The 60,948-nt window shown below is 46.1% G+C and overlaps 1 protein-coding gene across 5 annotated transcripts; it reads left to right on the forward strand.

The window, feature by feature from the left end:
- The first annotated feature begins 19,319 nt into the window (after positions 1–19,319).
- PODXL (podocalyxin like) lies at positions 19,320–60,011 on the forward strand. Of its 5 annotated transcripts, none has more exons than XM_042872642.1 (9): positions 19,320–19,425; positions 44,911–45,774; positions 47,556–47,710; positions 48,661–48,726; positions 53,314–53,464; positions 53,827–53,888; positions 54,006–54,173; positions 55,238–55,294; positions 56,511–60,011. In XM_042872642.1, the coding sequence occupies exons 1-9, from the start codon at positions 19,380–19,382 to the stop codon at positions 56,703–56,705; spliced, it is 1,764 nt and encodes a 587-aa protein (XP_042728576.1). In that variant the 5' UTR covers positions 19,320–19,379; the 3' UTR covers positions 56,706–60,011. The 5 variants fall into 5 exon arrangements, with proteins under 5 accessions (XP_042728576.1, XP_042728578.1, XP_042728573.1 ...); XM_042872639.1 differs by having other exon boundaries at positions 19,321–19,425; positions 47,550–47,710; XM_042872641.1 differs by having other exon boundaries at positions 19,322–19,425; positions 47,550–47,710; positions 56,514–60,011.
- The last annotated feature ends 937 nt before the right edge of the window (positions 60,012–60,948 follow it).

Here is a 60,948-nt window from a genome sequence, read left to right on the forward strand (position 1 = left end):
AGTTATTTCAGCAACTTTCCCCAAACCTCTCTCCTCAGTTCACTTTTCAGCCATATTGGCTATCTAAAACTCATTCTTACTTTCTGCCTCTGCCTGAGTTTGTCGAGAGATTGTCCTTTCAAACATGGGACGTATAAATGGATACAAATTATTTTTCTCCTCATACATTTTTATTTGATTTCATTAATAAAAATTTGTGAAAGTGTAGATATTTCAGTGTTTCTTTTATTTTAGTGTACACATACATTAGAAAGAACATCTTTTCAATTTATCCCAGAAGAAAACTCATTTCATTTTTCATTTTTCATTTTGAGATTACATTTCAGTTTGAAGTTTCTTTCAAGCAGCTTGTATCCACTAATATCCACTAAAACAAAGGCCTCTTTTAACAAAGCATTTCATTATGTTTTCCAGCTCTCAAGAGGATGTGAAAGTATAGTGAATGCCTCGGTTAAACAAAAGTTTATTTTTAATGGAAGTATCTATAGAAATCATAAAGAACGATGTTCCTTTAAACGTCACTGCCCTTGCCAAAAATACATCTCAGCTGGCATTATACATTGCCCTCAAGCCCACAGACAAACAATGCAGCTCGCGGGCTGTGGGACAGATGGTAACACAGGAGCTGTTAGCTGTGAATAAAGGGGAAAATCAAAGGCCCTGAGAACTCACAACAATAAAGGATACGTTAAGCTTACTATAAAATTAAATATCTCAGTTCCAGTGCTTTACTGCAGTTATGTATGAGTATATTACGTATGAGTTTACCATTTCAGGCTCACGAGGTTGCCTGCTGTAGTGTACTGTCAGTGGATTTCCATGCACACAGCAAGACTTCTGAAGGAGAAACCATCTGTAAGATATCTCCAGAGGGTCAGATGATGTTAGGAGTTCCACTGTGCAACTAGTGAAGCATCAGCTCAAAGTTGGACAGCTAATTCCAGGCAGAGATAGGAGATTTGCTGCTCAAACTCCTCAGTTGATTACACTCCCAGTGCTGTTGGATGAGCCTTTTGGAGTTTATAGATAGTTGTTTTGCTTGAAAACACATCAGTATTCAAATCTGATCTTACAACAGTTTTGTTTGGCCATGAAAACCACGTGGTACCATTTAATTATTTAAGTGGAGTACCATAACCTTTAAAATGAGCTTATTGCAGGTATACAAGTACACAGATCAATATGGCAACATATAGTACTTCATTTGGCAAATGAAGAGGCACACAGGCATCACGTTACCATTGCACCAAACACGTGCTGAATAACTTTTGAAGTACATTTCATTCTGACCTAGCCAGTACTGTCAAACTTCCTGAGCCATCAGTCTTTTATTTTAAGATCCACTATGACAGAAGTCACTGCAACTGTGAGGAATTAGCTTGCCTCTAGAAGAGTTTGAAACATAGCCCTATTTCCAGTAAATTCATCTTCGTCACTCAAGATGACTTTCAGTGTCACAAGTATTCTAGAAATACCAAAAGCCTCCTGTCTGACGTCCATCAATTTCAATGATGTTTCTAATTAAACATATAGAGAGAGTCCTAAAAGATAGAGAGTTATCTAAGAGCAAGGATCCACTTCTTAGAAGTTGCTTTCACTCTCTGTCCTGCTTGGCTTTGGGGCTCAAAATATCCTACAAGATGCTGATAGGCTGAAGTTGGAAACACGGCATGTCCTAGAAACAGTTTTCCAAAACCAGTTCAGTGCTGCTGGGGCCTAAGTCTTGGGAAAACAGTAGGTTCGGAGTTTTCACATGTGTTGGGAATTCAGTTTCTCAAACTTGCTTGTGGAGCAGGCAAGAACTGCTCCACAGGCAAGAACTGGGATTTTGTAAGATTTGATTTCAAATGGTGCTCAGTGCAGATTCATGCTACCCAGTGATGCAGAAGAAAAAATTCTTGCTATGTATTCTCTAAGTCAGTGGTTTTCAACCCTACACATCTTCCCAGAATAAGCAGACTGTAAGAGAGAATAAGTTACCAGAATCTAAAGGGCGTGCATCATCCTCTTCCCACTTTACCTCTGGGAATGTGCAGACAATACCACCAGGAACAAGGCCATCATCTTCAGTGGTTGGTATAGAGTGTGCTACTGGCCTGCCTAGGTTATATTCTGACCTTATCCAAAACAGGTTATTGTGGCACAAAAGTATTGCCTTTTGTAAAGTAGCAAAAATAAGCAGGATTATGCACTAGAGTAGAATTTGGGAGAAAATTCCAGGTGTCACAAAGGAAATACTTAGTGTCATTTTGTGTATTGCAGATGGTCTTTCTTACCCTGTCCAAAATAGGGCACGATTCTTTGAGTCCTGTCTTATAGGATCAGCTGTGTAAGTGACGCACATCACAAGGTGGATCTCTTGGCCACAGGCACCTTTCATAACAAAATGAAGACACCTGCATTTGCGTGGTTTCTTGTGAGCTTCTGTGATTGTTAACAGAGACCTAGGGCTCAACTCAATTGCGCAAACGTGGACCTGTAGTACCAACTGAGTTCTAAGATAATTGGAATATGGATAGCTTACAAATATCAGATACCTCACTGAGACAACCCAGATGGTCCAACAAATACATAATTGGGTACCTGAATCGTACCTACTGTGGGTGGCTGGAGGTTTAGTCCAAAGCAGTGATCAGCTTGGGACCAAGAGGAGTGGAAAGTGGAGGATTACCTGCACTGGCTAAGAACTTCTTCACAAAGGGAGCAGAGACAGGTCACAAATACCAGACATTATATGGGATTAGTCTGCATAGCCAGAGACAAGTCCTAAAACATGAGTCTGGATCTCATGAGGGGGTTGATTCAAATGAGAGGTTAATGGCACGATGAGAGGTTTGTCTTTGTCCTTCCTTGTCCTATTCTGCACACCCCACCTCTTCTCACCACATAGAAAGCAGCACCTAAACCTTAGGATGTGAACACTCACTACTAGTGTTTTGCTGCTGTCTGTTAGGCACCAGCAGACCCCTGCCAGCAGGGATGGAAACTAAATATAAACTGGCTCACGCTCATAGATTTCATTATCGAGTTCAGAAAAGGAAACACCTGGAGCGAGGGGAGGAGGGGCTGAGCTCTGGTGCTTGCAGGGAATACCCACCCCAGAGGCACTGGCGTTCCCATCACAGCCTCATAACAAATAACAAACAGATTCTGTTTTCCATTCCAGTGGCACATCCCTTTGGAATCAGTGTCCAGCCTCAGGCTGTATTTACTGCAGTGAGAGTCTGCCTGTCCACCAGCGCCAGGCATCCTTCTGCTGCTCATCACACTGGGCTGAGCAAAGCCATTTCTTACAATGGGACTCGGAAAGGCTGAGCAAAATAGACACAGTCCCCCTTCCAGGCTGGCATCTTCCACTGGATTTCTCTCCTAGGGGACAGTTCAAAGGATGGTTCCCTACCCCACTATCCCTGCAGTCCCTCTATTCGGGGCACAGAGTTTGGACATAACCCAAGCAACAGCAGCTGCATCTTCTGATGGTTGGACTAGATGATCCTAGTCGCCTTTTCCAACATAAATGATTCTATGATTCTCCCCTCTCAGCTCAAACCACCTCCTTCACCCCCAGTCTCGTTGCATCAAAGGGCTCTGTGTTGTGCCTCTTGCTCCCACTGAGGTCAGCTCTACAAATTATCCTTTTATTCCTGCTGTCCATCCTCAACACAGCACAGAAGTCCCTGTCCTCCCCTCCCCCCCCTCCAAGCTCTACCCCCCCCCCCCCCCCCAAAAAAAATAATAAAACATTATAAGGATCTGTTTTTTATTCCCCCATGAAGAACAGTCCACCTGCTCCGACTTTCATCCCCACTTTGCTTTCTGACTTTTCTTAGCATTTGGCCTATTCTCAGAGGAAAACATTCACAATGGAAGAGATCAACGGCGTTGAGGATAACACACAAGCCGGTATCCATCCAGACAGCTGCTCCTGCTCCACCAGTAACCAATACAGATTTTGTTTTCCCCTCTCCCTTCACATGCTAATCACCCAGCAGCGGTTAGAGCTGCAGCCTGACTCTAAGAAACAGAGCGAGGGGCCGAGAGGAATTTTTCAGTGCTAAGCAGCACGGGGGAGAAATTGGGGGAGGAAAAACACAACAAAGCAGCAACAACAAGACATGCAAGGATGTGAAGAAGCCTCATTGCTTATGGTTAGTCACGTTCAGCCCTTTCAGCTTTCACCCTCCAAGTGACCAGGCAAGGGGCCTATTGAAGATCCCTGCTTTCTTATTAGTATTCCTCTTTCCCAGCCGGAGGAGGTGGTGAAGGGAAGAAAGTGAGATGGAAGTGGCTTTGGGGAGGGTGCTGGGAAATTCCTGGCATTTTTCTGCCTTTGTGTCTGGGGGCTGAGCTGAAAGGGAGCGATGCAGAGCTGCCAGGGAGGGCAAGGGCAGAAAGACTCCTGCACCCCCCCAGCAGGGAAGGGATCGTGCTAGGAGAACTGAAAGCCTATTTACTCTCTTTGTTAGTCGCTTGCTAAACAAAGCCCCAAATCTCTACACTTTGCTGTGTGGTGGTTGTTTTTGTTAGGTTTTTTTTTTTTTTTTTTTCCCAGACTCTGAGGTCTGCCTGCCATCTTCCTTGATAACACCAACTTCTTTTGATCCCCAATGGGAAAAGCCTGTCCAGATCTTCTCCCTACAACCCTGGGGACATAATCTCTTCAGGTTTTTGTCTGGCTTCACTTCAAAATAACTGTCTGTCAGGGCTCCCCTGTCTCCTTTTCTTGACATGATGCTACACTGCTTCATTTCAATGTCAGATCCCAGCTACTGTCACGTTCCCCAAGGCATAGCAGCATTCAGTATCTAAAGGAGGGCTATAAGAAAGAAGGGGATAGACTCTTTAGCAGAGTCTGTTGTTACAGGAGAAGGGGAAATGGTTTCAAACTAAAAGAGGGAAGGTTTAGAATGGATATGAGGAAGATTTTTTTTTTTTAATAAGAGTTGTGAGGCACTGGAACAGGTTGTCCAGAGAGGAAATGGATGTCCCGTCCCTGGAGACATCCAAGGTCAGGCTGGATGGTGTTCGAAGCATCTGATGGAGCTGTAAGTGTCCCTGTTGATTGCAGGGGAGTTGGACTAGATGACATTTAAGGGTCCCTTCCAACTCAAATGATACTATCATTCTATGAGCAAAAAGCAAAGCTGGGTCTAGATCACTGTTGTGCCCTACAATTAATGAGAGGTGGCTAAAGAGGGAGAGTCGGCAGACAGGAATATTCCTAGGGAAGACCATGAGAATTGCAATGATAAACGAACACCGCAGGAACTCCAGCACAAGGGTGCTATCTAGAGCACCATGTTTTTCTAATTTTTCTAAAAATCCTCTTTAAAATTATTATTACTTATTCACTCTTTTGGTTTCCAAAGCATCCTGAGGCAGTGAGAGCCACACCTGCACTCTGCCCGGCTTTTGTTCGGTGAGAGATGCCGCCCAGCTCCCAGATTACGGGAAGGAGCGAACGCTCCTGCCTCCTCCCACCCCTATCCCTACGGGTGTTGTGGCCCAGAGACTGTTCTCCTTCTCTGCTTTCTCTTTTGCAGACAATGGAGTCCCAGTCTATTCCCTAGGCAGTGCTTACAGAGGTTGTTTGGGGGCCTATGATTGTTCCTGGTGCTTTTACCTTTTCCAGTCCCATTGTATCCAGTCGAGGTGAGGGGATCAGCATTGTGTACATCATGCAAGAGGTCAACACCCCAGAGATTTACACAGTGCCAAGGTTGTTTGGCTTTTTTTTAGAAACCCCAAACCTCTAAACTTATATTTATTTTCTTTGACTCCAGTTGAGTGCAGTGATGACATTTCACTCTGCTTTTTCCACTGATACAAAGGTGTCTAATGGCTAATTGGGACCCACATATTTCCAAGCTGCTTTTTGCCATGTGCAGTTACATTTAAACTTTCCAATATCAAATGTGAACTGCCCGATTTCCCAGTTACTTGCTCCAAACTAGAACATCCTTCTGCAGTTCTTCATGCTGAGCTGCATAAATTACTACTGGCATCATTATTCACCCTGTTGCCAGAAAAGATTGATCTGAACAAGCCCAAAAGAGGCTGGAACCTAACACATCACATCCCTACTGGAAAAATCAGCCATCCATTCCTGTTCTTTGTTCCCTAGCTTTGGACTTCTGATTAATCCATGGCAGTTAATGAATAATCATGGTGGGATAATCTTCTCTGGAGCTGGGTCAGTCCAATCAGATTGGATCTGACCCACTTGCCATCTCTTTTTTTTTTTTTAGTAGATCTCAGTAAAAGAGACCAGAAAGACCATAGTGACAAGATGGCTTCACTCTTGATGATCAACTTATATCTTCTTATTAGCCATGAAACAACCATCCCATCCCACAAGATACTTCCTAGTAATCACAGAATCACAGAATCACCCGGGTTGGAAGGGACCTCAAGGATCATGTAGTTCCAACCCCCCTGCCTAGCAGGGCCACCAAACATACAAACATACAAATGTAATCCAAATGATCCGATAAGATGAATGCTCTAGCACAAGACTCAAGCATTGAGATATTCCCCTAAACTCTCTCCAAAACGACACCTCCTGGGAGATTCATCTTGTCTCTTCCTTTACCCAGCTTTCATGCAAAACACAGCTGTCAGCCCTTTTCCCCTTCTCCATCCACCTGATGCCTGGGGGGAAAATGCGTGGGTCTTTGCATCATAGAGAGCTATAAACTACATCCAGATCTGTCACATGGAAAAAATTATGATGAACCAACACATCCACACGCCATCTGATAGCTAAAAATAGGGAGTGTCCACCCAAAATCATAGAGCCCCGCCTTGGAGCACCCATGGTGTGCCTGGCAGGACGTGTGCTTGTTGCAGCACAATGCAAAATGGTGAGTGCTAAATATAGGGGTGGTTGTTCTTAAGCACAGGAGGATGGAACGAACAATGTGTTGTGTCAATAGCACAGCTTTTGGCTAGAGCAAGAAGGTCAACGAGAGACAAGAAACTGAAGCAGGAAGAAGTTCATTTATCCACGAATACATGCTGGCTTGTGCTATTTCCTCCTGTCAAGAGCATCTCGAGGAGCAAGAGAGCTCCTCACCATCTCCTATACCTCTTCCTCACCAATTCTCTTATTCTTTTTGACTGGGTTGGAAGGATTAGCTGGCCCCTCGGTTGTCTGTGCTTAGAAGATGCACAAGCACTGTGCATTGAGATCCACAGAGAATACCTCTTGTTGACAAAGTTTCTTGCCAAAACCAATGCTCTTGAAGAGGGAAAAATCTGTGGAAACAAATGGGAGTTTCAGGCTTCCATTTTCTTCGTCATTATTTCTAGTGATTATTCACCATGTCAAGCAAGCAGGAATTGTTGGTTTTACCTCACCTGGTACTACAGAGAAGCAAATTTCTCAGATTCTGACACAGTCCATCAAAATATGTAAGAGAGATAAGCTTGTGCTAGTCATCACTGGGAATTAGTTCTCTGGTTCTGACTTATTCAAGGTAAAGCTCTCAACAGTGGCAGTTAAGTCGGGAACATGCTGACCTACGTTTGAGGGTGAGTCCAGGCCTCCCATATTTTGTTTTGCTATCTGGAGAAACAGATATTAATTAAATGTTTCTTAGACTGTCTTTCATCCTAGTCTTCCAGGACAATATGTATACTGTCACCTTGAAGGACTAAATGCTGTTCTCTGATACCATCACATGCAGACACATCAGAGAAACAAAGAAAGCAGACTTGGAAGAGGGCAAACAGTTTTCCACCATAGAAGAGAAAGTAGTTTTCTTTTTCTCATTCTTTGGACTGTAATATTATAGCATCAAGCTCTTCTTCTGTCACCTGGAAAAGCATCATTAAAGGTGCTTTATCAAGGATGGCATATACCTTGTGACTTCATTTATTTTGAATGAGGTAAGGCTTTTCCTGTAGGGAAGACTCTCCCAGAACAGCAGTTGTTTTCACATTTCTTGTTTCAGAATTTTTTGCCCCACAATGTAGTAGGCAGTTTGCATTGGTCCATATGTAGCCCTGTGCATTAACTGAAGGGATTCCTGGAGTCCAGATAGGAATTCAGTTCACTGCCAACATCTTTGAGTCCAAAGGGTTGGAAGCTTTTGCAACATTATCTGATTCTTCCCAGTACTGCAGTGCCTTTCATGCCCTTGTGAACCAAAGTATGAGTGTGGCTGCTACACATGGATGGGCAGCCCTGCCTTCACCAGAGGTATTCAGTGGTCTTCTCAATGCTCAAGCCCCTTGCTCCTTAGAAATATAGAAACAGAGTGAACTTACAATTTCTTTGTTGACTCAGGATCCTAAATATCTCCAAATATCCAAGGAATTTAGCATGCAACCACATTCTGGGGCTTTACAGAGGGATGCCCAGCAGTTATCAATTGGGTGTTGACTAAGACATCTTCACTTTGACTGAGATCTATTGATTTCTCTTGGCAAGTGTGGGACCTAGTTCAGATGATAGGGTGGATTAATCAGCCAGGGCAGAGACAGCATCTCCTCTCTTCCCAGCTGCCAAATCCATGAGCCCAGTCACCCATCAGAGCCATGGGATTTCTCCAGCATGGTCACTGATGGTGGCGAGTTTAGTTCCGGCTGTTTGCAAGCCTGTCAGCCTCTTGGGAAGCACTTGCAGGTTTTCTCTGAGTGGATTTGTCATTTGTCAGCAGGTGAATAGATCACCCTCAACCTGCTGCAGAGCGGCCAATTTTTTGTGTGTCCTTTTGCATCTTTTGCAGATGTTCTTTAAGTGGACCATAGCTCACTCACATACAGGATGCAGCGACATTATGTGAACTTCCTCGGGTCCCAGAAATTTCAGCAAAGTGCTCCCCATGAAGTGGGTATTCCCACCATGTTTATTATAGAGCTAGCAAGGTTGTTGGACCAAATCCAGCCCAGCCCCCTGCTCTTCCTGGAATTTCCTTTTATTGTTAATATCAACAGCATGAAACATAGACCTCAACTGAGCTTTTCCCTTGACTTTCAGTTTTCACACCAGCAATAATTTTTTGTGGTCTATTCCCTTCAGTGCAAGGAGAGATTGAAGCTGCCTCCTTGGTAAACTTCTATTTTAACCAATGTAGGAGAAGAAGCATTGCTTTGCTGTGCCCCACCTTGTGCTTGGCACAGATCTGAATCCTGTAAAACCCTCTCTGCATTGCCTTCAGATCTGCTGATCTGTTGTGTGCATGCAGGATTGCATGGGTTGCTTCATAAAAATAATTCTCTTGTGTGTAAAAATGTGCATAAAGGGCAACATCATTCACCTTCAGGAATAGGGATGTCCCTCTGGTCCTTCCAATAAATAGAGCACCTGCTTGAGAAGATAATCCAGAGAATTCCCCATGGATTCCCACTATTGCTCTAAAAGGGCATGTGTATCCTCTGGGTGCTGAGAGGCATCTGCCAATGTAGATGAATGTCCAAAAATTGAACTACACTCCACCCCCAAGTTCTGCTGCAGAAGCGGTTGCCTTTCAACAGAGGGCAAAGGGCTTTGCTGGATGTGATGTGTACCTTCTCAGGTAGATTCATATAACTGCAATGACTCTGCTGCAGGTGGTCAGCACATATACTATCTGGGACAAGAGAGATCACAGGTTATTGGGGAATCTGTAATCTTATTTGTTCATTTTCTTCTTTTTCTCTTCACCCTGACCATTAACTCTCCCCCCTTTACTGTCTTAGTGGACCTGCAGTCTCTTACACTGTATAGCTGGGAGTGGGTGGGTGCACACATGAGGGGTGCAAAGAATGGGGATGTAGAACGCCCTCCTTCAGGCTTCTCAACCACAGATGAAAAACTGACATTTTTAGGACAAAGCAACTCCCCTAAAAGCACAACCTGGATCTGCAAACTGAATTCCTCCTCTTACAGCAGCAGAACGCTTAGAGGTGTGTGCTGTAAAAGGCAGGGTAGTGTCTGATGCAAAAATAACAAGGTGAAGTGTTGTGAATGCTGTTAATTCTCCCTTTCAGAGCCTGAGAACAGTCACGAAATGCCAACTCCCCAGGTACCTAATTAGCATCTTTCTCTCAGCCAAGAGGACTTGCCTTTATCCTGTGCTGGGACAGAGGTGAGCTCCAACATTTGTTTGCATGGCATTTAGCAAAAGACAGCTTTGAATCCATTTGAGCTTTCCAAAAGCGAAGCAAAACACAAGAACAAATAATAATGTTCCTTACCTCTAGTATGCCCCGTTTCCATTGCCAATATCTCTGGCTAAAAGAAGACTTTGGCCTTTTCTTTTTGCTTCTGTGAGGATGTAGGCAGACTCCCTCCATGCTGGCTTGGTCTCAAATGGGTGAAGTTTGCACACAAGGTGGTCTCCTGGCAACAATTTCCCAGCATCTGAGAGCTAGATTTGGAAGTGGCTCAAGATGAATCAACAGTGACTTCCAGCACACTGGAAGACTTTGAGGAGCCCTTTGAATGTATGATAGATCTCATCGAAGCAGGTCTTTCTGGTGCCAGTGGGCTGGAATCCCAGAGGGGGTGGCCACTTTTGGTGAGACTGAGCAAGCCCAACCTTATGATAATCTAAAAATAAAGAGTTTGGTTTTTTTTCTCACCTCTTCCACCCTACTGTAAGCATAGGATATGTTGGATTTGGGATTCTACTGAAGGCAAAGATAAGCACGAGTTTTGGGGTCCTGCCCTGATCTTCTCTTCCTCTTTCAGTACGAGCTTCGTGCAATTGCAGTTAAAAACTCTTGTCTGACTTGTCCTAGTCCTGAACACCAGGAGGATCCAGAGGGAAAGTTAAACTTCATACAGACCATCAACACCCATCTGCAGCTGAGGAACACACTGCAAACCTTTCCTGTAGTCAACATTTGATGGTTATCAATCCAGGTGTCATATATAGAGATGATGACAGGGGCTCACCCCTTCAAGACTTCTCCCTAGCCATCTTCCAGATGGCTCTGAGATACATTTTGTTTTGTAAACACCAGATGAAAGTGTCAAACTGGGATTGTGCTGATATTGCTAGTGCATTCTGCCTTGGAGAAGAGCATGAACAATGGTGATGGACAGAATGGACTGAGATTTTCCCTGTTATTCTCACTCCATTTCCATTTTTCCCCATCACACACCTTGCAAATGCCCTTAGCAAAGTACATAGATGCTCAGTTCCATGCATTTGACAAAGACTCTGGTCTCTGCAGAAGGACTCCTGCCTACACTAAAATCAAAGTACAATCAGTCCCTATTTTCTGTTTGCATAAGCAAGCTAAACATAGAGAACTCCCAGCTGCTTATTGTGGTGGATTCTGTTGCAAGTAATACCCGTGATACAAAGCTTCATCCCTTCTAGTTTAAAGTATTTTGGACACATGTTGCGATGCAAGCATGAATTTTCCTGTGTCATCTGCACTTGTACAGCAGGGAAATGGGGCTGGTTTCCCCATCATTAACAATCTTTTGGCAATTTTGCATTAATATAAAAATGGATTTAATTTCTTCTCCTGCCTCTGAAAGACACTTTCCTAGCCAGTAGTCACCAGCTACTGTTAAGATCCATGCTAAGGGGTAACTCAGAATATCTCACCAAAGCTGTTTGGTAGTGCTGTTCATTAAAGATGCCAAAAAAAGTGAAATGTGCTTCGATTTGTACTTACTTTTCTTAGGTTTAGGCAGATTCTTTGTGAAACCAATACCCTTCTGTAAGTCCCATTACTGCTGATGAGAATGACTCATTTCCACTAAATGGATGAATGCCCCTTAAATTAATCTTCACTAAAACATGGGAGTAGGGAAACAAAAGGGAGGCAGTGTTTCAATTAGCTTCCAGATTGGTTTTATTCTTGTTTTTAAATACAGAATACAGATTACGTGTAAAATATAAAATAAAATAAAATGAAATAAAAGCAAAAGAAGGAGACCAAATGAGTTTTTCTGTAAAAATTTTCAGTTCTTAGAAATAATGTTTATTATATCCACAGTACATTCTCTCCATAAATGCTAAGACTGCACAGACACAGTCCACATTGCTAATAGTCCATTACTGTCTTGATAATCTTGCTGAGATATGGGATGCAATTTACACTGGGAAACTGAGGCACTGGATGAGAAAATTACTGGTATTACTGAATTATCATCACTACTGGAACTGAGAGGAGTGAGATTCTCCTCATCTGGCTGGTGTAGGTGATTCCTTTGACCTAGTTGGGGTTCCAAACAAAGAGCTGAATTCCCCCTGTAAAAAGCATTTTCCTCCTGTTAGTCTACCAGAAGTAAATGCCAATCCTTCCCTTGTAACTAGGACACATTCCCCCTCTAATAGACCACTGTACTCAATAAAACCTGACCCCATGCTCTCAAATCTGTAGGGAAACCCATAGTCATATTCCCACGGATCCCTCTTGACAACGTTGAGCAGCAGGATTTTCCACAGTGGCCGGGGGCACCATTCATCTAAATGGGAACAGAGCATTTCTGGTGCTGGGTCTTGGCTGTCTTTCTGAGAGGAGAGCTGGTTCTTTGTCTTGGCATTGAAGGATGTAGAGGGGTTCTGAGACATTGAGTTTCCATTTAACCCCCCTTTTACACTTTATTTTTCAATCATACTCAAAAAAGTACAAGAGGAAGTAGAACATACCCTGAAATGCTCGCAATCCAAAATGAGACCAGAAGACAACACATAGGACTTTCCCAAGGCTATCTGACCCAACCTGGCCACTAGCCCACCCACCCTGACTCCTAACTCATTGCAATACTCAGTAACCTCCACAAAGCCCTAACCAAGTCCTAGGCATTCCGTGTTATCAGTGGACATTTCATGGAGAAGGCCCATAAAGAAAAATCACGTACAACAACCTGTTCCCCATCTCTTTCCTCATTCCAGGCTCCAAATGATTTGCCTCATCTCTAATAATTCAATGGGCTTTGTTATGACAGCGCAATGCATTTAATGGAGAGTGAAATTGAAGAAGAATGTATGGAAGTTGCAGCTTTTATCTATAAAACAAATAGTGAATTCCTCGAGGCGGCTGCAGCCTGAGCAATGATCTGGCGTGTGGGGCTTTCACTTGCTGCCCTATTAACTCCCAGGCTGTTGGGGCAAGTCTTTCTCAAAGAGCAAATAGAATGTGGCAAAACCTATGGGAAGAGATATGCAAAGCCAAGTGGGAAGCCTGGAAGATATTTGTGTTGGAGGTACATGCTGCATATAATGCAATGGCCTGAAGGACCATCCTGAGTAAATCTCACCTAGAGGTTTGGGCTTCCAAGAAGTTCCCCTATCCCAATTGGAAGGAAGTAAAGCTGGTCCATCATTCAGTAAGAGAGAGAAATTCAGCACAGTTTGGAGGTCTCCACTATCCCGCAGACCTCCGTAGGATGTGTGGGAAGGCTGAATGAGGGGCTTTGGGGCAGCAGTCATACAACTCTTCTCTCTGGGCTTGAGAAAAGAGGTGCAGACTGACAGGTTTCCACCAGTGGCTATTTCTAGCAGTGGAAAATGTGTCTAGCTGATTTCCTGTCCCTCCCAGTGGGCTGTTTGTTTTTTCTGTGGCTTCTCTGCATCCCTCTGCCTTTTCTTATAATAAAAATATTATGGAAGATTTGTACGAAGAATGATGCAAGGCAGATGTGTATGAAACCTCGAGATACAGATGTGAATGTTTCTTAGCTCTGATGGGAGAGTTCTGCTTCTCCACATTGCCCCTCCATGCACCTACCATGCAATTGCCATTAACATTATATGTTGCAGCTCCACATCTGTATGCTGCCTGAGAGAACGGCATGGAGCTGCATCAGTGGAGGTCAGTTTGGGGATTAGGAAAAGATTCTGCATCAGAGAATGAAGGGCATGGAACAGGCTTCCCAGGACAGTGGCACAGCCCCAGGCTGCTGGAGTTCAAGGAGTATTTGGACACCACTTTCAGACATAGGGTGTTATTACAGTGTTTAGGGGTTTAGAGGGTGATTCAACAGACCTGGTACATTTGTGTCCTTCAGGCTGATAAGAATGGCTCTTCTGGCTATTCGGAGGAGGGATAGGATTCAGCTGACTAAATGGAGCCTGTGGGGTGCAATTTTACACCCTGCAGTGTAACATCAACTGGTCTATAGCTGCTCTACAGGCACGCAAACATGGGTGCCTGCTCAGGATCCAAATCTAACTACATGACTACATGTATGAACCCACGTGTGGTTGAGGTTGCTAGCAAGCTTCTAGAACATGTGCATCTGGAGAGTCAGAGCTCCCTGAAAATGCCATTACTTACCTCTTTCTCATTAAAAAATAAAATCAAGAGAATTAGCAATTATACTTGTCTGAGTGGTCAAGTCCAGTAGAGGATCAGAAGTGTTATTGATCCTTAAATATAGGATCAGAGCTGAGATCAGGAGGTTATTTTAGACCTGCGAGCAGAAGCCAGACTGTAGAAGTCTTTGTCTAAAATGTTAAATACAGGAGTATTTTTACTTCTTCTCACACACAGGTTGGGAAGCCATGGATGGCACTCTAAGCGTTTCCAAGATTGTTCTTAACTTCCTCAACACAACTCTTGCTCCCAAGGTAAGGTGTATCTTGGCCGTGTGCACCACAAACTTTTTCCTTCTGTTTTGTCTTTTTTTTCTCATGAACATCTTCTTTCCCTCAATTTGGATATAGCTACAAACTTCACTCCATTATTGGCCCCACTACCTGGAGGCTATCTGTTAGGAAGGCATCAAACCACCTCTAGCTGGAGGGAGGACAGTCAGTATTTTTTCTTTCCTTTCTGAAATAGCCACAGGTGATCTAATCCCCAGGAGACCCAGTGCTGTTATTCATGGTTTTGTTGTGTTTTTTTTTTTCTTTTCACACCAGAGGTATCAGCCCTGTGTGCTGCTGTTCATCTTCCCATCTTAATCCCAAATTTGAATTCCAAACCTTCTTACTTTGTGCCTCATCGCACAAGGAAGATAGGTGATGACATTCAATAAAATTGGATTATTGGCAACTTAAATGTTCCTAAGCTGGATCTCAGCCTAAGGATTTTCATGCTGCATAGGCTTTCCTCGGTTATTTTCTGTGAAAAGAAGTAAATATTGCAAGGATGCCTGGAGATGCCAGTCAAATGTTACGGCAAATCTGAAGACAGCTGAGAAGGAATTACACGGTTGAGAGAACAGTGAGCTCTCTCTGTGCATTTACTCCAGGACTGTGAAGCACAAGAGTATTTCCTGTGTTACATTTTCTGCTCCTTTGTCCAGTTTATTCCTAAATGACAGAATAAGTGGGGTTTTCCTAGATTCTGAAGGACCATAAATGCATCTTATGGTGAATTTCCCAATGATGGTTCAATGTCAGGATGAAGATCAGTGGGGAGTGGTGTCAGCACTGGCACCGACGCTCAGTAATTTCATCATCATCAATGGCTTTAACAGAGGGATTAAGTGGACACGAGGTTGTTAAGAACCAGGTATATAAGTCTGTGTGCATTATCACATCAACTTCAAGACAAGAAACCTGAGTTAGGTCCATGAGAATGTTTAATAATAAAGATCAGGGCAAACTGTTGTCTTTTCAGTTGCTGTTTCTCAGGCCAATATACAGATTATTTCCCAAAAGGTTTCTTTGCAACTCCAAGGCATACTTTTGTGTTCGGAACTGAAACTAAAATCTCTGATGCAATTTCCTTACCCCTGGATGTTGGTATTTTGGATAACCACTGGAACAGGGAGGCTTGCAATAAAGCCCCTCCTAGCAATGCTGTATGTATTTGACTGTGAAAGACTGGTTTTGTGTATCTGTGAAGCACCAATGATTTTCTGACACTCTGTGTTTAGGCCCACAGATTAGGTCTTTTTCTGACTTTTTCTCCCAGCTGATCCCTAGGCACCTTCTTACAAACATCTAGCTTTGGAAACAGTTGTGCTGAATATCCCTTTCTTTCTTCCTTCAGCTGCTCATGATTCATAGCCTTGATCTGACACCCTCTTGGTAATTATCCCTTGCAGCAGAGGCAAAAGGCAGACCTGAGATGCTGCAAGCAGATGCCTGCATCCTGCTGCCAACCAGTGGAAACAGTACAGCTCCTCCCATTACCCTCTTTGTAAAGGAGGTTGAACCCAGAGTTTCTACATGGAGTTCCCAAGAAGTGGAGTTCATACTGCTGTTGTAGCATAAGTTGCAAGATGCCTTCTGATAATTCAAGAGGAATTCTACCATCCAGATCAGCAATTTAGACATATTAAGTGTTCGGGGAGAGGTTCCTTCCTTCCTGCACAAAGCCAAAGGAACTGCAAAGCTCAGATCTGCTGATGGAATCAACCAGATGGATTTATCATAGAATCATAGAATGGCTTGGGTTGGAAGGGACCTCAAATATCATGAAGTTGAATCCCCCACACTGGGCAGGGTTGCCAACCACTACGTCAGCCACTAGACCAGGCTGCCCAGGGCCCCATCCAACCTGGCCCCTCCAGGGATAGGGCATCCACAACCTCTCTGGGCAACCCGTTCCATTTATTTTCCTTTAACTCTCAGAACAACCATAAGCATAAGTGCAACGGCTGTTGAAGGCAGCCTGATATTTAAGCAGATCTCAGTGTGCCAGCTCTTACTGCAGCCAGAAGCTTTCAGAACATTCTGCTTTCCTACAGCTCCTGAAGTCATTTTAAATTATTGCCAAGGGAGCTTTGCTCCTGATATTCTTGCCATTGTACTCATTCAAAATGGAGACCCATCAGACTCTGTAACACTCTCAGTCTCCCAGTTACCCCAGAACAACGTGCCTCAGGGGGTGTTTTTTCAGTGTATTATTGCTGCCTGTGCAGCAAACAAGTGAGAATCACAGAATCATAATTGTTTGAGTTGGAACGAACCCTTAAACATCACCTAGTCCAACTCCCCTGCAATGAACACCTACAGCAAGAACAAGTTGTTCAGAGCCCAATCCAGCCTGACCTTGAATGTCTTCAAGGACGGTGCATCCACTTCATCTCTGAGCTTCAGAAGCTCAGCATCACTTTCTTCCTCTCCATCCTTGGGACAACTTTATCCTGATGCAGCTCAGGATTTTCCCTAGACTGCCTTGTCTTGGCAGCTAACATGGAAATATGCTGATTAAAGAGCGTGTAGGAGGGAATGTGATCTGTTATTAAAAAAGAGAAATATTTTGCAGGCAGAGAAAGATCTGCCTCTCTCATATTGGCGAGATTGATAATGTGCATCAACATCATCTTTCATTTATTGCTACTCTAGTTTCATGGCTTTTAGGTATGCAATGCAGTCATAGCAAGAGCAGAGGAAGGACAGGGGAAGTCTCACCCAGCGGACAAAATCAGAACTAGGAGCCTCTTCCAGGTACAAAGCAGAGCTGAATGAGCTAACCCAAGCCTCCCCAGAAGCATTCTCAAGGTTGCAAGGACCTTGCAACAAGAAGAAAGTCAATTTTTAACTGAAGACATCAAAAGTACCAAATCTGGAGAGCCCATTTTGGAGTGAGAGCTATTTTCATCACCTCTGGGTCCAGGCTGGGAACTTTCATGGTTCAGCTGGATCTGCCAGTGCAAGGGGGAGAATTTGGTGCAAAGTTCTGAGCTTATTTTTAGCTTCCTCCTAGCTGCTCCTTGACTGAACACAAGTGAAAAAAAATGCCAGTACTCTTTCCTCTTGCCACAAAAAGTGCAATAATTTAGTCCTTGTTACACTGTAGTGGTGGAGTGTTGACTCTTCCCTTCACCATCTCTTGTTCCAGAGTCTCCACATGTCACTGGAGGGGAAGAGGAGGGGACAAGGGAATTTTGCACCATGGGGACACGGGCAGGGAGGCAGTAAAGCTGAACAGAGAAAATCCCAAATCAAACTCCCTCTGGGTAAGAGTCCCAAATCAGTCTCCAGTCCTGGTGAGAATCCCAACTCAAACTACCTAGATGAAAATCCCCAAACTCCCATTCAGTTGAAAACTTTAAATCCATTCCAACTCCCTCCTCCAATTTAACTTCCAGAATCCTAATTTCAGAATGAAAATCCCAAATAAATCCCCATCCATATGAAAACCCTAAACCCACCCTTCATGCTGAAACAACAAAATCTCCGTCATGCAGCTGGGAATTGCAAATCCCTCCCTAAAATCCTCATCTAGATAAGAACCTCAAATCAGCACTTCAACTTCTTGCATGTGAAAATCCCAAATCCAGTCACATCCTGATAAAAATGGCAAATCCCACAGCCCTCCATTCTTGTGTGTTTGATGAAAACACAAACCTCCTCTCCAAGCTTCACAAACCCTCCATCTAGCCTCCTACAGGGGGTTGGAAGACCCGAATTCCCCTCCAAACTGTATCCCAGTAAAAATCCCCAATCCCCCAAGTTCCCCCACATCCAGATGGAAAGCCCAACCCCCTCCAAACTCTACCCCAAAGAACCATTGCCCATGTCTTATGGCAGGTGGGGAACACAGACATTCTCCCAGAATCCAATCTCAGTAAAAAACCTCAAATTGCCCAAAGCTCTCATCCTGATGAATGCCCCCAATCCCACCCACTAAGAATCCCTGCAAACCCCTATCCTGATGAAAACCCAAACTCTACCCTCAAGTTCTACGAACCCCCCAAATCACCACCTGTAGATGGGTAGGTGAGAATCCCAAATCCTCTGCCTACCCCTCAAACTTCCATCCTGATGAATATCCCAAATACATCCACATGAAGATGGAAAACCCAACTCCCTCCAAACTCTATCCTAAGAAACCCCCAAATCTACCCTAACCCCAAATCACCCCTTACGACAGCCCAGATCCCACCCCAAACACACATCCCAGTAAAAACCCCAAATCTCCCCAAGCACCCTTTAGACAAAATCCCCAGATATATTCCCATGTAGAAAATCCAATTCCCCCTAAACTCTACCCCAAATAACCCCTATATCACCTTCCATAGCATTGAGGAAACCCAGACATCCTCTCTCAGACCCCCATCCCAATAAAAGCCCAGAATGCCCCTAATCTCAATGAATAACCCAATCACTCCCAAATTCCTCCAGATTTTATCCCAATTAACCCCCAGATCACCTCTTATCTCAAGCAGGAACTCCAAATTCCCCCCAGACTCACACCCTACTAAAAAAAAAAAACCCAAATCCTTCCAACCCCTCCTTGCAACAAACACCCCAAATCCCCTCCACGCATCCCAACCCCTCCACAAAACTCCGCCCGGACAACAAACCCAAATTCCATCCTCAAATCCCCTTGTATCAACTGACATCCATAACCCCCCCTCCAACCCCAGCCCCGGTTCCGAGGGGGCGGAGGCGAGGGCGGGCCGGGGATGCTGCGCACCTCCCCCGGCTGCGGAGGGGGCAGCGGGTGCGAGGCCGGGGGAGGGCAGCGGGCGCCCGACGGGGAGAGCGCAGGGAGCTGAAACGGGGACGGCCGCACAGAGCACCATGCGGGCACCGCTGCTGCTGCCGCTGCTCCCGCTGCTGCTGCACGGTAAGTGGCACCCGGAGCCGCCTCGCTGTTTTGCCTTCGCTTTGCTGGTTTGTTGTTTTTTTTTTTTTTGCTGTTGTTTTTTTTTGGGTGATGCGCACATCCAGCATCCTCCCTCTCTGCTTTCTTCTTTACTCGTTGGAAGCAATTGGGGAAGAAAGGTGTAAAAAAAAGCACTCGGGGTGGTGTGTGCGTGAATCTGGCTTTATTCAGCCTCTCGTTTAGAAACTAAGTGCAGGAAACCATTCGAATTGCCAACCGGCAGCTCAACTTCGGGCGCGAATCTATAAGGCAGCACGCCGCAGTGCTCGTTCCTTTATGCAACGCTGTGAGCTGAACGCGCTGCTTCTTCACAAAGCCCTTCAGTGGGGCACTGGAGCGGCGGTATGGAGAAGAGAGCATGGAGCACTGAGCCTCATGCAGCAATTTTGGGGCCCCAGTTGTGGTCGGAGTTTGGGTTGGTGTCGTGGTTTGGATGTTGGGTGAGCGTCATGGATAGACTTTGGGTTGGAGTCATGGTTCTGCTTTAGGTTGGAGGCATCGTGGCAGTGATCCAGAGTGCATGGTGCTGTCCGGATTGAGCCCGTGCCTTTCCTTTGTGGAGAGGTGGGAAAAAGATGAGGGGAGATGGCAAAGTCAGTGTTGGAGGTGGGTAAAGGAGGTGGAGTGGTGGAGACCCTTTGCTGGGAGGGATTGCGGAGGTTGGGGAGCGGAGGTGCGGATGCTGTCTGGGGTGCTGTGAGAATGGCTGTGGGAGGGATGGTTTTGTCAGAGTGATGGTCTTAAATTGCTCAGACAAGTAGCGGGGAGGTGAAATGCACGGATTGTTTTCGAGGGGAATAAAGGCCGGGAGGAGTTGGGGGATCTCTTGATTCAGAGAGAAATGGGGGAAAATAATAAAAGAGGAGGTGAAATCTTGCTCTGGGTCACATCGAACAGCGGAGCCTCCGGGGAGCTGCACAGGCTTTGATTCAAGGTAACAAAAGCTCGGGATCTCTCTGGAGGTAAAAGCAGAGAGAAGGGAGGGCCCTGGGGTCTGAACTGCAGAGGTCAGGCTGGAATCTGCCTGCCCCTGTTTTATTGTCCTGCTGCTCATGGGTGTTACTGTGTCACCTCGTGGCATCTGGTCGTGGTGGGCACACAGGTGGGAAGTCCTCGTCTCCTCCTGATGCTGACGTGGGCTTTGCAAGAAAATTCTCTTGCTGTTAAAAGGGCTCAGCCTCATTAATATTGGCATAAAGCATGAGTTGTTAATGCAGTTTTTCTGACACTGGCCAAAATTTGGCTGAATTTGGCTTCTTGGAAGGTTTTGTGTTGTTTTTCAGAACGGAGTGCAGAGTGGGACAAAAACAGGTTTCAGCTCCAGGATGGTGCCCTGGGAAGATAGAGGGACCTGTTTCTACAGCACTCTCAAGTGATCCTATTACATATTTCTCGGAAATTATTTGATTAAATCCTTCAAAAACCAGCATTTCCTTGCCATTAGTTGCTGCTCCTAAGGTTTGAAATAAGCTCCTTAGAGGTGCTTTTATGTTGTTCCTTGGTTGCTGGCACCGGGATTTTCTTCCTTCGGGGTCGAAATAGGCTTCCTTTGCAGCTGGGTGTTTGGACTTGGGCATGACTGCTTGGCCGGGTCTTGCTGCTGGTCCCAGCAGTGCTTGTCTATCGTAACCATCTGCATTACTCAAGTAGTGCACCTCTTTTTCCACCAAATTGGACAGAAGTCGAGTTTGTAAATGAAACCAGAAGGTTTTTTTTTGTGGCTTAAAGGAGTAACTGGGATGGAGCTCATTGCCACTTGCGCTTGTTTTCTGTTTAATTTGAATGTGAAACTCGTGAGTGAGCAGGCAGCTGGGTTTTGGGATGGTTTCTATTGCTGTGAGGAAGAAGGTGACAAGGTTGTGTTTGGGGCAGAGCAGAACTGGACTTTAGTTCTTAAGAGCAGCTCTTTGAGGTACAGCTGTTTCGCTATGAATGTTGCTTCCAGGTTTGCAGCTGATTCTCAAAAGATCCCCCCTCCCATTTCTCTTTTGCCACAAATCAGAGTAAAATCACACTCAGACAAAGCACAGCAACTCCACACAAGAGATGCTGCACGTAAAACATGGGGCACATAACATCTTGAAATTCAGACAGCTTGTGAGGGGCCCTATGGAGTTATAGCGTGCTCCCAGGGTATTTTATTTATTCCTCCTACTTATTAGATCTTCTGTGCCACTGGGGGCACAATAGCAGAATTGCATCAGGAAGAGTAAAACGATATGTTTTATCCTCAGAGGATTAAGAAGAGCCCCAAGCTCAAACCTGCCCTAAGGGCAGGAGCAGCCCTTACCCTTTGTCTGACTCTAAACAAACACATCTCCGGGCTGCTGCCAAAACAGCCTTCTTCATTCCCAAAAGCTGCTCTGGTTCCCTGGTGCTCGGAGCTCGTGTTTGTCCAAGACAAGCTGTCAAAGACGTGCATTCTTAAAATCCATCTGATTCATTGGATGCTAATGCTGAGATGGGCTGAAGCAGGAAATTGGTGGGTGCCAACAGGAGGAAAAAAGTCATTAACTGAAGCGTTTCAAATTCAGCACTGAAGCAGAACGCGTATTCTCATACAGTCACTGCTGGAGGAACTTTGACGGGATTTTTGCAACTCATTTCCAACTCTTGCCATTTTAGCAGCGCAATACCTTTGATTCCCGGTGGTAAAACAGATTCAGTAATGATACCCCATGGGTCTGTTTTAGGAGGCTTAATTAAAGGCTTGTTTGTAAAGCGCTTGAAGGTCCCTGGATGAAAGGAGCTGGAGCCATGCAATACACTGATTTAATTCCAGAGAGTTGCTTTAAAGGCTTGTGATGAGGAGGCTGGTGATCACTCATGTTGGTGGTGGCAGGAGACTGGCTGCAAATATCTGCTCTCAGCATTTGCAGAGAGGTTTGGGTTGCACTTCAGTTATTTCCCTTTGAATCCTGCATCTTCCATCCCCACTTGCACCCTCCAGATGACATAGGAATGCCAACACAGTGCAAACAAGCTCTGGAGTGTTTTGGGACAGTGGGATTTGGAAACCAAATTCCAGTCAGTGAGGATCCCTCAGGCTGTGCAGTATCCCCTGTGTTATTCTGGGTGTTACACCACTTTTCTAGAGCAGAGATTTGCTATCAGGATTCAGACACAGCATGCATCCATCCCACCTGCTCACACCTGCATTGCATTTTGCCCCCTTCTTGCTCAGCTGCAAGTCCTTCACCAAGTGGGCCCTTTGCCTTATCCCTGATGATCTACAATGGCACCCAGAGCCATGGTGCCTTCAGTAGCTCCTTCCACATATGGTCCAGGCAGCTGGGACCAAGCCTGGTGCAAACCCACACACAGGGGCACAGAACACCCTTTCCTGAACACCAAGCCAAGCACTCACCTCACCTTCAGTCCTAAACGTCACAGAAGGGCTTGAACTCTGTAGGAATCCAGGTGGCCCTGTTTGGTCCATTCCCCATGTGCAGGCATGTATAATCTCACAAGCTCTCTGGAGTATTTTCTCATGCCCCTACCAATTTCCTCCTCAAAAATCTCTTTGTGTGCACTGATGGCCTGCACAGCTCCTTCCATAACCAGCCAATCTCTGCGTAAAGATGTTGTTCCTGAGTTGCAGTGCATGCCCTGCCTTTCAGAGAGCTCTTCAGCAAATATTGCTTATGTTATTATTGTTATCCTAGAAGATGCACACAGTCATCTGTTAATCATAGAATCATAGAACGGTCTGGGTTGAAAGGGACTTTGAAGATCACATAGTTTGAGCCCCCTGCCATGGGAAAGGACACCTCCCACTAAATCCAGGTGTTTAACATCACAGCCGTTGTTCTCCAGCCACCTGTGCTCGTAGAATCATAGACTATCCCGAGTTGTAAGGGACCCATCAGGATCATCGAGTCCAACCCCTGGCTTCACAGGGGACAAACCAGGGTGCATCTTGCTGCTGAATGTATTTGGATGAGTTCACATGCCATAAAATGTGCTAAGCACCCATAAGATGGAGCTGTTGGGGTTGAAACCATGGCGTATTTGGGGCATGGTTTGTTGTTTTCTGCACAGGTGTTGCACAGCCATTTCAGAGCTGTGTGCTATAGAAACCTGTCTTGGGATTCTTTGATGGGAGATAGCATTGCAGCTTGTGAGACAACCAGCCTTAGTGTTTGTGGATGAAGTTCCAACCCCCTGCAGAATCCTTTCTATGTGCCATTGGTGCTTGACCAAAGAATTGCTCTTTTCCCCTAAACTGTGGTGGTGTGATGGTGTCCCATACCCTGAGGTGCTTTGTCATGCTGAATTCTTCATTATTTGGGAGCTTTGTCAAGTTTAAATGGCTCTAATTGCACATATTTCTGCTGTAGTGCTTGGCAGAAGCTTTGCTGTGCTTTGCTCTGGAGGTCCCTGAGAAAGATGGAAGGAGACAGGAGAGAAGTGCTCTCCTCATGTCACAGCTCCAGTTTTGAGGTGCCTAAGCAGTGGGACTAGTCCATATCCCAAACCACATTACGTTAGAGTTTAAACCCACCTGAAGTTAGCTGCCTGTTTTGAATTGCAAATAGTGCTAGAAATAACAAGTGCTCTGGAGAGTCCTGGAAAATGCCAGTAGTAGCGTTCCTGATACTACTATTTGTAGTGCAAAGCTTTGAGGTGGGATACAATTCTTTGATTCTGTGATTCTGTGATTTGGCATGAGCTACATGGTGGGCTGCATGGATACTGGGCTTGAGCCATAGAGAATCTCAAGTCTCAGGTCTTTGAAAATTGCTGAGGCCCATTGGCAACCAGCAAATGCCAGGATGCCTCCTCAACCCTATTGTGAAAAAAACCTCTGTGCTTCAAGATATAAAGTGAAGTTGCTCCAGACCCTTAAGGCACCATTATTCTCCACTGATCATTTGCTTATCAGAGCACAGATTTTCTTGCTGAAGTTTTCTCATCACCACATGTGGCTGCTTTGCAAATCACTGTCTTTGCAGCACATGCTGCTCCACGTGCAGCGAGTACCTATTGCTTCCCATAAATAATGCACGTGTTGTGGCTTTCTTGGTCACAGGCCAGGAGTGCTTACTGTTGTGTGTGCTGCTGGTGACAGTTAGGTGACAAAGTATTGCAAGGAGGCAGGGAGAATGCAAAAGACTTATTAAAATTAACTCCGTGCGACGCCTCAATGCCCGGAATAGAGCAGAAGGGCAAATGAATGGGAAAGAGCCTTCAGCTATGGTACAGCACCTGGTTTTAGATATGCATCCGTAATAAACCAGCTGCAAAAAGGCAGTGTCTGAATGCACTGTGCTCCCCACGTTGTGATGTGGCTTTTAGCACGGCTCAACTTGTACATAGCTCGTCCAAGGCACCACTGCTCAACATAGTGATGGGGCCACCATCCCCTTATTCTGGGGAGAATTCAGATTTGTAAGGAGATGAGTGAGTCTGAAAAAGTGCAGTGTAACTGTGAATGTTCTGGAAAACAGGTCATATGCGGAGGGGAATTGGTATTGTCCAGCTTGGAAGAGAGGAGGCTCAGGGGAGACCTTACTGTTGTCTACAGTGACATGAAAGGAGGTTGTGGCGAGGTGTGGGTTGGCCTTTTCCCCCTGTTAACAGCAATAGAACAAGAAGGAATGGCTTTAAGTTGTGCTAGGGGAGTTCAGGTTGGATATTAGTTTCTTCTCAGAAAGAGTGATGAGGCACTGGAACAGGCTGCCCAGGGAGGTGGTAGAGCGGTGTTCAAGAAAAGGGCAGATGTGGCACTGAGGGACATGGTTAGTGGGCATGGTGGGCGTGGGTTGATGGTTGGACTGGATGACCTTGGTGGTCGTTTCCAACCGTAATGATTCTGTGATTTAGACACTAGAGATTTGTATGTCCATGGATGGTGCCCTGCAGGGTTTATGTTACACCAAAAGCATCCAGGATCTGCCCTCAGAAATACTGATCTTGCTTAACAGTATCTGTTTAGAAATGTCCAAAAATGTGGGTTTGGAGATGTGCTCTTGGTGGGTCAGGAGCTCACCATAGGGACTGCGGCTTGTAAGGCAGGTGGGAAAGCAGTCTTTGGGTTTAAATCAAGGCTGTGTTTGAACCTGAGTGCAGGACGTGCGCCTTAGAAACAGGCAGGTGGGATTTGCAAGGAGATCTCCAAAATGGAACAGTTAATGTTTTATTTTTGAGTTACTCCCATTGTAGATGTTGCCCTGAGGTTGGCTTCATATTCTTAGCACCCAAAATAAAAGCTGGATTAATCCAGCAGGTTTTTTTTTTTTTTCTTTGCAAATTCAATTGCAAAGAATTGCAAATTGCAGCTTTGGTCTTCCAGCACACGTGCATGGTGTTAGAGAGGAGAAGGTCATTTTGCAGTGGTAGCATAAGGCCTTAGTTATTAATGACAAAGGCTGAATTTTTCTCTCTCCGCCTTAATTGATTTTAGTAATTCCAACTGAAGGAGATAGAAACTGGCTTAGAGTTATTCAGCTGTAGTACTTAAAGATACATTAAATCTACGTGCTGGCTATTGTAAGAAAGGAGGAGACACGCTTATCAGGCAGTTATTCTAAGTGGTTTCTGCTAAACACAGTCCAAGAGAGAATGCCAGATTTCTAACTCTGGCAGAGTGAATTTGAAAGGACTTGCAGGTTTTGGAGAAACTGTGTTTGAAAAAAGTCCTTTCTTTGAAGCGTGATAACAAACACGTTGTTTTTTTCTTCCCCCCCCAGAGTCTAAAGGCAGAAGGGTGAGATAAGAAATTCCACCACAAACGCAGTGAGGAAAAAAAAATGTCCAAAGTTTAAATGAAACTGCCTGGATGGCTTTCAGGGTGACTATTACACCTTGCTTATCACGGCACTGTGTTCCTCGACTGTGAGAAAGGGCAGAGTGGGCAAAGCGGTGCACTGCATTCCCCAGCACGTATCCAATTGGCATCAGCTGTATTGATACAGCTTTTCCCTGGATAATCGCAAATGGTCGCAGCAGTACCAGGAGCAGAGGTGGACCCACGAGCAAGAGACATGCTGCATTCCTCAGCTCTTCTGTAGCTTTCTTAGTGAGGAGCCGAATAGACTTGATGGGGATGATTTAAAATGTTTAATCAGTTGTTTTAAAAATAATTGAATGGGTTGTATCTAAAAAAGTCACCCTCCCAGCTGACTGCAGGAGGTTGTGTTGTGTTGAGGGACATGGTTTAGTGGGAGCTCTTGGTAATAGGTGAACGGTTGGACTGGATGATCTTTTAGGTCTTTTCCAACCTTGGTGATTCTATGATTCTATGATTCTTAGTTTTGTAAAAGGGGATCAGCGTGAAGTTAAAGGTTTGATGGGTATGAAGCATGTACTTTTTATGCTCACTTCATTGTGTCTGAGGCTTAGTATTGTCACTGGCAGCATGCAAGTATGTTCAGAACTTCTGAGGAGTGTTATTAAATATATACATATTCTAAATAAGCAATTATACCCCTGTATCTGGCATCCTGCTCCAATAAGGGTGGTGAAGCACTGGCACAGGTTGCCCACATTGATGGTGGGTGCCCCAGTTGCAGGGGAGTTGGACTAGATGGCTTTTAATGATCCCTTCCAAATCAAACGATTCTATGATTCTGCAAATTATAGCTGTCCTTGTTGGTCCTTTCTAATTTATCAACCAACAGAAGAGATGCCTAAGGCACAGTCAAGAGAAGAACGTTTTCTAGCATGTTCTAGGTGAGCTACTATTAAGCCTTTTCAATAGAGACTGCTATTGCACCACTTCCAACCCAGCATTTTATTTCATGAAATCTTTTGGCCGTGTTCTCCCTCTCTAGCTGATGGTGACCTGATTTGGTTTCAGAGCCTGCATCAGTTTGTTCCCACAGGTTTCTCTTGGCAAGATGGAGAACATAATAACTCGCAGTAAATGCACAAAACAGCTCCCACCTTGCTCTTTTTTTTTTCTTTTTCTTTTTTTTTTAATAATGCTGTGTTTTCAGATGGATCAGTTCTCTGATCTGGCTCAGCACACTGTGACAGTGTTCATATTCTTGCAGGGCAGAGCCTCTTTCAAAATGCGCATGGTTTGATGCCTAGTTAAAGCAATGCTATAAGCACACCGAAAGCATCCATGGCAATGGAAGGTTGGATTGCAGCAGTGCAGTGTGCTACAAATGGAATGAGCCTGCACCTGCCGTAGGGCTCCTGGCAAAGCCAAGAGGCAACCGAGGCAAACCATGAGCAAAACGAGACGTGACATCCGATTGGATGTGAGGCCAGCAGGCAAATCACCCTCTTGACCTCAATTTTCAAGCATGCAGAAGTTAATCTCAGCATACCCCAGTGGCTCTCGAGATCATCAGTGCTGCACTTGCCTGAGCCTCGGGTAATTCACATGTAGATGCTGACCTCTTTGGTACAGGTGATAAATTTTCCCATCTTGGATAATCATGTAAAGTATCGTAAAAAAGATGCATTCTGAGCTTCTTACAACACCCTACTATTGAACATAAGTTCTTCCCAGATGGCTGAAAAAAAAAAAACCCTCCAAACTCTCACTCTGTGCAATTTGTAGGCTTCTAAGACAGGTCCTTGAGGTACCAATGAATCCCCATTATCCACATTCAATACAGGAACGTGCTTTTTCTCATTAAAACCTCACAAAGGGTTCAAAACTTCCTTTTATTGCAAAGTGCTTTGATTTAAATTGATGTGGCTTAAAGTAGGAATTTCAATCATGGTTTAAAATAAGGAAGCAAAACGTCTTTATTGGAATGATTTCATTTTAATCATGCTTTTCATTTCCAATTCATAGCTATATCCCTTACGCAAGGTTGATTCCCCTTGGTTGCTCACTGTAAAACATGGAGATTTACAGCCTGCTGTTACCTTTCAGCTGTATTTTCTAACTGGGTAGTCACACTTTGAACATATTTGTTTAAACAGCTATATAGGCTGCCACCACTCTGTTTTGATTTTTAATGTGTACATCTTTCAGGTCTCCCTAGGAAATGATGAACGGCGCTAACTTTGGGCTCATTGCAGGCAATCACTCTTCACTCATGAGTGAAATTTCTGTTAAACTGACAGATGTGAAACAGCATTTAAAATTCTTTTAAGATACATCAGGCAACCAAGGACTTGGATACCTAACACATACACTTTTCAACACGCTTTCAAGATTAAAACTAAGAAACGTATTGAGCAAATCTCAAGTGTCAATCTCAGATGGAGTTAGTGACTGAAATGAATTGTTTCTTGTCCCTGGGGGGTTGTGAATAAACAGGAGTTGTTCTCTTAAATCTCACTTTTACTGTTTAAAGCAGGAGAGAAAGCTATTTTATTTTTCAGCTGCCAGTTCCCAGTTGCTTACACAGTTTAAAATTAACCATTGGTGGAATTGCTGAATGAGTCTTTCTATTATATGCAGAGAGGCTGGGGCACTGGAAAAAAAAAAAAGAAAGGAAAAAAAGGGAAAAAGAAAAAAAAAAAAAGGTTAGGATTAGGGTTAACTGTCTTTAATTGGCTCACCAGTTTTTGTGTTGCATCCAAATCTCATCTCATTTAGTGCTGAAAAATTCCAAATCCCCAAGTACCATGGATGTTCCATTTATACTTAGCGCAGTGTATTGGTTGTAATGTATATGTTTATATTTCCTGTTTGATGCTATTCACATCATCCTTTCAAAAAATAGGAGTTGACCTCACCTTGCCAGGACAGTGACCCATGGCAGTGCAGGTCTTTCTTCCCCATGGAACAGCAGCTTGGAGCAGTTCTTGCGTCCAGGAGAGCAGTGTAGTCTGGCAGATCCTGGTGAGCTCCCACCCAGGCGCACTGCATGGCCATCATGGGGATCTTGGAAGCACAAGGAGTAGTAAGTTCAACCCCCTTTCTTTTTTCTGAAGTAAAACCCTATTAATAGACAATTGTGTGAAACCTGGGGGAACCTGGAACCTCTCAGCTGGGCCGTTTAGATCCATCTCTCTGATGATCCTACACGAGAACACTTTCTCCAGTTGGCTTGATGATTAAACATCATGTTTAAGGCAACAAACACACAAAAGGAAAACAATTTGATGATATGATATTGCAGTGTCTTGAGCTCCTTACCATAGGAAGATGCTCTCAAAGGATGTCTTCATTAGAAGGCTGTTCAGCATGATCATTGCCACCAAGATGATTGTGGTTGCTGCTCGTGCCGTCACTGTTCTGCATGTATCTGTTGCAGCTATTGGGGTATCAACTCCATTGTATGGAGGCATCTCTGCCAAGATACATCAGTTAAGATTGCTAAAACTGCCTGAAGTGTCTCAGCTGGAGGCAGCTCAAGGCAAAGGATGCACTAAGATCATTCAGGCCCTGGGCTGGATCTTGCAGCCCTCACTTTGTGCTTCTCCAGGCCAAATCCTTCACAGGCTATTGGAGGTATCAGTGTCTCAGGACAGCCACACTACAGTGAAGTGCTGTCATGCAGACCAGTTCTCAAAATCTAGCCTGTAATATACCATCTCACTAAACTGCTTTTTCTGCGGGGCTTTCCAGCAAGGAGAGGGCTGATAGCAGATTGGGTGGTGTTACCTAATGAGGGCAAGGATGGCCAATACTTCCACCACTGTGTGCTGTGTGATCAAAGACAAAGCCTACCATCCATCAGTATTCACATTTGCTTTGTTGGTGTTCCTCCCAGATGTGGCCTCAACTGGTGAGGGCAATTTAAGGCAGCTAACTTGGGGAAAATAAAGCTGTTCTTTCTGCCAAGGAAGTGACACAAGAGGAAGGGTGGACTGGTGGTCAATGAAAGGTAGGCATCTAAGGCTGCGTTGCAGCAGGGTGTGTTGTCTCCTGAGGGTCATATAATTTGTATGGTCCAGTAATGGGGTGAGAAATGCAGAAATCTGAGCTGAGAAAGGAAAGAGCTATTTCTCTGTTAAAACAAAAAAAATTTTAAAAATGAAATCCAGCTCTTCTGTGCTCTGTAAAGTCTGGCCATGGGTAGCTGACACCTGCACAGGGTAAAGTTTTGGGGGATCTTAAGGGTTTCTGGTGGCACAGCCAGCCCCTGAAGGTGCAAGGCTGTCGTTCCTCTGATCCCATTAGAAACAGAGATTACGGCGGCTCATCCACATTGCTGATAGAAGCACAGAAGCTCCATCTCAGAGCACAGAGCGAGCAGCTCAATAGGCATCAGGCTGTGTGCAGAGCTGCATCACGGTGCTTATGAAGGAGAAAGTGGAGAAGAATGCAAGGAGCTGTGTTTTCGACACAACTCGAAGATGCCAAGCTCTGAGCTGGCTGATTGCTGAGGGCCTTGCTGCGTTTTTGATGAGAAGAGGAAGGAAAATTTTGATGCTGGGCGATTGCACTCTGCTTTTCCAGCTTCCTTTTCTAATTGCCTGCAGGATTTTTTGGCATAGCGATCGCAGAGGTGCTTCCAGCCCTAACCTCCAAACGCCCACAGGATCCTGCCCCAGGAACAGGGCTGCTATGGGCTGAAAGCCCTCAGCTAAGATACAGATTTTGTAAACTACCAAATTCACGCGTAGCTTGTGAACTTGGTGAGAAGTACTCCTAGGAGAGCCCTGCCGAAGGAGTGCTGGCAGTTTGGTGTTTGTGTTTGAGCTGGAGGAATTCGGTGGTAGCTCTACGCTTTGTCTTCCCACGAGTGTGTTTTGTGGGGCTGCTCCAATCTGTAGTGATGTAAGCTGCTTTCTTTGCTGGCAGCAGCGCCGAGGGCTGCCCCCAGCCCAGCTGGCTTTTTCGGGAGGTTTCCTGCTAATCCAGCTCAGAGGGCAGGGCTTTGTTTCCATCTTTACTGACTAAGAAGGGGGTGAGGAAGGTGCAGCTCTTGAGTCGTTTATGTAGGGATTTTGGTTCGGTGTGAGCACAGCAGGCAACAAGGGAATAAGATTTTGCCTCTGCTCAGATCTGGCAGGAGAATATACTTAGCAACAGCCACAGTTTTGTGCAACAGGACTATCCTTTTCTGTGATGGACAGGTGATTATGAGGTGCCTGATTTCACATATTTTTCCCATATTTTTCCCCCCATAAGGCAGGGAATGGCTTATTATAGCAACTCACTGCCACTTGGACCTCACTATATATCCCTAAGTTCAAAGTCTGCAAGTTGTCTTGGCCCTGTTCAACTCATAGCTAAACCATGAAGCCTATGAGACTGGGAAAAGAAGGTTTGCTCTTCTTGATGACGTAAATTCATAGAATCATAGAATGGTTTGGGTTGGAAGGGACCTTTCAGATCGTCTAGTTCCAACCCCTTTGCTATAGGCAGGGACACCTCACTGTAGACCAGGCTGCTCAAAGCCCCATCTAGCCTGTCCTTCAATGCTTCCAGGGAGGGAAGACTAAAGTGTTTGTTTAATAGCAATAAATGTCACCTTTTGGGTACAGCTGTAGCTGGTGTGGTGTGAGCCAGTTTCTTTTCTTAGAGGTCGTTTCTTACCTTGATGATTCTATTAGGGACATGGTTTTGTGGGCATGGTCTTAGTGATGTGTTGAACTTGATGATCTCATGGTCTTGGTGATTCATTGATTCTGCATGGTTCTTCTCCTGTTTGGGACAGCAGATGACAGGCTTGCTAGTTAAGTAATTGTATAATAACAACGGTCAATACCAAGCATTGCTAAAAGTCACTGTTTGCTTTTGAAGCCTCAGCTCTCCCTTGCTTCCATGATCAGCATGTCCAATGCCTGATTTCTGAGAGCTGTCCTGACTGAAGTCAAAGGCTATTTTGCCCTGATAATAATAACCAGATACATCTGGAGGAGCTGATGGTGCTTTCCTTAAAGTGTGTGTGTGGATTTTCAGTTGTCTCTTCTGCCCTTCTGTAATTGAATGTGCTGGTTTTCTTGTGCCTCACAGAGTAGTTTTTGCAACAAGACTGCTTTGAATTGGCAGTGATCACTTGCAGACAGAATTGTTCAAACAGCAGCAGCCTTTTCTGGTATACCACATGCCCAGCATGGGCTGCATTTGCTGTCCCTCTTTCTTCCCATTACTGCTCCCCAGGATTATCACCAGTAGTACCCACTGAATCCCAGCTCAGTGCCCCATCCATCATTCTTCTGGTGGCTTTCTGCAGGTCCCATCAAAGACTCAACCTGCAGTCACTTTTTTTTTTTTTCCCATCTGCCGCTCCATCATAACTTTAGGTCACTTTTCTAAAAGAAACACCCAAACTGATTTGTCAGAGCTTCACTGCTGTGCTATAAGCAGTGATCCGGTCTCTGCAGTTCCAGGAGCAGAGTAATTTGGATAATATCATCAAGCCCAGCACCAGTCCTCCTTTTCTGCCCACTGCTCTGCCCTCTTCGAGGTAATGAACCAGCATGGTGTTTGCAGACCTGACAGCTTCTGTAAAGCGAAAGGGGAGGATGATTAACAGCAGGGAGGGGGTGCAGCTCCTTCTTCCTTCCTGCTTCCTTTACTCCCTTTGCTCCCTTCCCTTGCCCTGTCATGCCTGACTGCTGCACGACTGCCAGACATGGCCATGCCACTTTGCAGCCAGGAGGGAGAAGGATTTTGGTGGCAGGGAGATGTCACTGAAGCCCTGAGCTCCAAAGCTAACACAGATGCAGATTTTTTTCCATTCAGAGCCCCAGGAGCATGGGTACCGCAAGCTCTCCTTTCTGCAAGATGCCATGTAGTATTTCTTCTCCTAACCACTGATTCTATTCATGCTCAAACCCACTACCTAGACCTTCTGGTCCAGGGACAGATGTTGAGTTTTTGAGGAGCTGAATATGACCCCTGTTGCATACCATACTTGTATTTTTCAGTATACAATAATGCCACAACTTGTTTGAACTGTGTGCAAAATGCTGAATCCTCGACCTAGTGACATCCTACAACTTCCCATGCTCTTCTGCTTGGCTCTAACCACACAGGAATCCCACTCCTTGCTGGGAGAACAACATTGTTCCCCTATTGACTCATAACAATGAGGTCACTGGGCTGGAAAGACAATGTCACTCAGCAGCCAAGAACCCAGCTGGCTGGTCCTGGTTGTGTCTCATCTCCTATGACAAAACCACATTTGATTTGACTAATTAAAACTGTTGCAGGCTCTGTCTTGACCAGAATGTGCATTGTTTTTCATAAGCATCAAGTCAGGACAGTTGGCCAGCTTATTAGTGAGAGCTGCCTTCTTTCTCCACCATTGCTACTTGCTGTGTAAGCCTATATTCCTTTTCCTAGCAACGGACAAACCATCTCAGAGATATGCCACCATATGCTTCAGAGCCTGATACATGTTTAAAGAAGGACCTAAGGCCATCAAGACATTCCATCCAGAGCCCATTCTGCACCAACATGAACCAGCTCAAACCATTTTAGGATGGCCAGTCTGTATTGCCATCCAGCTTTAGTTAGACACACAATATTTTGGTGTCCCTGCTTTTGAGTTTGGTATTGCACCTCAATCCATGGCACTGGGGTGCTTCCATGTCCCATATGCCCCACGAAGGACAATTTGCCTGGCCCATGCACCCAGTGGATGGACCAACTTCAACCCAGAACTGTCTGCAGACAAAGGATATATTTCTACTTGCTTATGAGTCATCTTTTCATCTTTCCCTTTATGCACTTTTTGGGTGGTAAAGGCACAGTACCCACACATAAACAGGGAAATGTCCAAGCACTGTGCCAGCAATCTGCACATCTGCCATAAATCTCAGCGTCCCTCAACTGCAGTGTTGGGACCAGGGGCTGCAGCCTTCACTGCTTCATAGACAAAGAGGTTTTGAATGCCTGAGATCAGTGGGCACTTCTGCTGTCATCATTTCTTGTTCTTACTGCCATTCTGAGTGAGATTATCCTGTAGATACCGAATAAAAATGCCCTAAGAGACTTCTCAGAATAAATACTGTTTGGTGCTGCCAGGTTACGATTTCCATTAAAGCCCCAATTTTTTTTTTTTTTTTTCCTGTCCACAATGCAATTGTCTGAAATCAGATTTATCTTTTTTTGCTGCCCAGGCTCAGCTGAGCAGGAGTGCTTGGTGTATGTTTACCTCGACTGCTGTCCCAGCCCTAAAGCACAGCAGCCGCTTCTTTTGAAGAACACACAAAGCAAGGAAGAGGAGCTATTGTTTGGGAGGAAGTTGAATTATAATGTAATAGACTCTCATGGGAATTAGTATTATTAATTATTTGTATTGCTGTGGCACCCAACCAAGATTGGGGCCCTGGTAAGCAAGGTGTTAGACTGGCCTGTAAGTGAAGACAGCTCCTCCACATGAAATCCATATGGTTTTGTGTGTAGGGATGGGGAAAGTGTGGGAGGGATAGATTAAATATGTCACCAGGGTAATTTTGGAGAGCTATGGCTGAGCAAGGATGAGCAGTGCATCATTCTTAGAAGAGCATCCTTCCTCTCAGAGGGGAAATGGTTAAGGCTCATCTGCTTTCCTGCCCACAGCAGCAAAGAGAGAATTGCATAACAAATATGCTGTGCAGAAGAGTCCTCCATCAGGAAAGTACTGAAAAAGGTCATCTCTCCCTGTTTGCATCTTTCATCACTGATTCCTGTGATCATGTGTTTTATGTTAAGGACGGGGAGAGCAGGAGCTGCTGAGTTTGAAGAACAAAAGTTCTTCAAGTAGAAACTGAGTCCCAACACACTTATTAAAAAAAAGTAAAAGTAAAGGAGCTGAAATGGATGTTCTTTTTACCCTATAAAACCAATTGCTTCTGGATAGTTAAATAATGAGGCAATTACGAATTTGCCAACAATAGAAGTTGATCTGATTACACAGCTTTAAAGCCACATCGTCTCTGGGGCCACTTGGTGGGAAAGCAACTCTGTACCAGTCAGTCTTTAAATAGTTTTGAATAGGAGGGAGGGTGAGATGTGTCCTTCCCTTCCTAGGCTCTCCCCACTTAAAGAATAGTCCCAAGCCTCCTGCCAAGGGCGTCGTGTCCAGCCATTGCCCAAAGGCTCCACTTGCATGCACAGCTATACAAATGTATGGACATACGTAATGCGTGTGTATACATGGAGCTCCAAATGATCCGGGAAGACCCCACCCAGAGGGAGTTGTGGGTGGGAGCTGAAGAAAAAAGGTGGGACCTGAAATAGCACGGACACACAAAGGATCACAAGGAAATGTGGAGCCCTCCTTGTGACGCTAACAGGAAACCTCCAGGCTGCTGGTTCCGTAACCCTGGCTTGCCAAGGTCATGGAGAGGATTGAACACAGCAGAGGGGCTGATCCTGATGTCCAGCTCAGCTCCTCTACAAAGAGCACTGGGAGAGACCCACAGCCAGGCTGGATGGGACCCTTGGCGTCCTGATCTAGTGCTTGGTCCAGCAGTCTGCAGCCTGGTCTGAGGCATGGGTTGAACTAGGTGATATTTGAGGTCCTTTCCAACCTAAGTCATTCTATGATTCTGTGCGGTGGCAGCCTTAATGTGGGTGAAGGTTTGAAGATACTCCATGAAGTGTTTGTGTAGGAACCAATCCCCAGCACAGTCAAAAAATGCAGCAAAAGCAGATAGCATTGAAGAACTAATGCTTCACTAGGAATCACATGTTTTTACCAAGAGTAGCTGGGATCTGTGAGGATATCACTGGTGCCTCCTGGAGGTGGCTGCCTACATCACTTGGCATAATCTTCATCTACTTCACATCACAGCACCCTTTACCAACTTCAAGCCTCGATGGACCAAAGATGGATCCAGGTCATCACCTTTGGGTCCATCCTGGCTTGGTGGTGGGTGTTGCATGTTGACCCTGAAAAGGTTAAAAATAAAGCTGGTTGGAGCACAGCAGAGCTGAGGGCATAAATTTGGGCTGATGGCATGACTCACCAGAAACACTGGGCACACAGAGAAGGGCGAGGCTGTGGGTCTTATCACAGCCTCCCATCACTCTTCCGCTGGCCATTTTCACCCTCAGGGTGAGCAAGCATCCTCCATGTCCTGCCCTGAGCAAGTCTCTGCCAGAGGCTTGAAGCCACTAGGAGGGAGTAGAGGCTGTCCTGGGAGGGGGATTCCTGCTGTAAATCTTAGAGAGGAGGGGAGGAAAGGGAGGTGCATAGAAGTGCAGACAGCACTTTGCGATGCTGCAGTGGTGCCATGTGCCAGCACAAACTGACCTCTCCATCACCCACATACTCTTTATTTCCTTTACATTGGGGCTGCTTGTGGTGAGATTTCCTTGTTCCTCTAGTTTCACTGTTCTCATCCTTAAGGTTGCAGATCAGACCTCCTCTGTGCTGGGCCTCCAGCCTCTCCTAGAGGCTGATATTCTCACTTCTGCAGCATTCATCACTTTGGGAGACCATCATGGCCTCCATCTCTCATTGAGCAAATCCAGACACATAGCCAATGCATGGCACCTGAGTGACATTACCTGAGAAAACACTTCAGTAGTGCTGGCCAGCTGGCACAGTTTCAGATAGCGGGATAGTAGGGCCAAGTCCTAACTCATCTTGCTCAATATGAACCCAAATATGAGTCCAGCCAGCTGGAGAGGAAGGCAAGACAATGAGTAGGGTAAGAAAACCCACCTCTGCTGACATTGAAGCAGGAGAGGAAGGTGCATCCCATCCCTGATGTTTGATTGGTATTAGTGCCAAATATTACGTTTGGGGGCTTGCTTCTGTGGAAACCATCACCAGATCTCTACTAAATTAGCATTCTTAAACTGCATCTTCCCTTCCCCCCCACTGCATTTTGGCATTCAGGGCTAAGGAGACTTTAATTTGATTTAACCTACTTCATTTTGGCTAAATGGAATGAAGGTTGATTTAAAGCTGAACAAGAGTGGCCACCTGGTGGGTTGTGTGCACTTTGATTAATCCACTCTGAAATCATGCCTTCTTTTAATTTTAGATTAATTTTCCTGAGTACTTTGGTGTAGATGAGCCATCAGGCTGAATGAAAAACAGTTCCCATCTCACTGGTTCATGTCCTGGCTCCCTCTCAAGTTGTCTGTAGTAGTCTTCCACGAAAAACAAGGCAGGGATGATTCAGTTTTCTGGGATAGAAAGCACAGAGAGGAACAACTTCTCTATTTCAAAGAATAAAAATGTCCCCTTGCCATCCTCACACAGCCTTCAATCCTCACTGTAAAGAGTTGTGATGTTGGGTGTTCTTCTAGAGGAGTCAAGTCAGCATTGCCAACCTAGTAGTCTTATCCAGGCTCTTGGTCCTCCCTGCACACCTCAAATGCCTATCCAAATTGAGACAAGTTTAGGCTTTTAATCTTGTTTGTGGTTTTTTTCAATAATTAGACTTTTTAGCACTTACAGAATCAAAAGAATCAAAAGAATGGAAACCCAGTTGCTTAGGTTGTAAGGCACCTAAAAGATCAACTGGTTACAAACCTGTTGTGGGTAGGGATGCCACCCAGAGCTGAAAGGGCTTCTTAGAGACTTAAAGCTCAGAAACTACACAAGAAGAATCCCAAATGTTTTCTGTTTAACAAGGTTATGTGATCTTATGGCATTTTTGTGATTTTCAGTGTCGTTTTGATTCATGGCCACTGTTCAGGGCTAAAGGTAGCTGGGTTCTACCCTGCTGCAGAGCAACTGTTGTATCCCATTACTCAGTGTAAACCTTGAGTTTCTTCCAAAGGCCCTGGGTGACTTCTGCAGAAATAGAGAGCTAAATATACCAGGCTTCATGTCCTTCAGCCACTGGCTGCAGGTGGAAAACTCTCCTGCGGAGCTCTGCATGAAAGAGACTGATGCTCCTTTGATACAGGAGGTCATCTCACTGCCACAAATCTTGCTTCAAAGAAACAAGGCCATCACAGGATGACTCCACTCTTATGGCACAGAGGAGGTATGAGAAGGGCAGGAACACGGCTCTGAGCTTCAGAGCATCCGCCTGGGCTGAGACACGCAGCTTTTTTGGCTTCTGCTCCCGGTGTTTCCGCTCCAGCAGCTCCACTACAGCTTCCTGAGCAATGAGGCATTTCTGCATGGGCTGCAAAGGGCCCCCGTTTCGTTTTGCAGCCCGGGAAAGGTGTGGAGATGGAGCAGATCCTCTTCCAAATCCCAGCAACCCCAGTGGAAAGAGGATGTTTCCATGCTCAGTGATAATGTCAGGGAGTAGAGTGTGTCTGTGTATCTGTTTGCCTCCTTGACAACCTTGTGTGAAGGCTTTTCATTTTCCACAGTAGTCTTCCTGTCTGCTTTTGATTGTTTTTTCCTCTTCACTTCCTAGATAGCTACAGCCTGTCCGTGAGAAGAGTCGTAGAGACACATGGCCTAAATTGGATGTTCAAAGACACGCTCCTAAATAAAATGTGCTGTGTGTATTCGTGACAAGCTGAACTGGAGCTTGGTCCTCCCCGTTGCCTGTGTCTGGAGGTGACCATACTGATGGCACTACCTGGAATGGATCAGTTGGATCCTCTTGGGTGCAAGATGCCGCTGTCCGATCCCAATTTCACAATAATACCCAGTCCTCAAAGGGAAACTCAGGAGAGGACCAATTGTGATGTGAAGGAGAACTTAATGAGAATGTTTTTGAGAAAACAGGATTGTGAAGTGCTGAGATCCTTCTGCTCCACCAGTCCGCAGTCATTAATTAGCGTGGCAAAGGAATGCGTTTCTGCCTCCCAAAATGCAGTGTTTAGAGAGGCCAGGGGAGTGAAGAGGAGAGAGGCTGGGATTGCAGGGGAAGAGCAGTGTGTCCAACAGGGAGACATGCCTTTGAATGATCTTTAATATTTGTCATGCTTCCAAATGAAACAGCAGACAAGCTGAGCTGGCTGAAATACTTACAGAAAGAGCTGATGGGGAATTTGTTAATGAGGCATATTTCTCATCAGAAAATGCCAGTTCATCAGAACCTGCATTTCAGGGGCCTGTGTCACAATCCTGGCACTAAAGATGCCTCAGGGCACAGGTGGATTTCTTGGCCAAAACCAAGGCGGTTTGTCAGTATTATTGCCTTGATTTCGTGGTCACTCACATCTAAGAGCTAATTTGCACCAAATTGCAGGGTCGTATCAATAAAGCCTCCCCACAGCAGAGTCAAGGAGGTTCCCTGCTGAAAACAAGCCTGGTGGTTTTAAACCAGAGTCCAGCAATGCTCATTTCTTTCCTGAGCAATGCTGCAGTGCTGATTAGACTCAACCATCAGGTCTTGTCTTTAATATTTTGAAATGCAATGCTGTCAAGAACGTTCTGCAGCCATTTTTCTGCTGGCAGGATTTTGGAGAAGATAAAAAGCCATGTATCAGCAAATTAGATTGACAGATGAGTGTCTGAAAGTGCTCTGGCAGCAGCTTTTGGACCTTTCCTCATCTTCTCACCTGGGAAGCCAAGTTGCTCTTTGGCCTGGCTGAAAACATTTTGCAGTGTTGATGGTGAGATCAGCAGCAAAGCAGGCAGGCAGTGCCAGCTTCAAGAAGGTGTGTTGTTCTGATGACAGAATCACAGAGTTGCAAGGGCTGCAAGGGACTTCTGAGGATCATCAAGTCCAGTCCCCGTACCAAAACAGGCTCCCTACAGTGGGTCATACAGGAGAGTGTCCAGATGGGTCTTGAATATCTCCATGATATCTCATGATGTTGAAGGTACACCTTTGCCAGGAGTAAAGTGATGTGAACTCTAACAGCTTCCTTACTGTATCCCTCACCAAAATCCCAGCTGGCAGTTTGGAAGGGTGATGCTGTTTGGATCCCATCTTGCCCTAAACAAAGAGTTAAAGAGCCCAAGAGCCATTAAACAAGCAAAATTAAAAATCCCAGCGAAATGACCACTGGCTCTGGTAGCCCAGCTGAATTCCAGGATAAATAACTACACTGTGATACTCTGCCAATCTGGTCACCCTCGCAGTTTTAAAAGGAGGTGACAAATTTCCTGTCCACTGCAGTGACTGTGTGCTGTTCCTGCTCAGACAGGGCTGCATTTTTTCAGGGATAAAACCCTCTTGATCAGGAGCATCCTCACTGGCTTTGGTCCATGCAGTCCCCTGGCAATGACCGCTCCTGTAGCCTCAGCCCCAGCTCTCCCTTTGACAGGCACAACCCGTTGCCCCTATTTTATCTGAAAAAGCTGCAAAAGGAGAGGCAAATAGGAACTTCCTAAAACCTGGCTCATATCCCCTCCCCTTCCCCCATTGTGGGTCTCTGCAGCTTTCTCATCCCGCCTTGGGAGGAGCAGGAGCCGGCTGGAGCGAGGCTTTGAGCTGGGCTCAGCCCACCGGCATGGGGTGTGTCACCCACCATTTCCTAAGTTATTCTTTCGGGCTTCCTTTTCTCACTATTAATAGATTTTTAGCCAATCTGAGCCATTTCAAAAAGGTGTTCAAGGCGGGGGAGGTGTTCCTGAAATAGGAAGCGGGAAGCTCTTGCGAAGGGAATTAAATGAACCAGAGGAGCTGCATGGAGAGGTGGTGGCTTTGGATGGACAGGACATGTCCTTTCACTTTGTGTTTTGCACGGATGTGTTTCCTTTTTTGTTTTGTGCTCCAACTCGTGGCCTTTCCAAACAAGCTGCTTCCCTCCATGCTTCTTCAGTTTGGATATGAGGAAAATGCTCTTCTCAGAAAGAGTGGTGAGGTATTGGCAAGGCTGCCCAGGGAGGTGGTGGAGTCACCGTCCCTGGGGGTGTTCAAGCAAGGGGCAGATGTGGCTCTGAGGGATGTGGTTTGTGGGCATGGGGATGATGGGTTGGACTTGATGATCTTGGAAGTCTTTTCTAACCTTGATGCTATGATTCTGTGATTTTCCCCAGCTTGCAAAATACCATCTTCTGTGACATGGTGCTGATCACTTATGCATCACTTTGTGGCATGGTTGGTGATGGTTTCTGACAGATGAAAATTGTCACCCTCAATTGATCATGCAATGAGTTGCATTGGCAAAAGCCACCATACTTTTCCCTTCATATTTTAGGTGATTTTTCACATCTTAACCAAGCATTCCAACAGCAACACCATCCAGAAGCATTCAGGGGTCTGATTCCAGCCTCCCTTGGGGACAAGCAAGCTGAGCTTCACAGCTGGCAATAACAGAAAGTTCTATTCCCTTCGGGGCTGTCCCCATCATGAATACACCATATCACCAACACAGTCATGGGATGCATATCCGGAAATGAAATCATGTTTTCACAGTGTATTCATTTCCTCTAGGCCATTTGGCCACCATGCACATTGCTTGCACTTTTCTCCAGTGGGGAGACATCAGGTAGATTTCTATTGCCCAGCACAGAAATGCAAGGTTTTGTGGGTTTGTTTTTTTTTTTCAGATGCATTTAGAAGAGGAGAGATGCAACCTCATAGCTGCTGTGCTTTGCTAGTTTTCCTTAAAATGAAGAATTGATGATGGTCCAAAAAAGTGAAATCAAATAATCATCTTTCCCCCATCAAAATGTAGCCAGGAAAGTCACAGGCAGATAGGATTTCTTCTGCCTTCTTTACAACAAAGGTGAAGGACTCCGGCTGAAACTCAAGTGAACTTTCCTCCAGGCTGCTGGGCGGGATCCCATGCTGTTCAGGGGTGTGCTAGCTCAGAGAACTTCTCCTCCATTCTCTTTCTCTCTCTTAGCATGCATTAAATCCTTTTATCTCTGGGGCTCATGGCGTGAAAGGATCGTTCTTTTTCCACAGAAGGACATACTGTATCTTTTGTGACCAATCTTCATGCTGAAGGGGTGCTGAGCATAATCCTGTCCTGTCTGCCTTTTGTTGCTGTCAGCCCGTGGTTGCAGGGGTTTTCTCTCTTACATTTCAATCAAATCCTATTCATTTCTTCTGCTGAGGATTTTCTGCTGAGTCATCAGGCAGCACTGGCCACTAGCTCAGGAAAATGGGCTTAGTACCACTTATTACCCCCAGGTCCAACACAGAAATTTGGAACGAGTGAGGAGGAAGAGATAAGAAATAGTGCTTAGAAGTCTGAAAGGAATACAAGGCATGTGGAAGGAAAACTGTGCCTCGTGGACTTGCATGCTCTTGCTGCCTGTTGTGTATTTATTTCTACTTGGAGATTAATATTTGCTAGGCTTCTGAAGGACTTGAAGCAGAGTCCCTGGACAAACAGCAGGTATTAAGCCCTGGGCAATAAAACTGCAGAATGCTCTGCAGCCCAAGAACCACAGCAGCATCTGGCACCATATGTAACTGCAGTGAGAAAACAATTTAATTTAATGCAACAGGAGAGCAAAGGTAAATTTCACTGACAGATGAAGACCCAAAAATCTGTAGGACAGATGTGGGGGTGTTTCAGGGGAGGTTCAAGCTGGATATTATCTTCTCTGAAAGAGTGGTTGGGCACTGGCAGAGGCTGCCCAGGAGGTGGTGGAGTCCCCATCCCTGGAGGTGTTCAAGGAAAGGGCAGATGTGGCACTGGGGGATGCGGTTAATGGGCAATGTTGGTTGGACTACATGATCTTAGTGGTCTTTTCCAATCTTAGTGATTCTGTGATTCTGTGATAATATGAGGGTGGATCCTCCGTGGAAGGAGGGTCTCACTCATCTGTAGCTGTGGAAGATATGGCAGCAGCCCAGATGAGCTAGTGTGGAGGTTAGTATGGAAATGGTACTCTCAGGTCAAGTTTGGAGTGGGAGATCTTTCACAAAGGGATTTCCAGCGTCCATTTGCTTCTGGGACAGGGATGGGTATGAAAAGGAAGTAGCGCTAGTGGGAGATCTCCTCCACCTTCCTTCCAACCCTTTCTTTATTTACAGCTCTTTTATATTTTATCTTTAGAGTGTGGGTGTTTTTTTTCCCTTTGTCATCAAAGCCTCTTACAGCCTTATTTATGGGATAGATTCATTTTCTGCCTGATCTCCAGCTTAGAATCATAGAATTATAAGGGTTGGAAAAGATCTCTAAGATCATCTAATCTGACTATTAACCCATTCCCACCATGCACACTAACCATGTCCCTCAGTGCCACGTCTCCACACCTCTTGAGCACCTCCAGGGATGGTGACTCCATGACATGGAGTGACTCTCATCAGCCTTTTCCAATGCTTCACCATTCCTTCTGAGAATAATGTTTTCAAAATCCCCAACCAGCAGTGGTGTTTTGCTTCTTTTGCTCTTTTTCTCCTGAAGATGATGGTCAGTCTAACAAGGAATATGACTTCTCTCTGTAAATGCTCATTACCTGCAGATGTGGTGGGAGTGTTTCCTTACAAGCCCAGGTTTTCCTAAGATAATTGACACTGCTGGTTTGCTCAGCTTAAATCGTAAAGGTGTTTTCAGAATGGCTGCTCCTGATGGCTTGGCTTGGCAGGGTGCGTTCAGATTAGATTTTCCCAGTGGTATGAATCTCAAAAACTTGAGCTTCCACCAGATCTTGGACACATAACCAGTGCCAATAAACAGGCCACGGAAGAGAAGATGTCTTATCAACATGCCAACGCAGAGAAATGAAGCAGGTCTCTGGAGAGCAGCATCCAACCTTGCAAGTTTCCTGCTTTGGGCAGTTGGGAACAATATACAAGGAGGGGCATGGGGGAGAAAAATAGCCCTCCTTTGTACTGTTGTCAAATGGAAGAAACGCCCCAGAATCAGTTGGTTTCTTTTTACTGCAGACAGATGCACTGATGAAGTGACTCAGTGGAATCTGCATTTTCTGAAAGGTGAAAAATTGGTCGAGACTTTCCTGGGGTGAAATTGAGCGGGTGCCCAGAAATGGCAGCTCCATGTGCAATGGGGGAAGATTATCTCTGTGGCAATTGATGGAGCACCTGCTGTGATTACAAACAGAAAAACAGACCTGAATTTTATATCCAGTCTCATAGTGAATATACCACGTTTCAGTGTTGCAGGATGTTGCTGCTGTTGGAGACTTGTCTTCTGTTAGGCAAGCTGTCCTTCAGAGTATGCCCCTCAGAAACGCCTTCATAATTTTAGAATTTACATTACTCTTCAGAAATTAACTGCAGATCTCATTCTGTGTCATGGACAGCCCTCTTTGCACAGAGAACAAGTTTTGTACCCACCAAGGTAATGTCAGCTCTCAGAAAAGCTCTTCATAGCTTTCCTCAAAGAGTATGAGGTAATGACGAAAGTAGCATTTTTATGTGATGTTTCAGGATGTACAAATGTGAGTTACTGAGGCTTTTTATAACAGTAAAAAAACCAGTAAGCTGAGCAAACAAGTAGTTGTAATTTGGTGATATATTTGCAATGGACAGCTGATGAGAACATCCTTGAAATTAAAATTATGCTGTTTTCCAAGTAAATTCATTTTGTGTTCAACTGCAAGATCTACCTAGTGTTGACTCACTCTTTCAGAACAAGTACAATAAATATGCTTTCCATAGATCTCCTAGTTCTTCCTTCTCATCCTCTGCTCTGTTTTCCACTAGATGCATTGATATCAGAATGTGGCACTCAGCAAGAATTTAGAAGGCACGAGACAAGCACTGAGTTAATGACCTGTGGGTTCTGATCAGCATTTGTTTCTGCTAATCATAGAATCACAGATATATAAAATACCTGTTTTGGGTGGAAACCAAGGGAAGTGTCCCTAATTCAAAGTTTATCATCTTGGCCTTTCTGCTTTTGCCTAGGTGTCAGCTCTGAAGATAATGGTTCTGCTACACAAACGACCACAGCGAGCCCAGAAGAAAGGAAGCAGATCTCCACTGCTGTAGTCACCGCCAGCATGGTGCAAGAGAGCAGCTCTGCAAGCAAACCAGAAATCATATTTACCACCACTGCAATGTCCTCCACCACAGCTCAAGGGACAGCCACAAGCAAACCACATGGCTCTTCAGCACCATCCATCCCACCATCACCAACCACTGCCACCCAGAGGATCAGCACTGCTAGCCCACAGGAAAACACACCACCCACTCCTGCATCAACACACAGCTCAGCTCAAACCACCAAGACCACAGACAGACCAGATGACCCATCAGCTGTCTCAGTGGCATCAACCAGTGCATCTCAGCAGGTAGGCTCTTCAGCCAGCTCCACAGCCCCAACAACCGCCTCTGCTGCCATCTCCAGTGCTACACAGCAGAAGACGAGCCCTTCAGACAACTCAAGAAGCTTACTCACCAAACCCAGTGCAAGTCCTAATTCCACTCAAGTGACCAGCCTTTCATCCACCCCAGTAGGCTTAGCGCCTGCTGTCTCAGCATCTCCACACATAGCAGGCAGTGGAAGCCCTGCTTTGGACCAGTTGAATAGCACTGTGTCAAGCTCTGGAGTCTCAGCAAGCAGCCTTGTAGTCAAGGACCACAGTGTCCCTTCTACTACATCTGCTACCAACCAGCATCACCCTTCTTCCACTTCTCCAGTCCAGAAAAGTGAATTTACCCCTCATAGTGGATCCGTGTCCTCTACCAGCAGTAAAACATCTCTGTCTTCACCATCTGGCACCACAAATAAGGCCACAGTCACAACCACCGTGACAACTCCTAAAGCAGGTATCAGAAGATTAAAACAGTGATTTCTTGGGTTGGGGAGCCCTTTGGTGGTCTTTTCCTTTGGGTACTCCATCCACCTCCCTGTCATTATGGGTTACTAACTCCTTGTCCAATTTTAGGACTGTCCATCGTAGCTGTTTCCATGACTACCAGTTGTTTATGTCCCTGTTGCCATCAGTAGACACTGAGTCAGCAAAATTCAAGGCAAGGGTCATCTGATGAAACACTTTCAGATGGAGCAAGCTGTGCCCCAACCACAGCTGACTGCAGTGACTCGATCTCTAATGACTGCAAAAGGGAGCGATGGGTTCAGAAGTAGTGTGACATTGTAGAGTTGACAGCACCCCAAATGCTGAACACAAAAGATCCCTAATACAGCTGACAGCTCGGTGGGCATGCACAGAAAATAAGCTTTAGATGACTTAGGAGATTTTGTGGTTAAACTCTGAGTCTGTAACCTCTAAGAACTCAGAGCAGTTGGTAGGATTTTTATCGCTGCTGCAGGGGTTTTGGCTGCTGACTTTGTAATAGCGTCCATGTGGTGTTTCGGATCCAGCTGAACACCACTGGTATGCTTTTTCTATACCTCCAGAGCTTTATGGAGTTATGTTAGTCCACAAGTGTTTTGGCAAGGCACACTTCGAACATCCCTTTGGTATTTTGTCCTGCAGCATTTACAGGGAGGAAATCCTACTGTGGGAGTGTGAAGCTTTCAGACTTCGGTGGGATTGTGAGTTGAGCTCATCTGGCTGCACACGGAAGCTTGTGATGGCACTGAAACCCTTCATTATCCTCCTCTGGAGAACATATAGTTGACCCAGTTTCCATTTACCTGCCACTCAAAAAAACCCATCTCCCTCAGCCCTCCAGATCCTCCTTGTTGCCAGCATCACCAAATGGGTCATAGCCTCAAAGCAACACCTTCTTCTTTGACTTCCAAGCCATGTTTCAAGAGTTTTAGCAGCTAGGATAGGTGAAATGACTGTCTTCGTACAGAATACCTCAGGTTGGGTATGAGGAAAAATTTATTCTCAGAAAGAGTGGTGGGGCATTGGCACAGGCTGCCCAAGGAGGTGATGGAGTCACTGTCCATGGAGGTGCTCGGGAAACATGGAGATGTGGTACTGAGAGGCATGGGTTAGTGAGCATGATGGGTTGGGGATGGGTTGATGGTTGGTCTTCGTGACCTTAGTGGTTTTTGCAACCTTAATGACTCTATGATTCCATGATTCTTTGATTCTTTCCTCTCAGGCTCCATAGAATGGTTCTGCATTATAGGGTGAACTATGAAATTATATTGATTCAAATTTGGCCTCAAACAGTGAGCATGAAAAGGTTAAGAAATTTTGCATTCCACTATCAGGTGGGAGAATGCATCATAAATACACATTTTTGAAATTAATCCACTCTCAGAGCCTACAGAAGGTGTGCAAGGAGAAAAGTGTACACCTTTGCTGTAATAAAGGCAGGACTCCCAAAAACAGAGAGGCTGTAAACAGGATGTAGCATTTTAATTCTCTTTGTCACTATTTAAGGATCAGTTAAGAAAAGAAGGATGCAAATCCTTAAACAGATCATGGAAGTCAGAGGCTGCTGCTTTCCATGCACTGTTCCCATTGCAGAAGAAATCGTAAGATGCTGTAGCAATCAAGAGCACCACAGACTGAACTCTGTTAGCTGGGTTCAGCATCTCACCAATGGAGCTGTGTCAGCTGTATCCTTTCTACTGTCTCAATGACTGTCTGCTTTTTTTTTTTTTCCCCTGTATATTGGAGACCCAGCATACACAAGCCAAGGAGACAGATCTGTGACACACAAACCTGGAGCTACTGCTCAGAGCCCCACCAGTGCACCACCACAGGCACCAACCCTTGGAGACCAGATGGAGAGCAAGAGGCCTGACCAGCCACACCTGAATGTGTCTCTCCAAAATGAGGTAATGTGACCTACGGAAAGGTGGGCACTTCCTAATGTCCAAAACAAAGCTAAAAAGGGCACTGAGTCTTCCTGAATGGCCTCTGTTGAGATGGGAGCATGATCAGGCTGTTCCCTGGAGAGCGCTGGCAAGGCACATCTGTGCAAATAGTCTTTTCTGGGTGAAATCTCATAGCAGGGAGCTGCATTTTATCCCCAAATTACACTAATTTTTAGCTGGAATTGCATGCAGATGTAAAACTGCAGCTTATCTCACTGTATGTGCCTATTTCAGAGAGAGATCTGTCTTAGGAAATAGAAAGTAGCAAAATAAGAATGGATAAAGCCTTCTTTCACATAGCTTTCCAGAAACATGGAAGATGGAGGTGAAAGGAGCTCTGGGTGCTGAATAGAGTAAAACAGAAATTTGGGAAGAGAAGTGTAATGGAGGGCAGGATTTGCCTTGGGGTGGACTTGGACATGATGAGAGGGCAAAGACTACAATTCAGCATAAATCCCACATGGAAAATAAAAGCAGAAAATGGGTTCCCAAGCAATGGTTTGGGAAGGGCAGGGGAGCCTAAAAATGCAAGCCAGGATAATGAAAGATTCCAGTGCCAGGGGGGAGGGAAAGGGGTCTTGTTCTTTAAATGTTCATTATTTGTAAGGTAGAACTGCGTCATGGCTCACATGCATGGATCTTCCTCCTGTCCATGCTAATTCCCAGTTTGTACTGCAAATGCTAAACCTGCTTTGGGAAGCATATTAGCAAATGTACTCCAGGCAACCCTTTGAGTTACCCAGGAGAACTTGTATCACACAGAAATGGTTGAGTGGAGGAATAGAGGGCCTGACTTATTTTGATAAAGCAGATCAGAGCTTTGGTTGAGTTGTCTTGTGGTTGTCTCAATGGTGGACTGTCCTTCAGGCTACAGCAGTGATCTGACGGTTGCTTTTCTTCTGTCTTTCCAGGTGATTTGTGAAGACCAGATACAAGAGATGTGGCCCATCATAAATCTGAGAGAAGCAAAAACTTGTGTAAGTGTGGGTTCCATTTGTTTTCTTCTGCAGGGCAAGCAGCTGGGGCTGCTGACAGAGATCAGCTTATAACCTGCAGCACTCTAAGCATGTGAGCCTACAGAGATGACACTAATTGCTTCAAAATATGCAAACACTTTGGGGATGTAAAATGGTAAATGCAAGCCTACACCCAGCAGTATCTCTCAGTGGGAGATGTGACCAAAGCAGATGTCCGTGTCTTGTTCAAGGGGAGGAACTCAATCAGTCAAGTCTCAGAGAAGAGGATGAGAAGTTCTAGAAGGTGAAACCATCGCTCAAGAGCTAATGGGGAAGCTGTGCCTTTGACTTCAGAGGGGCCTGAAGTTCATCCCCAAACCCCAAAGCATTTGAGGGTGGCTTGAGCTGCAGAGCAACTAGGAAGCACAGCAGCCAGGATGCTGGGGCTTGATTGGTTCTTTGATACTAAATCAGCTCTCAGAAAATACAAAGATAATCAAAAAGCTCCTTTTCATTTGTTTCAAACCCTCTGTGGGAGCAGCAAGTGGTTAACTGTAGTTCCAAGGTGAGGGAAAGGCGAACCCAACCCAAGAGCAGACACCAAGACTCCTTATCCTGGAGGCTGTCCACATTTACTGCTGGCTTTTCTGATGAATACTGCGAAAGTATCCTTGTGGGAACAACAGGTTTATTGTAATAGATGGGATGAGATGGAATGATTAGATGGCATTTTTGAGTAGATTGAAGTTTTTGCTTTATGATAAAGAGCAAGAGCAGATGCCAGATCTTGACTTCTCAGAAGGAGTGTTGAGGCATTGGCACAGGCTGCCCAGGGAGGTGGTGGAGTCACCGTCCCTGGAGGTGTTCATGAAAAGGGCAGATGTGGCACTGAGGGGCACGGTTAGTGGGCATGGTGAGGGATGGGTTGATGGTTGACCTTAGTCTTTCCAACCATAATGATTCTATGGTGATGCACCAGTAAGCTGTGGGGTTAGTGGACATCACAGCTTGGCATTCTCCGTGCTTGCTGGTGAGCCAGCAAGTCTGCCGCGCTGCTTTCCTTTGGTTCCTCTGGGTGTAATAACCATCAGAAATGGTGTTAGTGCTAAATGCTGATTGCCTCTTGAAACAGCTGCTGAAGAACTGCAAGAGTGCATCCTCCTATAGCATCCTTCTCTGCTGTCAAAACACCTCCCACCTGTCCACTTCCCATGCGGCAAATTCATGAAAGCTCTGCTACGTTTTGTGCCTCCCAAGCTGAGCAGATATCAGAAATGGCACTATCTGGCTTCCCTGCTTTGTAGGCTCAGTAAACGAATCTGTAACCAAAGCTTGACAGCAAAGTGAAAGAATCCTTTGCATTTTGCAGCCCGTGGGAAAACAGGAAAATGTGCACTATAAGGAGAAGTGTTCCAGAAATGGCTCAAATCCTGGTCTGTAAGATTGAGCCAGCAGTGGGAGTGCACTGTGCTGAAAGCTCGGCTCCATGAGGAGCTGGGCAAAGTGAGGGCAATGCAGGGCTAGGGGATGTGCCCATGTCACACCTGGCAGCAAAGGTGGCATTGCAGACCTCCCCTGTGCCCCTGTGGCATCAGCAGTGGGGAAAGGAGGGACCCTGGCAGAAGGCTGGGAATCACAGCGCTGCACTGTGGTTTCTCCAGATGCAATGAATTCAGAAATAACTCAAAATAATCGTAGAATCATAGAATGTTCCAAGTTGGAAGAGACCCACACTGACCACTGAGTCCAATTCTTGGCTCCACACAGCAGCACCCAAAATCCAAACCCTATGTTGGAAGGCACTGGCCAAATGCTCCTTGAGCTCCAGCAGCTCAGAGCCGTGCCCTCTGCCCTGGGGAGCAGATACACAGTTGGTATATGCAGTTGAGCAGAAAGTCTTTTATGGCTTGGTTGCTTCCCAGCATCCTTCCTGTTCAGGTGATGCTTTTAACCGGTGCCGAACATTTTGGTCCAGGTTGCTCCACACTCCCTGTTACCCTTTCTTGTTTCTTTCATGACAGCAGGATCTTAGTGTGTTTCCTAATGAGACTCATTAGCTCCATGCCTTGTTTTACATAGGTGATATTTCCAGTGTTCAGCTCGTGTCATAGAATTGTTTGAATTGGAAGTGATCCTTAAGGATCATCTTGTCCAAATCCTCTGCAATGAACAGGGATACCTACAGCTTGATCAGGCTGCTCAGAGCCTCATCCAGCCTGACCCTGAATATCTCCAGGGATGGGGCATCTGCCATATCTCTGAGCAACCTGTTTCAGTGCTTCACTGCTCTTACTGTAAAAAAAAATCTGCAGCTGCCTTTTTGTTGGCTGCTTGGGTGCCCTGTTCCTCATCTCAATCCATTAGATGGAGTAGGAGGTGACAGTGCTGGAGGTGACCTGGAAATGGTGATCAGCTTCAGCTGAGCCACACAACCCTATGGGAACCTTGCAGGGAGGTCACAGATTCCTCCATCACATTCCCAAGCTGGGATGTGCCCAGTGAGTGGATTTGGAGCGTGCTGGGAACACAGAAGCCACTGTGCGACCTCCCAGAATCTATCTTCCACCTCCAGGCTGGGGACAACAGGACAATCCCCAAGACACCGAGGCTCCAAGTGAGGTCATGCCCCAGCTGTCGGGACAGGTTTATTGACACAAGTGCCATTACCTCACTCAGGGATGTTGGTTTTAGGTCCCTGCCAGTGTGGGAACCGGATCTGCGCTGCTCGGCAGCGCCTCTCAACTCCAGCCAAGGAATGCGAACGGCTCCAGAATGGAGAGAGCGTGGGGCTGGGGCATCCCTATGGCTTGCCATGGCCCCTTGCCATGCTCTGAGCTGGGAAAGGGCAAATCCCTCGCAGTCAGCCTATGGAGGGGTTTAACATCCAGCAGTGTGGTGCTCGTCGCCCTTGGAATGCAGGAGTTTGAGCCCCCGCAGCTCAAAAATTAAAAAGAAGAGCATTGTTAAATGTCTGATGTGTAGGGTGGTGGGAGGAGTGATAGGGTGCTCAGGTGCAGGGGAAAGATGGAGAAAAACCCCAGAGAATACAGTTGCAGGGAGGCAGCAGAAGGTTTTAAGGCTGGTGCCAAAGAGAAAGTGTAGGGAATGGGGAACTGCAGGATGTGCATAGTGTAGGAGCACAACCCAGCGTCCAGAGAGACACAAAACACCGCTCCCTGTGAGCTTAGTCCTCTTCTCCCTCTCCTGCTGCCTCATCCTGCCACTTGCAGCTTTTTCCCAGTGCTGCTGGGTTTCCAGCTGGGTCAGTGCAGGAGGAGAGAAGTTATTCCCCCTGTAAAGCCAAAGGGCAGGTGAGGGGCAGCTGCAGTTCCCAGGATGGTTGGGGCTTGCTCCTTTTGGAAGCTTGTTCCAGTAAGGTGTGCATTGATAATTGCTGCATGCAGGATGCATGCATGCAGAATCTCTGCATGCAGCGTCCCTGCACATGCAGGATATTTGCATGCAGGATATGTGCACTCAGTTCTTGCATGTGTTGGACATACACACGAAGGATCTCTGCATATAGGACTTGTGCGTGCAGCTCCTGTGCATGCAGGATGTGTCGGAACTATGCATGCAATGCCTGTGTATGCAGAATCTTTCATACAGTTTCTCTGCTTGTCAGACCTGTGCACACAGGATTTGTGCATGTAGGAGCTGTGCATGCAGCAACAATGCCTACAGGAGCTGTGCATGCATGACCTATGCATGCAAGAAGCCATGCATTCACACATGCAAGAAGCTATGCATGCTATTGTACAGCTCCTGTGCAGGATCTGTGCATGCAGGCTGCTGAGCATTTACACCTACTTTATTGCGCTCCTAGCTGTTGGAGGACATTGAACAGGTGCAAAGAACCTCAGGATCATCCCACTGGGGCTGTGGACTCCATCCACCTCTCCACCTTCATCTCTTCCAGCACTTCCCCAGGCTCACCTCTCCAGGGATGGTCCTATTTGTACACAAACAAAATTCTTTCTCTTGCCTCTGTAGGCAAAACTGAACTATGGGGTATCCTTGAAGGGCAGAAATGCAGGTGGTGGGAAGGCTGCAGATGCCCTTAGGGCATGACAGCCCCATCCCGTTCCCGTTGCAGCCTCAGCCTCCACACCCCACTTCCCCTGGGGACCTGCTATTCCTGGAACACCAAAAGCTGCGGCTCTCAGATAAGGGCCCCATAAAGGAACAGCAGCCAAGAGCTCGGCTTTTTGTAAAGAAACAACTTTTGAACTTTTCCTGTTCCCTGGGAAGGCCAGCAGCAAGCGGATAGGGAGGGGGGTGGCCACAGCATCCTATGTTGGGATCTCAAGTAGTGCCACGGAGGGTGATTTAGACTGGACATTAGGAAGAATTTTTCTTCATGGAGAGCGCTCACGCACTGGGATGGGTCTGCCCAGGAAAGCAGGCATTCTTGGAGGTAGATGTGGCACTAAGGAACGTGATATTCTGATGGGACTCTCTTAGTCAAATTGATGGTTGGACTTGATGGTCTTGAAGGTCTTTCCCTTTCTCAATGACATTATGATCCCCAGCTACCCTGGGGAAGGGATGTGATGCTTTGGGGTGCTGGGTGTGGGCAGCAGTGCCAACCCCCTGTTGTCACCACAGGACGACTGGAAGAATGCCAGTGCCAATGAGTCCTTCTTCGAGTTCTTCTGCTCAGGCAGGCGGCACGCATTCGACAGCAAGAGGGACAGGTGCACGGTGACACTGGCCTCCTCCAATCCTCATCGCTGGGCTGTGCACGCCGTTGTGCATCGTGAGTATGGGCCCGTGTCCTGCCCAGGGCTATAGGGTGGGACGAGAGTTGGGGACACGGTTGTGATACCAGATGGAGGTCTAGTGAGGTCTACCAGAGGTTGGGTGAGGGTCACCTTTCCTTGGGTTGCGTCTTCTCACTGGATCAAGCTTGGACATTTGTCCCATGGCTCCTTTGGAGAGATCTCCAGGAACAGCTTTGGTCATCAGGGCTGTCCCCTGGCCAAAGAGGTCCCAGCTCCTTGGATAGCTTTAGAGAGCCGTGAAGGCTTGGCTCCATCCCCACACAGTTCTGTTTGCCTCTTCCATTGAGCAGGAGCTGGTGCCACAGCCTTTTCCCTCTCCACTTGTGTCTTCCCCCAGGCCTTCTGGACCCTGAAGCAGTCTTTGAAGAGCTGAAAGAAAAGAGGAATGAGTTACAGAAGGTAAGAAGGTCCCCAGGATCAACGTGGGGGATGTCCTCACGGAAGGGTGGCATGGGGTGGCTATCCTTCCCATCCAGGGAGCCCTCCTTGGAGCCTGACCCACTCCTCCCCTGACAGCTTGGCATCACCAACGTCACCTACCTCAACCAGGAGATGGAGGAGGAGATCAAGGATCAGTTCAGCACGCCTCTCATTATCACCATTGTCACCCTGGCTGGCTCCCTGCTGCTCGTCGCAGCCATCTACGGCTGCTGTCACCAACGTTTCTCCCAAAAGAAGAGCCAGGTATGGTGGGAGTTGGGTGGGATGAGCATCCCAAAACCTCCTTATCCCAGAGAAGATGAAGACCATCAGGTCTTCACCTCTGCTGGTGGTGATATCCTGACTCACTGTGCTGGCTCCACCTTTGAGTATCACTCAAGGGGCTGCAGTGAAGCATCACAGTGTAGTGATGCTGAGTGCTGCAGATGCTTTAAAGGGGCAACGGTTGCCCTTTTGGGGTGCTGACAGAGCATCAGCCACGGTGCAAATCAGGAGAGTGAGGGGCAGGTGGTGCACGGGTTCAGCAGGGAGCAGCAGCCATCCCTTGTTGCCTCCAGGCCAGCTGAGCAACATCTTAGGGTCACAGTGTACTTTTGAGGAAAAAGGCTTCCTCAGCCCAAATCCTACCTTCAAAGCCATCCATTCTTTCCCTTCGCCCCCCAGAAATACCCAAAATATTTATCACAAAAATGAATGTGGCACAAAGGGATGTGGTTTAGCAATGGGACTTGGTAGGTCAGGTTGATGATCTCAAAGGTCTTTTCCAGCCTACATGATTCTATGAAAAATGCCTTTGGGAGTCAGGGAGGACATCAGAAGGGCATTGACACCACGTGCTGCAGTCCTGGAGGAGCAGGCAGCAACGTGATGGTCCATAGTGTTCATAGAACAGAAAGAAATTGTGTATTTTAAGTGACTGGGATGCATGTCTGTAAGTAACACGGAGCAGAGTGACAGCTACAAGCAGCCACTGGCCATAGAGACAGGGAGCAAAACTGAAGCAAGCCATGCAGTTTCTTTGGTACATCGATGGCCTCTTGCTAAGAGCATGGGAAAAGATCTTTTTCTGACCGATTACAAAAGTGCTTTAGGAAGTCAAAAGCATTTCTCCATTTTGCGTTTTGGACGTTTTCTTCCTCTTTTTGTTTGTTTTCCTCCTGCTTCTTTTCAAGAATGACTTGAAAGTTTTGTTCTGTTTTGTTTTCTCTGTTTTTTTTTGGTTTATTTTTTTTCCTCTTATTTTTCTCCCTTCCCCTTATTAAACCCCCTCCCACCCCTCACTCTTGTTTCACCTGGGAAATAACCAGCACATCCACCCTGATCTCCCCGGGTTTGATGATGGACGTGCCATCCTGATCTTTAATGTGAGTGCAATGAAACGCAGGGAGTGGACGGGCGGGCGCCGTGTCCATTCCCCCCTTTCAGCTCTCCCCCCTCCGCTGTGGTCAGCAGCTTTTAACAGGACTAAAGCCTACTAAAGCTTGGGAGCCCGCCGCCACTTCGCTGCACGTGCCGTGCCGCAGGGGGGAGAAAGAGCTGCCCCAGCATCCCTCTATAGCAGGGGGGCTGTACCAGCACCCTCCCACACCTCGAGGGCTCCAGTGACCCCTGTGCTTCTGAGCATCCCTCTGGCTCTGCCGTCCCCTCCTGCAGTGCCTGCTAGCTCCCAGCCCTGCGGTTCCGCTGCTCCATCCTTTTCCTTCTCCCCCTTCCAAGGATTTCCTCCCACACCCAGCTCCCAGCATTTGTTAGGAGCAGTTAAATAAATCAACTGTAAAGCCAGGAGGATTTTCACGGGAATGCAAACAGAGAGCCCTAGGAAAAGGGACAACATAGGAGTGCAGCTCCTCTATAAATCACTGTGGGGTGGGAATGAGTCGCTGCAGTGAATGCAACATTGGGATGAGGTAGGGATGCTGCTCACGCTGGAGATGAAAAGGGAGCCTCTGCGGGGCTGAGGTGCAGCTAGGAATAGCATGGCTCTGAGCACTGGGTGATTCATTGCCTGATGCAGCACTCCCCAAGGAGTGGGGATGGCCCAGCCACAAGTGTGCATTGGGATATGGATGGATAAATGGAAACTGGTTTCTAACAGGAGCTCCAAGATAGGGTGTGGAGTTGATGCTGATGTGGAATAAATGGGCCAGCAGAATCTGCAAGCTGGGAGCTGCCAAGGGCTGAAGAGGAGAGTGAAAACCAAGCAGTTAAAGAGAAACAAGGGTGCAGAGGGGGAGCTGGGGAGGCAGAAATACGGATGCAGAGTTGAGGCAAGCCAAGGATGCTCTGCCTCTGGTGCCGGCCTCCTCCCAGGGGGTGCTGTGGAGACACAACCCCATGACCAGACAACTGAGAGGTTTTCTGCACATCTCTGGCTGCTCCTTCCTCTTTCCACCATCAGCAGTCTCTGTTTCCATCCAGCTCCATGCTCCTATCTTGCTGACTGCAGCCGCAAACTCAGCATGGAGTCTCTCTCATGTATACATGTTGCAGCCTCATCAGGCTGGGAGGTGATAAATGCTGCGCATATGGCACAGCCAAGGCTCTTCCTTATTGGGGTTTTTGGGTTTTCTTTCCTCATAGCAGCGCCTGACAGAGGAGCTACAGACAATGGAGAATGGCTACCATGATAACCCCACACTGGAGGTGATGGAAACAGGCTCTGAAATGCAGGAGAAGAAGGTGAACCTTAACGGGGAGTTGGGGGACAGCTGGATCGTTCCTCTTGACACCATCATGAAAGAGGACCTAGAGGAAGAGGAGGACACGCATTTATAGGGTGCAGTATTTGAGAAGGCAAAAAACAACCCCCTGAAACACCTAATCCCTTTCCCTAAAAAAAAAAACAAAACAAAACAAACGTGACCCTCCCATACACATACATGATTCCAAAAGAAGGCAGAATTCCCAACAAACCCCAGAAAACCCCTTGTGAGCTAATCGCAGCCACCACACGGGGTGAAGGACGGAAGGGAAGGACACGAGAAGACACCTCCATGGCACATCACCAACACAACACAGTGGCCACATCCAGTCCAGCAGCTCTGTCACCCATGGGTGCTCCTGGGGACCTGTCCAGCAGATGGGCCAATCCTAGCAGGGATGGCTTTGCTGCTCTGCTGTCTCCAAACAGGGATGCTTGAGGCTTTCTAGCAGCAGGGATGCTGTATCCCCTCCCATTCCCCATCTGAGTGCATCCTCCAGCTTCCATGTGACTCAAAAAGTAAAAAGAAAAGTAATCAGGATGGGAGAGGGAGCACAGCTCCTGGAAGCTAGGCAGCACCTAGCAGTTAGAGCTAGAAAAATCCTCTGGCCCATGCTGTTTAATCATCATCCTCCCCTACAGCTCCCTCGCAAAACACCCAGGGACTGAGCTGAAAGAGCTGGAACACTCCATTTCCTCCTTGCTTATCCACTTTTCATCCTCACCCAACTGCTGTTTAAAAATGCACACTGGCCACACTTTGTGGCATAAGCAAATGCATGCATGCAGGCATGGCTGGACTGGGGGTGTTGAGGCCAAATCCCACACTGCCTTTATCAGCCCCACAAAGGGCTGGGCAGGTTCTGGTTACAGCCCAGGAGAGGTGAAGGGAACAGTGCAGCATCTCCCAGTGAGAGGGAGAGGACAAGGTGTCACTCCTTGATTTTGTATCTCCAAGGAAGTGTTTAATGAGACAAAGACCAACCGAATGCTGTTGGTGGTTTTGGCTGTAAAGGAACCCAGCTGTAAAACAGACCAGTTCTATGGTTGCATTTACCTGTAGAAGCATCTGATCACCTTCGAGTAGTGATGCAGCACACCCGTTTTCTCCTGAGGCGGATGCTGATGTGCACAGCGATGTTTTGTTCTAGCAGGGAATTCTGTGGTCATGTTCTCTTGTGTTAACTACAGAAACGATACAAGAGCAGCAAAGGTGTGAGCCAGGTAGCTTAGCTGCAGTCAGAGTTTTCCATCCATTCAGCCCTTGGCGTTTCCTCTCCATGAGGTTGGTGATCTCCATCCTCATCCTCAAGGTTTTCTTCTTCAGAAGTACTTAAAATAGCAGGGATCTGTGAAGAAGCCTCCAGCAAGGCTTGTACTGAACCTTGGTCTCCTGTCAAGATCTCCCTTTGTGGTAAATCTTCAAAGGGGAAAAAAACAGAGCAGAAAATGGCTGGACTAAGGCTATTTGTGGTTTTCCCCTTCCTGCCACAGTTCCTCAGTGGCTCTAGAAGGAAAGTTTCACAGCAGGCAGTCTGGCGCGGAAGGGACCTGAAGTCCCTTGGGTGAGGGCATCTCCTGGATCTCATGCATCTTCACAGCACGCTGAGGTTGGAACAAACCTCTTGGTCCATCTGCCCTAATCCCTGCATCAGCAGGGACACCCAGAGCTCTGCCCAGCATCACATCCAGGTGGGTTTGAAGATCTTCAAGAAGGGAGAAATGCTGACATTGAGGTGCTGTGCAGCAAATCCGCAGTGGCCCCGGTGAGGCAGAGGAGCTCCAGGTCAGTGCAATGGAGGAGCCATTCCCAAGGCTGTCCCAGAAGATGGACAGAGATAAAGAGGTGAGGAGAAATGACAACATTGGCAAAACTCTGCTCTAGTCCATCAGAGTTGCTCACAAATGGAATGGTCAGAGCAGCTTGCTCAGCCCCAGGACAGAAGCTGGAAGAAGATTCATCTTCTCCTATGGGCCAGCTATTTTCCTTCTCTCCCACACTGAAGGACATAGTTGAAAGTGTTCAAGCCTAACTATTTTTGTATGTAAATATTACTGCTATTCATTAGCAATGTATTCCGCACACTTCACTTATCTGTGCACTGCACTACGGGGAAGCAATTTGGGGGGGGGGGGGAATTTAAAAAAAAAAAAGAGATTTAAAAAGCTAAAGGCCTGTCTGGTAGGGGATTGCAACCCAGCATATAGCAGGAGAACATCTGATGAAGCTGCTTGGATAACCCCATGCTGCTGCATGTCAGCATCATACTAACGTTGGCAAATTGGTCTTGGATGGGCAGCAGCATGGTTCAGCCTTAAGGAACCACTCTAGCTGTAATGCTTTTGGAAGCGTGTTGCTTCCCAGCTGTCCAGGATGGGTCTTTGGACTCATATTTCTGTCCTTAGCATAAAATAAAAGCAGTACGTGCCTAAGATCCCCTTCCAGTGAAGAGATGCCAAAGTGCTTTAATGAATCAGGTCCAAAGACTTTCCCAGAGAACCCTACAAAGGCTTGAGATCAAGCAACCTTAAATCTTTCAGAGCAGAAACCGGTGGAGATATTAACTGCTCAACAAGTGCTTACAGTGATTTATATTTGAATAGGAATTGTACATTTATTTATTTTTCCAGACACCATATTTTTAAACCACTAATATTTTATAGTAGATTTTCCTTCCCCTATTTAAAGAACTATTTCCTTGGGAAAAAAAGAAAAATAAAGTTTTTATGTTGATAACATTCTTTTTGAAAAAAAAAAAAAAAAAAAGAAAAAAAAGAAACATCAGGTAGGAAATGCAGCATCTTCAGCCTTAATATTTCCCTTCATAGACTTGTAGCCATAACTGTTAGACCAAAAAGAAGGATTTACCCATGCATTTCCTCGCTGCCCCTCTCTCCTTCCCCTCACTCCTCTTCCCTTCCCCGAAATAGCTTTAACACCCAATATGCTGTACAAGGACTATTACTCTTACCATTTGGTAAGACTTTTGTAAGCAGTTCAGATGTTCTTGCAAGAGACTTTTCTATTTGCAGATTCACAAGGAGCATGTAAATACTTTAGGACCATTTATCTCCCACTCACAGTGCCATGACCCAACCGAGCAGGTTGATGCTGTGACTTGCCTACAGCCGAAGATAATTACCCACAATGGGCTGCAGAAGGAGATCCTATTTCCCAAGGCAGCTATCCATTGAACCTTGCAAATATTGTAGAGCTCTCATGTACTGTATCGCAGCATCTCTCATGGGGACAGGAGTCTGATTTACACTGGAATTTAATGAGGAAAACTGGATTGTAGAGATTATTCTTGCATTTTCCTACAAATATATTTTGAAAGCATCATGTATTTCTGTCAATAAACATTCGTATGTAAAAGATTGATTTCTTGGCTGAGTGGAAGATGAGTTGTTTGGGGAAGCAGAGCTTGTGCTCAAGAGCCATAACCAGTTACACGCATAACCATGGCTGAGCTTGGTTGGAAACCCAGCATAGGCATTGCATGGTCCTGTTGGCAACAGCATGTAAAAATTTTTGGGGAGGGAAGGAGAAAAGCACAGACCTTCAGATATCCAGCCCTGTAAGAGTTTCTGTTTCTGCCATGCTAAAGAAAGTATGAAGTGATGAAAACATTCCCTTAATTAAACAAGTGGATACCCATAGGTGTGGGATGCTAAGCTGATCGAGGTGAGGGCAAGCTTTTAAGTGTCTCTAAAAGACTCCATAAGGCCATAGTCAGCCAAGTCTGTGCCATTCCCCCTGCTCCAGCCATGGGCTAAGCAAAACTGGGCTGTCCATAAAGAACCACCCCTGTCTGAACTGAGGATTGGGCAGAAATTGGCTACTCCAAGGGAAGCAAACTGCTGGGTATTTCCAGCTACAGAAAAAAGGCAACAAGTTTCTGTCGTTTTTTCTCAACTATTCTTATGGCTGTTCAGTTTTAGCAGTCAGTACTAACCACTGCACTGCAGATCTATGTGTGGCGTGCAACCCACACAGCCCTCCAAGGTCAAGAGATGCATGAGCAACCAAGGTGGCAAAGCAGCAGCAATGTGGGCAGTGCAGCACTTCCATTTGCCTCCTTGCAACCCAAAGAAAACATTTTGTTCCAGGTTGGATGGACGAAAAAAGAAAAAAAAAAAAAAAAAAGGGAACTTGGTTTGATTTAAGTACTGAGAGTCAGCAATTTGCATCAATCTGTGTTCTAGCGCCGTGTTCCTCCCCAGTAGAAGTTCTTGCAAGTGACAGCACACAGCGGATTTATGGAGCACAGATCCAGCTAATCATCGCTTCCACAGAACAGGATGTTTTCTCAGCTT

This window comes from Lagopus leucura, unplaced genomic scaffold (genome assembly GCF_019238085.1).
Source record: "Lagopus leucura isolate 7727_CA_CO unplaced genomic scaffold, USGS_WTPT01 Super-Scaffold_100008, whole genome shotgun sequence".
Taxonomy (NCBI): domain Eukaryota; kingdom Metazoa; phylum Chordata; class Aves; order Galliformes; family Phasianidae; genus Lagopus; species Lagopus leucura.

Excerpts from the sequence above, each read along its gene's own strand:
- PODXL (XM_042872639.1), top strand. The coding sequence starts at position 19,380 with ATGCGGGCACCGCTGCTGCTGCCGCTGCTCCCGCTGCTGCTGCACG. Across the intron at positions 48,727-53,313 it reads TGAGAGAAGCAAAAACTTGT|GACGACTGGAAGAATGCCAG; the intron begins GTAAGTGTGGGT and ends TTGTCACCACAG. Across the intron at positions 55,295-56,510 it reads GTGCCATCCTGATCTTTAAT|CAGCGCCTGACAGAGGAGCT; the intron begins GTGAGTGCAATG and ends CTTTCCTCATAG.